The sequence below is a fragment of the Stegostoma tigrinum genome, chromosome 11, assembly GCF_030684315.1.
Source record: "Stegostoma tigrinum isolate sSteTig4 chromosome 11, sSteTig4.hap1, whole genome shotgun sequence".
In the NCBI taxonomy this organism is placed as follows: Eukaryota; Metazoa; Chordata; class Chondrichthyes; order Orectolobiformes; family Stegostomatidae; genus Stegostoma; species Stegostoma tigrinum.
This window is the reverse complement of record NC_081364.1, coordinates 57337915-57410003: the sequence shown is the minus strand read 5'-3', so window position 1 is coordinate 57410003 and position 72089 is coordinate 57337915.

Here is a 72089-nt window from a genome sequence, read left to right as displayed (position 1 = left end):
CTGTGACCTGAGCCTGCCGCAATGTTCCAATGAAGCACAATGCAAGCTCAAGGAACAACATCTCAGTTTCTGCTTATGCACTGTATAGCCTTGAGGTCTCAGTATTGAAGTCTGTGATTTCAGAAATTGGCCCCATCATGTTTGTTCTCCAATTACTTTGCATCATCTCTTCTCATCCCACCAGGGCTTGTGTCTTATTTACTTGGCTGGTAGTAGAGAGGATTCATTCTCTACCTTTAGCACCTAAATTTACACCCATTCTAAATCTCTTTTTTTCTCTTTCATCACTAATAACAATCCCATTGTCTTTTGTATGTGTACTCTATACAATTTACCCACCGGTCATCCGGCGCCTTGCATGATGAAAATCATTTTCCAACACTTTTCAGCTCTGTAGAAGATTCTCACCAGACTCAAAACGTTAACTCTGTTTCTGTCTCCACAGGTGTTGCCAGACCTGTTGAGTTTCTCCAGCATTCTCTGTGCTTGGTTCAGATCTCCAGCATCCTCAGTATTTTGTGTTTATTGTTTTGTTCTAAATGCTTGCTCAGGTGGTTCACAGAGCTATTAAAAATTCAGTAGGACTGCCCATGGAATTTGGTCAGATCCTGAAAACTCCTTCGTTTCTCAGACACATGATTCCACAAATAAACTCTAGTCATTCATCTTTTTGCTCTTGGCTAACCGTTGCCGCACATAAATTGGTTTCCAAACTTGTCAATGTCAGAACAGCAAAACAGGCCAATGCATAATTCAGAGAGATTCATTTTGTGTGACATGATTTGTTTCTGAAAAAAGTAACAACCAGGAGCAACTTGCATTTATGTAGTGCCTTTAACAAAATAAAATGGTCCAAAGCACATCAAAAGGGAGTAATCAGGCAAGAAGTGATACTGAGCTAGAAAAAGAAGCTTTAGAATAGCTATTCTCAAGCCTGATCATATAGCTCGATTTTAAGGGGAGTCAGAAAGGAGGAGATGTCAAGGAAGAGGGATTTAGGGATGGAATTTCAAAACTTGAGGCTTGAACAACAAAAGACACCAGTGCTAATAGTGGAGAAAAGAAATCCAGGATTATACAGTGGATCAAAGTAACAGAGATGCAGAATTCTCAGAGTTCCATTGGGCTGGAGGAGATTTCAGAGGGAGGGAGGGGAAGACTATGGAAGAAACACAATTTAGGCTTACACTCCCTACAGTGTGGAAACAGGCCCTTCGGCTCAACAAGCCCACACCAACTCTCAGAGCTTCCCACCCATACCCATCCACCTATAACCTATCTCATCTACACATCCCTAAATGCTATGGGCAATTTAGCATGGCCAACCTACCTAACAGCACATCTTTGGACTGTGGGAGGAAACCGGAGCACCTGGGGGAAACCCATGACGACACGGGGAGAACATGCGAACTCCACACAGCCAGTCACCTGGGAGTGGATCTAAACCCAGGCCCCTGGTGCTACGAGACAGCAGTGCTAACCACTGAGCCACCGTGCTGACCTGGATTCAAGCCTTTTTTTACCAGATTAATGTGGGTGCTTATAAAATTCACAGTCAATTGTGCACCAACTCAGTAACGGATTACCCCTAATCCCTGTACTCACCATGATTTGCCCAATACCCAAGTATATGTTCGATAGACTGATTGAAGTAAATGAATTAAATCTCTCTCGGACATACTCTCATTAATAATGCGCAATGTACAATTTCTGCTTAGAATGCGGAAAGTAGTAAACAATTTAGGTTCTTTATTAGGAATGAAGGATAGCAATGACCAATAAAATAAACACCAGATGTAAAAGTTTGTACTTTTAAGAATGGTTTGTCCTTGGGTAATGAATGAAATCATATTTATATGACAACTGTAGCTGCCCTGAGAAGATACTGGTTGGATCTTCTTCTTGAACCTTGGTAATCCTTGTGGCAATGCTGCCAAGTGAGGTCTTTGCAAATTGTCAGTCTGACAAGAGTTTTAGTTTATGTATTAATAAGTTTCAGGTTTGATATGAACAAGTAATGCATTCTTAGTGGATTGACAACCTACATGTCACATCGTATATACTTAGGTGGCTCTTCAGCATTGCGGCATTATTGTGGGCTAGTAGCTTTCTTGAGATCTGCCTTTTGTTTTTTGCAAATGTTGCAAGCCCTACAGGTGCAGGTTTCATCCAGGCCACTACCTGACATGCTGCACTGCTGTCCTCCTGTTGATGTATATCCAGAATGTCAAATAAGCCAGCACTTGTTGCAGTCACTTTGTATAGCAGCCACCATTATGTAGGTATCCATCAAATGGTGCACATCGCTGCAGCTTTCTACCTCTTGTTTTGCTAGACACTGGGTTTTCATGGTCACTCCTAGTGACATTCACAGCCTGTGGAAAGGTAGCTAAAGGGTTTCACACAGCCCGTTTTGCAAGCTCCTGTAGAAACAAGAGGCCAGAGACAAGCTGGGCACTTGTTGTGCAAATCACGTCAGGGCAGACATGAGATTATTTATCTGGGCTGGGTGTTCCTGTTCCCTGAGATAGTGCAAAGTACATAGGGAACCAATTTCCATGACCCCAGCGCCTGAAATAGTCTTTATTCTGGGGCTGAATACATGTACTATTAAGCAATAAAAGGTTCAATTTGATACCATTTTTGAGTTTTATTTAATTAAAACTCTGAGGCTGCTGTAATAATCCTTATTGTGATTCGGTGATACGTCTGAATTTTGGATAATACAAAGAGCTGATGAATACTGTATATTTGAAAGAATTTGGCAGTTTTTTTTTATTTAAGGTGAAATGATTTATAGCTCTGGGAATTGTGCTTAGAGATTGCTAGAGTATGGGCAGCCTTATTTTCCGAATGCCTTGTGTTGAGATAATGTACCAGTTTTATACCTTAACAATCTGATAGAGGAGAAGATGTAGCTCAGTATTGAACATTATGATGGAGGAGCTGTAGCTTTATAACAGACTAATAGCAGGAATAACTAATCCGTCAGCAGCCCATTATGAATATAAAAAGACAAATAAGAAAGCAGGCTTGAGCTGTTCTGTTAAAATATGACACAGGACGGCCAGCCATAACACTTCAGAGACATAGCATCAAACTTAATAACATTTACAAGCCACTCTATTCCCACTGGAGTTACTATCTGCTTGGCTGCTCAAGTATGAAATGAAAAGTCTGTAAGCCTGTGACATAGATTTTCTAATGTCTCTCAATTTCTTTGTGAAGTGCAGAGCCCACCTTGACATAGAGCACAATGCCTTTTCACTTGATGTTTTTTAACGGTTTGACAGAATGCTAATTCTGCTTGACCCTACAATACATACAATACATGCATATATATACATATTGCACTTAAGCTTCATTTGTTGGAAAACTCCAAGACTGAGTTATAGCTAGAGGTGCAATTTCAGAATGGAAATGCAAAGAACAAAAGGGATTTCCATCCGTCTGACTCTGTTCACAATTTCAGGACATCTTAACACTCTTGGCAGTAAAGAAATATTGTTTTCCTCATTGCTTCTTTCATACCAGAACCACAATGATAATTTATGCCCAACATGGTCTCCCAAACAGCAATGTGATCTTGTTTTTCAGTATATTGTTGGATGAGCAATAAATATTGGCCAGGACGCATGGGGAAAACTGAAGTCCTCTTTTTCGATTAGCACCAAAGGACCTTTTAGATTATGTGAGAAGGAAGACACGGCATAGGCCTGATACATTCATTAGTGAGGTTAACTCACTCTGACTGATGTTGGCAGTAATACAAAGCATTTTGAAGCTAAGCTGAAGTGCTACACAGCTCAATCCCTTCATATGATCATTTTTCTCAATTGAAATGGTACCTAGTTCTTGAATTCAACTCTTGTTTCCATTAGCTCTTTCAGTGAAATTGTGGCTCTCATGCTTTTTGCTTGTAGGTATGCAGCAAAATGGACTTATTAATTAAATTGAACTGCTAATGTAAACAAACAAGCAAAGAGACATGTCTGAATTACAATATCAATTCAAAATAATATGCAGCACCTCTTGTTCTGGTAAAACACTATGCTTAGCTATTAATACTTCAAAGCATTTTCTCATTCAAGCTAATGTACTTCAATAGCTTGTCAATATTTGCTTTGCGATTTTATATCAGTTGGTGAATGAATACTAACCATTACATCTTAGGATGCAGTCAAAGCCCAGCAAGTAGATTGTTGGAGTTTCAATGCAATGTGTGATAAAATATTGTGATTAGGATCAATATTCACAGATTCAGAAATCATGATGCTCATGAAATATCTTTACTGTCCAAAATAAACCCAAGTAGGAATCATTCCACAGAGTTATCTCACAGTACCTGCATAACATTCAGCCCAAACAAAATAATGCACTAAGTATTCCAAAGAACAATGCAACAGTGTTTGTCATAAATTTCAGAAACAGGCAATGCCTATTACAGAATTTAAACAGTGAGTATTGTATTTCAGCTCTAGATAATGTCATTCAAAATCCTGAAGCTCATATCCTCACACACTGAATCATGTTGACCCATTGCTCCTGTATTCTCTGAATGAGCCCCTGATTTGACAACAGGTTGCATTTAAAATGCTTATTATTGTTATCAAATCCCTCTGTGGTCTGGCACTAACCTTATCTCTGTGGTGTTTATACCTTGTGAGCCTCTAAAATGTCTATGTTCCTCCAATGCTTTGCCTTCTCCTAATTTTAAACTAGCCATAACCAATGGCAGTGCCCCCAAGCTTTATTCCTGGAATTCTCTGCTTTACATGGTTCAGTGTAAATTTTCATTTGATTGTATTCTTATGAAGAAACTTTGGAACCGTTAAAGGTGTTGTACAAATGGAATTTATTGTCATTTGGTCTTCGCAATAGGCAAATCTTTTACAAAGTCTCAATGCAGTGTCTCCCATTTGAGTTTCAATTCTGGACAATATCTGTTATTGAATTTTAGCATGGATCAGGGTCTACCATTGAGTTTGAGGCCTGGATAGCAGCTCCAATCAAATTTCAGCACTGGACAGTTCTGGAATTCAGTTTCAGCACCAGGCAGATCCTGCTGTAGTATCAAGTTTCAGCACAGCTCAGCGTCTGCTATTGAGTTTCAGCTCTGGACTATGTCTGTTGTTGACCTTCAGCAACGTGTGGTGTCTGTTATAGAAAGTGTGGCTTACTGGACACTGTCTATTATTGAGTTGCAGGCCTCAATAGAATCTATTGTCATGTTTCAGAACTAGAGAGTCATAGAGTTATCCAGTTTTTATAGCACAGAAAGAGGCCCTTCAGCTCATTGTGTCCATGTTGATTAACGATCATCCATCTATTCTAATACCACTTTCCAGCACTTGGTCTATAGCCTTGTATGTTATGGTGTTCAAATGTTCACCTCAATAGTTCCAAAATGCCTTGAGGCTTCTGTCTCTACCACTGTTTTAGGCACCAGCTAGCTCCAACCCTCTGGGTGAAATTCTATTCCCTCATATTTTCTCAAAAACCTTCAGTTCCTTAGCTTAAATCGGTATCCCCAGCTATTGACCCTTTACTTCGGCAAAATGTTTTCTCTCTACTCAGTCTATCCTCTCAGAGCTTTGTACATCCCAATCAGATCACCCCTGAACCTTCTCTACTCAAGGAAAACAACCCCATCTTACCTTGTCTGTCTTCACAGCTGAATCGACACAGCCCAGGCCACATGCTGGTGAATCTTTCTGCATCTTTCCTAGTGCAGTCTCATCCTTCCAATAGTGTAGCAACCAGAACTGTACACACCACTCCACTGTGGCTTAACTGATGTAAAATTGAGCTCCATCACAACGTCTCGCTCTTGTGCTCAATACATTGACTAATAAAGCCAAGTATCTCACATCCTTTCTCAACTGCCTTATCTGTCTGTAATGTGCCCTCAAGGAGCTATGGACATGCATGTCAATTTCCTTCTGATCCTTTGTGCTTCGCAGAATCCCACCAATCAACATATAATATCTTCCTTTGTCTGTCCTTCCAAAAAAAATCAACACACTTTTCAGGATTAAATCCCATTTACCACTGTTTAGCCCATCTGACCAGACCATCTGTTTTGCCTTGTGGTCTAAGGCTTTCCTCCTCCCTGTTTATAACACCACCAAATTTTTGTCTGATCGACAGACTTACTGATTATACTCCTATAGTCATATTTAGATCATTAATGCATGCAACAAACAGGAAGGGACCAAGCACTGAGCTCCGTGGTATGCCAACCAGACCACAAGCTTCCAGTCTCTCTTTGACCATCACAATTTGCTTCCTGCCACTCTACAAGTTTTGATCCAGTTTTCCAAATTGCTCGGACCCCAAGGGCTCTTAGTTATTTAGGCAGTCTGCCATGTGTGGTCTTATCAAAAGCCTTACTGATGTTCAAGTAGACTGCACTAACCTCATCTATACATCTGATCTCCTCTTTCAAAAATTTCAGTCAAAGTTGTTTGACATGATCAATCTCTGATAAAGCCATGCTAACTATCATTGAAGAATCCTTGTGTCTCCAAGTTGAGGTTATTTCTGTACCTCAGAATTTTTTTTATCATTGTTTCCCTATGACTGATATTACACTCATTGCCCAGTAGTTTTCTTCTTGAATAATGATACCATATTAGTTGTCATCCACTCCTCTTGCACGTCTCCTATGACCAGAGAGGATTTGGCAGTGTCATTGAGTTTCAGGCTGGATGGTATCTGCTGGGTGGTCCTATAGTCCTGTGGGGAAAGTTACTGCTCTGAACCTGAGGTTTCGGCTTTGGTCCTACTACAGGACTCAGTGGGGTGGAAAATGCATTCATTACATGGCCAGAATTGGAAGCAACTTATAAATCTTATGCTAATGTTAGGTTGTACAAGTGGGAGAGATTTCTTGTCTGTTCATATGATGGGAAGAAAATTGAATCCTCTAACATCATTAATCATAGCTGAGGATGACAGCATGCATCTAAAAGCATGTTTACCAGGGCAATTCTGACTCTTAGGAAGCCAGTTGGATCAGTTGTTTAGGTGGCATTTGATCACATTGGTACTAATGCATGGGGCTTGATCCACTTTCCATTTCAGATGGATTTGCAAGTTACCTTTGCACTCTACCTGGAAGCAATGGTGTTGTAGTAGTACTAGCAGTAGTAATACGAAGAACTTTAGCACTGGCTGCAGTCTATTTTTGAATTTCGAGAAAATTCAGTATTCCCCAACCACAATAGCAAGGCTGCATTGTTGAAACTTTGCAGATCGATACTGGTAGTTCATGTTTGTGAACATAAGAAATGAGAGCACAAGCAGGACATTTGGCCCTTTGAACCTGCCTTACCTTTCAAAATTTGCTGATTTGGCTTGACCTTCCTGCACTGTCTTCATATACTTGAATTCCTAAACACCAACCAATGTCTATTTTGATCTATTAAGATTTACTTCAAATACATTTAATGGCTGAATATTCACAGCATAGGAATCTCTTAAGATTCACAATCTTTTGAATGAACAAGTTTCTCTCCATCTCAGTCCCAAATGATCAACCTTTTATTCTGAGGTTGCAGGTCCATGCTCTGAAATGCTGTGTCAGAGGAACTATTTTCTAAATATCCACCCTGGCAAGCCTTTAAGAACTATATCATTTTGTTTAATAACCTTTTATTATTCTAAACTCTAGTGATAAAAGACTAGTCTATGCCCTCGTGTTGCAAAGGACAATCTGCTCATCTCAAGAAGCAGTCCAATAAAACTTCGATTTCTGTCTATGACAGGTAGGTACTTCCTTAGGCAAATAGATCAGACCTGTGCACGATATTTGAGGTGTAGCCTCACTAATGTCTTATGTGCTTGGAGTAAGACTTCCTTATTCTTATACTCTAATGCCTATGCAATAAAAGCTTACATGTCATTTTTTATCCAGATTATTACTTGTTAACTTTGTGAGTTACGTGCGAAGACAATGAGATGCTCAGAATGCAAACAAGACTGAGGAAGGGTCACTGGACCTGAAACGTTAACTTTGTTTGTTCCTTCATAGATGCCGCCAGTCCTGCTGAGCTTTTCCAGCAACATTGTTTTTGGTCCAGCCTCTTATTGTTCAAGAATATTCTACATTTTCATTCTTCCTGCTAAAGTAGAAAAGTTTACACCATGCTACATTGCTTCCCATCTACCATTCTCTCGTCAAGCCAGCCCACATCCTACTGAAGCCTATTCCAGCTTCTTCCAGAATTTATCTTTCCACTCAATTTGATTGCAGTAGGAAAGGTGACTAGGATATACTCAATTCACCCAACCAAGTCAGTTATACAGATTGTAAATAGTTGAGGCTCAATGTAGATCCCTGCAGTATCCCGCTCGAAATAGCAAGGGGAATTCTGCTGGGAATTTGCTAGGGTTCTTTATAACACCACCAGTCAGAGAAATTCATTCAGCAATTTGGGAAGAATTAGAGGGAACCAGAATGGGTTGCAAAGTCAGCAGTGAGAATGTAGGACTTCCTACCATATGAAGCTGGTAGAATCGGTGCATTTAAGAGCAAGTTAAACGTTGAAAAGAGAAGCGCGATATGGGGCAGCTGGTAAGCATAAAAATATAGAAACTATGAGCAGGAGGAGACCATTTGGCCCCTTGAGTCTGCTCTGCTGTTCACTATGATCGTGGTTGATTGGCTGTATTAATGCCGTATTCCCATTTTCTCCCATACACTGTGATTACTTTAGCCCTAAGAATTACACCTCGCTCCTTCTTGAAAGCGTTTAATGTTTTGGCCTCAAACACTTTCTGCGACAAAGAGGTCCACAGGCTCACCCACTCTCTGGGTGAAGAAATCTCTCCTAAATGGCCTTTCCATATCTTTAGAATCCAACCCCTAGTTTTGGACTCCCTGAACACTGTGAACACCTTCCCTGCATTTACCCTGTTTCTATGAGATCCCCTAACATTCTTTTGAACTCCAGTGAACATTGCCCTAACCCATCCAACCTTATACCGTACATCAGAAAAATGGAAAAGTTACAATGAACTGATCCAATTTGAGAAATCTCTGTCAAGTAGCAGATTTAACACTGGTGCAGAAAAATGTCCAGTGACCTTTGGATAAAGGTACATGCGCAAAGGCAATAAGCCCTCCAGCACTGATTTCGTGCATGGTACTTTCGATCAGTTGTGCACTTTTCAACTTGGCTAACATGATACGAGACCAAAAAAAACTGAAAGAACTGCTATTGCCAGAACTCAGAAAGCAAAAAAAAAAATTGCTAGAAACAGTCAGCAGGTCTGGAAGCATCTGTGGAGGGAGAACGGAGTTAATGGTTTGGATCCAGCAACCCTCCTTCAGAACTTATTTGATATAAGAACACATCAGCCAGGAACGAAAATTGGTATATTTTCCTCACTGAACACTCCTCTGTCAAAGCATTGGAGAATCCATGCATCTTAGCAGAATGCAAGCCAACTGAGCACGTTTGAAGTGAACTCAATGTTACTATGTACATTTAAGCCAATTTGTATATAGCAAGACCCCACAACAGAGTCATGACTGGGTAACCTATTGGTCAGGCCATTGCATACAGATCCATTATTCTTAACAGAAGAGCTAACATTTTATCACTGTAGAGAGTTTTCAGTTTAGCTCCCTTACTACAATGTAGCATTTCCAATAGTAGAGCACCAACCTCAGCCACACGGCTAGCCTATATTGTGATCAACAGAATGGAGCTTGTATTTGAAACTCTGCATCAGAGTTGAGAGTGCTGTCTCTTAGCCAGAGCTAACACCCCAAAGTAAGTCTGCAACAAAAGAAGATGGATTTGATTGAAAATGGAGATTGTGTCCTATGCACATGTCCTCAAAACAGTTTCTGAAATCTTGTGTCAAGCAGGGTGGCTAAAATGTCAGATGCCATGTGAACAGCATAATTTGAGTGCTGTAAATATGTTGAAAAGTGACAAAATACTGGAATCAACTATTTAAAATTTTTAATCCTGACATTACCTATAAGGAACTGTTTCAAGCTAATAATTATATCAATGGAACAAAAAAGAAAATGATAGAAGACAAAAATCTGATGTGCAATTAGTGGAACAATCTTTCAGGGTCTGAAAAATTAAGAGAACATTCTGGGGTGGCACGTTGGCTCAGTGGTTAGCGCTGCTCCCTCACAATGTCAGGGACCCGGATTTAAATCCATCCTTGCTCAACTGTCTATATGGAGTTTGCATGTTCTCCCCATGTCTGTGTGGGTTTCCTCTGGGTGCTGTGGTTTCCTTCCACAGTCAAAAGATGCGCAGGTTAGGTGGAAGGGCCATGCTTAATTGCTCATAGCATCCAGAGATGAGCAGGTTAGGTGACTTAGCCATGGAAAATGTACGGTTATGGGGATGGGGGTGGGTCGGGGTGGGATGCTTTTCTGAGGGTCAGTATGGACTTGATGAGCCAAATGGCCTGCTTTCTCACTGTGGGGATTCTATGATGGCAGGTGGTGCAGCCTTGTTTTGCGCAAGAGAACCCAGTTTCTTGAATTGTGTTTCAGCTCTGGGTAGTGTCAGCTATTTAGAAATACAGGGTAGGAGGTAGGCATTCAGCTACATCAGCCTATTGTACAACCCATTTACATTATTGCAGATCTATGGCATCTTTTGATTCACCAACATGATAAGGCCAGCATTTATTGGCCATCTCTAATTGCCCAGGGGGTAGTTGAGAGTCAAATGTATTATTGTGAGTCTGGGATTGCATTTAGGCTAGACCAGGTGAAAAGGGCAGATTTCCTTCTCTGGCATTAGTGAACCAGGTGGGGTTTTTCCTGACAATCAGACAATGGATCTTTCTAGTATATTTTTAAAATTCAAATTCTGCCTTCTACCATGGTGGATTCAAACCTGGATCTCCAGAAGATTACTTGGGTCTCTGGATTAACAGTCCAGCAAAAACACCACTAGGCCATCACCTTCCACTTAATTTTGACTATTTCATTCTTTCACTTTGGGGTCACTGGCTAGTCCAGCATTCAGTACCCATCCTCAGTTGCCCTTGAAAGGGTGGAGGTTATTTGATCTCCTACTACTGTGTACATGGTGTTGGTGTCACAGCATTATTAATGATGGTACTTCAATGTTTTGAGCCACCAACAGAGAAGAAACAGTGATAAAATTCCAGGTTAGGATTGTGTGTAACTTGAAGGGGAATATGCAATTGATGGTCTCCCCATGTATCTGTTACCCCTGTCCTTCTGGATGGGAGTAGTTGCGGATTTGGAAGATAATGTCAAAGGACCCTTGATGATTTGTTGCAGTGCATCTTGGAGATGGCACAACTGTTGCCACCGTGAACACTGAAGATGTTAGATGTCACGCCGAACAGGTGGGCTGCATTGTCCTGGACTGTGATGAGCTTCCTGAGGGTAGATGCTGTTGCATTCCTCACAGCAAGTGGAGACTATTCCATCACACTCTTAGTATGTGTCTTTTAAATGGTGGGTAAGCCTTGAGGAGTCTGAAAACCTCGTTGCCAAACAATTTCTAATCTCTGATATGTTCTTGCAGTAATGTTGATATGCAAGGGGTAAGGCAGAGCAGATAAAAATGGCTGACTGCCATAAACAGTAATCAATGACACCATCATAGCCATCATCATTGAGACTAGCTTGAAATTTATTAATTGATTTCAAATTGGTGGGACTTGAACTTGCAACATCTACAAAGTAATAGCTTGGGCCTTGGAGGCACAAATCCAGTGTCATTATCATTACATCAGCATTCCATTCCCCCTACAGACATGCATCATTCTCAGTTTTGAAATTGTCAATTGCAACCCAAAGAACCTTCACTTTTTCCATTGCTCTCAGTGGAATACTTGTGGATGCGTCGTCATCTCTGACTTTATTTCATGACTTGTTAATGCAATTAGTTAGCTACTGACTTGCTGCAGATGTGTTACATTTTGGGCAACTCTTTAAAAATTAGAACAGATTTACTTTCACTTCTGGATAAAAGTGTACGATGTAAAGAGAGAAAATGTAATGATGGGATCTGCAAAAAAACAAGTAGCAATTTTCTTTTGGTAGGAAAATATTCCCGAAATTCTGTTTTGTACTTCCTTCGCAATTTTCAGCAGGGGGTGCTACTGTTCTGTCAAAAGAGACAGAATAGGAATGTATAACAGATGTGCTAAAAGGTTTGTGAGTAAGAATGATCCAATATTTTTATCATACAACAATTAAAGATAGGGAAAATTAAAGATACGTACAGGAGCTCCAGATGATCAACTGATGAAGGATAACACATGTTAACAGCTGTTTACATCAGGTTTCTCAAATACTTTGCTTTCTTAACTCCAATTATCCAAATAATTTTACAATACATTGAGCCTCCAATGTCTATGTTCTTGACACAATACTGTTTCACAAAGGGAAATGTGAATTTAGTTATTTTTCAGTCTGATTCAGGTTAAAGGGATGTTGTATTTTACTTGACCATCACAACAAAATAATTCGCAACATCATGCAATTTTCTTTTTGCTGTGACATTAACAGTATAATATGAATGGCTAACATTGAAATTATATTTTAATTACATCTAAGGTAAAGTTCAGCAATCCACTTGATTGGCAATAAGGAACATATCATTGAAATTCTTTTTTTTCTGCTAGAGGAATGTTCACTTGTTTGAAATAAAATGTTTTTTTCATGGAAATAAAATACCAGCTGTAGGAATTGGCAGACAAGACCTGATCAATTAGACACTTTCTAACCAACAAATTGGTACATCAGGCTGGCGCTCACTGTCCAGCCAGAAACCTGAATTCACATGGGCTCAGGACATCATGGCTCCTATGAAAAACTGAATGCTGAAATTGGCTGCCTGCCTGGTTTTACTGAACAATGTGTGTTAGCTGCAGCCAAGAGGAAACCGATACTAGTCAGGTAACCAAAGCAGCATGTATTTTCCACGCTTAACCCTGACGTGCACAGACCCCACCACTAGCTCATCAATAACACAAATCCAGGGTCAGTTGTGCATGAATTTTTCCATATGGGCTTCAACAACAATAATGTAAGCTTGGTCAAATACATTCCCCGCGCTCAGTTCAAATCTGACACTCCTGTGCAGACAGATAAAGTGACACACCACACCTCTGCAGATAAGGCTGACTTATGAAATGTCAATTTTATTCAACATCTATCTGAATTTCAAGGCCAGGTTTCAGAAGTAGCGTTGAATTATGGTGACCCAATCAGTAGAATCAAGGTTGCAACACAGAGCACGTTGACATTTCTTGCGAAAGTTTAATCACAAGGAAACTGCTGGCACTAATGCTATGAGTACTTGTCGTTACAAACTTCACTTATAAATTAGCTTTGGCCATAGCTCATCTGGCTACTCCTGTCATTTGAGTAGGAAGGATTGTGCCTACGTTCAATTGGCACAATTCAATAACCTGATAACTGTAGCTGAGCAACAGCTATCCCAAAGTTTTAACTGCTTAAGACAGGTGAAGACATTATGTGGATGAGAGAAACATTGGCTTGATTCTAATTGTGTTGAATTGGCTGATCTTAGCCAGAATGGCACAGAGTTGCTACGTACAAGGACCTTTCACTCTCCATGATTTGGAATGAAAATTTTACAGTTTCTGTAACCCTGATCCAGTGACCTTTGTCCAAAAGTCATAATGACTGAAATCAGAAGGGAATTGGAAGTTTTTATTAATGATACCTTGATAGCATATCCTTCTGAATTCACTTGTAGCTTTACAATAACAATAACCCACATTTACATTGCATCATTCATATAACAAAAATAGCGTAAGATGTTTCACAAAGGCATTATCAGACATTTTTTGACACCGACACAAAACAATTATGAGAGCAGCTGGCCAAAAGCTTGTTCAAAGAGGCACGTTTTAATGAGAGACGAACAGCTACTTAGTTGATATCACTTTGGCACTGAAATTTATGAAGAAGGGTGGAAAATTTCAAGGAAAAGAGACCAGAAATTTATAAATTACTGTTTAGGTCTCAGCTGGAGTATAGTGGGCCATTCTGGGTTTTGCACATCAGGAAAAATAAAGGCCTTAGATAGGCATTAGAAAGAGGAGGTTTGCCAGGAAGTCATCAGGAATACGGGGCTTCAGTTATGAAATCAGGTTGTAAATGTTAGGAATTCTCTTAATAGCACAGTGAACATTAAGAGGTGACGTAATGAAGTGGTTCAAAATGGTGGGAGATTTTGATAAAATCAATAGAGAAAAGCAGCATTCCTTCTGGCAAAATAACCAGAAATCATGGGCGAAAAATCACTGGGAAAGACAGGGCATTAGTTTTGCTTTATACTCAGTGCTGCTGTGATCTGGAATGTTCATCCTGTAAAGCCAAGGAAAGTTATTCCGTGTATATAAATTAGACATCATTTATTGCATTTTTGGTTGTTGAGTTCATGACCTGTGGGTTTTCTGGGTGTCTAACATTAATTATTAAAGTAAACATTTCTGTAGCCATGATGATTTTTTAAAAAAACAGCTTTTGACGCCTGGCATTAGAGTGATTGAGTTTCTCTGCAACACTATTTTATTTGTTTTTGTTTATCTTAGATTGATTTAAAACTCAACAAGATTTTTAGTGGTTTCTGGAACTTGGCTATTTTTTAAACTTAAGGGGTATACTCAGAGTCTCGAGAAGGAGACTTTGTTTTCAGTTTTACTTTGAATGGGACAGCCGTGGGAAGTCCTTCGATGGGATAGTGTATGCATCATTATGCCTGGGAAAAGATGGATATACAGTGAGCGAGGTAATTTAAGAAGAGAGAGTTAATGCTAGCTCCATGCCAGAAATGTTGCAACAAAACCCTGAAGCAATTGGTTGAAGTTGTGTACACTTAAGCAGATCTATGATAGCTCCAATAAGAAGCTGTCTCATTTCCAGTCCACATGTTGGAGCCAGAAGTGACTTAAACCTATTGGGATGTGAGATGCAAGGACACCTGGTGTGTGTATTACATGAGTGCTATTTTGTGTATTGTCAAAAAAACTGTTTTCCTTCTTTACAATTTAAAGCGTATTTGGGATTAACGTGTATGTTTTTAATTTGTATTTGAATTTGTTGAATAAGTGGATGGTTTGGTTTATTCTATTTTGTGTTCATTTCTTTCATTAATAAACTTCTGATTTATTGTTAATGAAAAAGATATAGCGCTGCGCCCTTGTGTTTTAGTGAGACATCACTTCATTAAAATCAAGCCAAATCAAAATATGTTTTATTAAGTTTAGAGACAAAACAAAAACGACTGATGCTGGAACCCAAGGGAGACAAACAGGAGGCTGGAAGAACACAGCAGGCCAGGCAGCATTTGGAGGAAAGGAGAAGTCAATGTTTTGGGTATATCCCTTCTTCAGGACTGTTTCATCAAGCCAGGTTTCAGTCTGGGATCTGATTTGTACAGTGGGAATATCAGCTGGGATCATAACGTTCCAAACATAAACAAGAAACAAGGCTCAGGGAATGAGTATAGCTACTTTTTCAAAGAACCAGCACCAACATGATAACTCACCCTTAACAACGTCTCTTTCAATTCCTCCTACTTCCTACAGAAGGGGGTGGCCATGGGTACCCACATGGGCCAAAGCTATGGCTGCCTCTTTGTAGGTTACGTGGAGCAATCCCTCTTCTGTAGCTACACTGGCCCTAAACCCCAACTCTTCCTCCACGACATCAATGACTGTATTGGCACCGCCTCATGCTCCCACGAGGAGTTCGAACAGTCATCCACTTCACCAACACTTCCACCCCAACCTTAATTTTGACCTGGACCATCTTTGATACCTCTCTCTCCTTCCTGGACCTCTCTGTTTCCAACTCTGGCAACTACCGGGAAACCGATATCCATTTCAAGACTACCAACTCCCATAGCTACCTACAATACACCTCCTCTCACACACTTTCCTGCAAAAATGCCATGCTCTATTCCCAAACCCTTCATCTCCGCTGCATCTGCTCCCGAGATGAGACATTCCACTCTCGAAAATCTCGGATGTCCTCATTTGGCAAGGACCGCAAATTCCCCTCCAAAGTAGTCGAGAATGCTCTCGACCGTGTCTCCCTCATTTCCTGCAACTCATCCCTCATACCTTTTGCCCACAAAAAGAAACAAAACAGAATCCCCCGATTCTCACGTACCACCCCACCAATGTCCGGATCCAATGCATCATCGTCCGACACATCTACCATCTGCAATCTGACCCCACCACCAAGGACATTTTTCCCTCCCCACCCTTATCTGCTTTCCGCAGGGACCACTCTCTCCGTGAATCCCTTGTCCGCTCCACGTTCCCCTCCAGCTCGACCACACCCAGCACTTTCCCCTGCAACCACAGGAATTGCTATACCTCCCCCCTCACCCCCATCCCAGCCCCTAAGAAGACTTTCTACATTAAACAGATGTTCACCTTCACATCTGCTCTTGTGGCATACTGTATTCAGTGTTCCAGATGTGGCCTCCTCTACACTGGGGAAACCAAGCGGAGGCTTGGGAACCACTTTGCAGAACACCTATGCTTGGTTTGCACCAGACAACTGCACCTCCCAGTCGCGAACCATTTCAACTCCCCCTCCCATTCCTTAGGTGACATGTCCATCATGGGCCTCCTGCAGTGCCACAATTCTGCCACCCGAAAGTTGCAGGAACAGCATCTCATATTCTGCTTGGGAACCCTGCAGCCCAATGGTATCAATGTGGACTTCACAAGCGTCAAAATCTCCCGTCCCCCAACTGCATCCCAAAACCAGCCCAGCATGTCCGCACCTTCCGAACCTGTTCGTCCTCTTACCTATCCCCTCCTCCCACCTCAAGCCCCACCCCTATCTCCTACCATTTAGCCTCAAGGCTTGCCCCCTTGACCTGCCCGTCCTCCCTGGACCGACCGATCCCCTCCTTAACTCCCCACTTACACTCACCTTTATTAGCTCCATTCCCACCTCTTTGACCTGTCTGTCTCCTCTCCACCTATCTTCTCCTTTATCCATCTTCAATCCGCCTCCCCCTCTCTCCCTATTTATTTCAGAATCCCCTTCCCCTCCCCCATTTCTGAAGAAGGGTCTAGGCCTGAAATGTCAGCCTTCCTGCTCCTCTGATGCTGCTTGGCCTGCTGTGTTCATCCAGCTCTACACCTTGTTATCTCTTACCAACATGCTAATTCCAGTTCAAAACTACAAACTAAAACCTCTAAGATGTTAACGCTCTTGGGAGCCACAGTAATTAAGATGCGATAGAAATATCTGAATTTTAAGGTTTTCAGTTTGTCTCCAAAACTTGTGACAAATGTAATTTGTTTTGTTAAGAAATGGAGTGACCTGTGTTGTCAACTCAAAATTAAATCAGAAGATGATGAGATTTCTCAAACTTGGTCTTAGAGAACAGTTCGGTTCTTGTGGTAAATTTCATGGAGCGTTGAACCTGCTTCAAAACCTTTGAATTCGTCTTCCTAGGAAATCCCATTGCAACCAACTTTAGGCTCTATGGGCTTAGGAATCAGGCACTTCACAGAATTCTTAAATGTAACTCTGGCAGCAATTGCTATTCAGGCTGACTTGCAATGAGCATTCCCTGTAATAGTCATTAGCTATACACTGGAAGTCCTGTCCTTACATCTTAGCTGAAAGGTAATTTGGACATAAACCAGGAGGGAGACAACAAGACCAAAAGGGAGATGCATATTGAGATTGTTCTGACGTCCTGCTTGACGCACATTGCATCTCAAACTGACTGAGGATAGTGAGGGTTCGATAGATGAACATTTCCAGGTCAGCCAAACATGAATGTAGTTGGAATGCCGCAAGCAAAACATGTATCAATATGCAGCATATAAATGGAATGTAGGCTCTAACTCAATTTCCAATACAACAATGCAAAATTTGAAGGTTAGTGCTTGTTTCCAAACCGGGAATTCAACTTCACTTGTCTGTCAAAGACTCATGCTTTTATAAGTAAGAAGATTAGAAAATGAAAGCAGCGTCTTGGCAATCACTCAGAGATTATGGTATTTAATGCCAAGGGCAAGGATACTGTCCTTGTCACAGTAATAAAACTGGGCACAATGCATGCACAAATGGGCACAGTCGCACCATTTTGCTCCAAAAAGAAGCATAAATATAAATGGAGCAATTGTGAAAGGGGCCCAGGAGCTGAGAGATCTGGTGACTCTTTGACACAAGTTTTAAAATATTGGTTGGAAAAGTTAGTATGTTAAAATGAACATGTGACTTCTGCATTTAGAAGTGGAGATACAGGATGGATTTGAATTTTCAGTCCCTTGGAAATGGCTGGGACTTGGTAGCACATGGCTAACCCTCAAGTTGGGACTGATGTTATCTCTAGTGTGCGGTGATATCATGGCCCGGTCTCCCTGCTCTGACCTCAGCCTAACGCCAGCTTCCAATCTTCTGTCGAGGACATGAGGTCTCAAGACTAGTTAAGGTTAAGTTCTGATTTGTATGGCCGGGTGATCAGAGAGTCTTCCAATCCTGGAGGTGGGCAGCGGAAATTAGAGCCCTCACTGGGAAAATGACAGGCTGGGGGAGGAAGGTGGAAATCCGACAACCTGCACAGGGACCAAATTCCAGAGGTGGAATTTCGATTCTGGTGCAGCGACGTTCTGAAACTTTGAGTGGAGAATTGGATGCCCAGAGAAAAGGGAGCTGAAGGCTTGAGAGGGTGTATCTGAAGTTTGAGCACAGGACTGATGTTGTTAAGTTGACATCACTTCCTTCTTGGGTAGAAAGCCTCTCATTTCAGAATATTGTATGAAACTGAGGCTTGTAGCTTCCATTATTATATATTTCAAGTGCCTAAACTTGTCCTAGTAGGAGAAGATTATCTGGGAATGCACAGCACTCCTGCAGGCGACCCTATTGTAATTGAATGTCAAATAATAATTGGTGGAATTTTGTTATTCTGGCTAAATGTTGGAAGAAATCCCCACTTCAGAGCATTGTATATCAATGTGAAAAGACATGATTTGGAGGTGCTGGTGTTGGACTGGACAAGACAAAGTCAGAAGTTGCACAATGCCTGGTTATAGTCCAACAGGTTTATTTGAAAACACGCAAGTTTTCGGGGCGCAGCCCTTTTGTCAGATGCAGTGAGAGAGAAGAGCACACAGAACCAGAGTTTATAGGCAGAGATATCAAGGGCAGAGAGATCAAAGGCTCATAGAACTGGTGTGAGTGCATTGTCAGATGATACGTTTCTCTGGGTGACCAAGAGTGTTAGACAGTTTGCCAAGTGTCAACAGCTGAATAACCAGTGCAGGGATGACAAATAACCTGATTAAGTGAGGCAAAAAACGTAAAGATGCTTCTGGGGACTAACTAAATGACTGGAATCACACACCAAATTCATAACTGTGCAAACCAATTAAGCTAGAGAGAGAATAACAAGTTGTCAAGGTGATAGTGTCAAAGCAGGGCAGTAAGGAAGATATCACAGATATAGAACAGCGTGGTGGGGTCACCTGTAGCTTGACATGAACACAAGGTCATGGTTGAGGCTGACTTCATGGGTACAGAGCTTGCTTATCAGCCTCCGCTTGGCAATTCAGTGTTTGTTGTGTATCTTGAAGACTGCCTTGGGGGACATTAACCCAAAGATCAGAGGCTGAATGCCTCTGGGAGGGAATGTTGCTGTTTAGCGATTGTTACGCAGTGTCCATTCATCCTTTGTTGTAGCATCCATATGATCTCGCCGACATACCATGACTCGGGGCATCCTTGATCCCAACAACCAAACACCCCAGCAACCGCCAAGCCTTAAGCAGATCATTGCTCGCAGCAAACTACCCAACCTCCAGGACAGCATTGACCACAACACCATACAATCCTGTCATTGTAACCTCTGTAAGACATGCCAGGCCATCAACATGGACACTACCATCACACATCAGAACATCACCCACCACGCGCATGGCAGATACTCATGTGACTCGGCCAACGTTGTCTATCTCATATGCTGTAGGCAAGGATGCCCCGAGGCATGGTATATTGGTGAGACCATACGGACGCTACAACAACAGATGAATGGACACTGTGCAAGAATTGCCAGACAGTTACATTCCCTCCCAGTCAGGAAAGATTTCAGTGGTCAGAGACACTCAACGTCTGATCTTTGGGTAAATGTTCCCCAAGGCAGCCTTCAAGATACACAACAAACAGAATTGCTGAGTGAAGACTGATAACCAAGTTCTGTACCCATGCAGACGGCCTCAGCCATGATTTTAGATTCATGTCACGCTACAGGTGACCCCACCACATTGTTCTATATCTGTGATATCTTCCTTACGGTCCTGTTTTGACATTATCACCTTGATAACTTGTTATGCACTCTCTACCTTAATTAGTTTGTGCAGTTACAAATTTGGCATGCGATTCCAGTCATTTATTTTCCCCCCAGCACCACCTTCACTTTTATGTTTTTGTAATTATCTGTTTGCCTCACTTAATCAGATTATTTGTCATCCCTTTGCTGTTGACATTTGACTCACCGTCTAACACTCTTTGTCACCTAAAGAGACTTATCTTCTGACTCTGCACTCACACCAGTTGTATGATCTCTGTGCCCTTGATCTTTCTGCTGAAAAGCTCTATGTCTGTGCACTCTTCTCCCTCACTGTACCTGACAAAGGGGCTGCACTCCAAAAGTTTGTGTGCTTTCAAATAATTAGGTGCTGTGTAGCTTCTGACAATGTGAAAAAACAGCCTCTTTCTAGTGCCAACAGTATCTCTGCAACTGCTAGCCACTGATGGGACTCAATGTAGTCCTACAAGCAAGATCCAGAATCAGACTGAAACTAAGTACAAGGAGTCTCAGAGTATAGCCAGTGCAAGTTGCCCTCGGGGAAGATTGAGCAACGGGTTTAGAAGCCAGTTTCCAAAGGATGGGGCGGGCACTAGAAGAACATTTTCCGGTGGGTGAAGATCTCTGCAGACGATTTGATTGGGTGAAGGATCCCAAGAAGGATAAATACTCTTTATCTGTCAGAGGCCTGAGTATGTTAAGCTTCTGATTGTACCCCCCATCATTCAGCTCCTATTACCACTCTGAAATTGTGGCTGGGAACTGGGCAGAAAGTGGCCCCAATGTAGCCATCTATTAGGCTTCACCCATCCCCTGTAAAAACATGGCCATATTGGGTTGGGCAGTTAGGTGGCAAGAGAAATGCCCACAGAGCCTTAAGGCTGTACACACTCCAATCCAGCTTAAAACCCATTGTTGGGGAACTCTAAAATTCAATCCTAAAATGTGGAATTAGGAACTTATAATAGGAAACACCATGACATTTAATCTTTAGTGCACACAGGATGTAAAATAATAATTTATACATTTGTAAGTGATGGGAAAAGGTTGAATTTTCCCGTTGCCTCTCAAAGATAGAGGGAAACATCAAGAAACAACTTCATAGAATACTTAGAGTGTGGAAACTGGCCCTTTGGCCTGACAAGTCCACACTGACCCTCAGAACATCCCACCCAGACCCACCCCATCTGCACATCGCTGAAAACTATGTTCCATTCAGCATGGCCACTCCACCAAGCCTGCAAATCTTTGGACAGTGGGAGGAAACTGGAGCACCCAGACGAAACCCATATAAACGTGAGGAGAATATGCAACCTCCACACAGACAGTTGCCCGAGGGTGGAATTGAGCCCAGGTCCCTGGCACTGTGAGGCAGCAGTGCTAACCACTGAGCCACCATGCCGCTCCCTCGATGGAAGCTATGACACAATGTTTCTAATTACATTATTAAGGTCATAAATACCTCATACACAACTTGGAATCCTCTGAGTCTTCTCAGTAAAATGATTAAGGAACTGAAAATTGTATTTCTCAGCTGCCATGGTTACTTCTTTTTTGAATGTTGCCTATCATTTGTTGCATTTCATTTTGTAGTTTCAGCAATAGCATTGGTAATGGAGCATTGCAGATTTTATTGTTGAACACTTGATATTATCCTAACTAAGGTGCCTACGTGTCTTTCTTCGCTTGACTGATATAGCAAGAATAATAAACTGCAGGCCACTTTCAAAGATCAGGAATAAAATGTAACAGTAACCTGATTCAAAACCAACTGGAGGTAAGCCAGTTCTGTTGCATATTTTCATAGGCAGACGCGTGTTTCTAATCTTTGCAAAGAACACAAGCCCATGATTGCAAACTGCACTGTTCTGATATTGACCCGCTGTCAGACATTTTAAAAATCCTTTAGAGCACATTCCAGAAAAGATTTTGTATGTCCAAATTTTGATGCAATATATTTCCTCATGCATTCATTAATCATGTGTCCGCTCATGCTATAGACCTCACAACAATCATTATAGGAGTGTGTTCATAATCCTTTTTTTGCTTGAACAATTTGTTAATCTCTCTTGTCAATTTGAAACAAAACCTCTGGTGCCAGATACACACTGCACCAACAACAGAATGAAGTGAGCGTTTAGCTTAGAGGAGAATTATTAGCAATATGTATTACTAGTCTGTCTTCGTTAGTTTGGCTGGAGCAACGGTTAGGACTCCTAACAATCTCCAAATACTGATTTTGTAGTCACTCTATTTATCCATATATGACATTAAATTATTTAACCGTGTGATTGACTCAGCAGTGAGTAGAAAATATATTCATCCAGAAAAATTACAAGTTTATTTTAATCAAGATTTCTTGCTCTTAAAACCTGTTATGAATCCCACAGAGACCAATAGTTTAAAAAATGCTTTGAAGTTTCCAGTCACTTACGGAAAGGCTCATTTGAAGAGATTTTACATTTCAAGGCTCTTACTGTAACAAACACACTAAAATCATAATCTAAACAATCTTACTAACTATTATCAGGCTAATCAGGTTATTATCCAATATATTACATATTTCCAGTCACTTCTTATTGCAGCCAAATCCCCTGTGTCATGTCTATAAATTACAGTACATTTATAGAAGATGTATAGCTTTGCATTCAAGGTTTCATGTCTCCCAATGATTCAACAGTCTTTAACTCTCCTGGCCCCTTCAGGATGAATTTTTTAGTTTTCTTCTGAACCCAGTCTATTTCAATCAATCGGCTTTCAGTGGTAAGGTGTTCAGTGACAATTCTTTGGCCTTCAACCCTGCAAAATAGGCTTTTCCTTCAACCAGGTGTTCTGCCTGGAGCAACACTCAGCAAGCAAAAAGATCAGCTCCTCTCTTTCTATCCCATGTGTAAAGTGTTAATCCGATAGTCAATAGAGCTTGACTTTGACACCCAATCCCCATGGCAACCCAGTCACATTGACCTGTGGCCACACAGCGTTCATTGCATCTTCACACTATGTCCCAGTTCAGGTCATTTTGTTTTACAATATATGAAACGAGGCAGTTTAAAACATAGCCATCTTATTAAATCCAACATTCATATAGTAACCTGAACAAGTTAATATTTTACATAGTTATGCTTCAGATAGATTAATGAATTAGTTAAATAAAAAGATCATATAAATTGTATGGATGCCTGTTGAAACTAACATACACTCAGATGACAGCACAACACATAATTAGATCACCTAATTCAATATTTCTGCACAGGTATTTATCCTCCATGTGAACTTCCTGGCCCCATTTTCTGCATTCCCTCAATTCCTTTATTTTTTTCTCTGCTGTCATAATGGCTCCTATCAGGCCTCTCTCAGGCTTCCCTTTTCTCAAAAAAAAGCAGCCACGGCCTTTTCAAGCTTTCCTTTGAAGCATATCCACAAATGTTATACACATGGTCCATTAAAAAGTGTAGAGCTTCATCACTAGGGCTGGAATATTTAAATCACAGAGACATTGTATCCATAAAATGAAAAGATCCCGTGTGCAGAAATCATTGCAAATCGCTCCATAATTGATGGATTAACCAAGGATTACCATAACTGCAGTCTTAACGAAGAGAATATGGTAATTGCTGATAAGATTGCCATTAATTGATCAAGGTCTGTTAATTAAAGGTTGAAATAATAAAATTAGATGACCAAAGTAATATGGGTTAAAACTAGCAAAGTATAAAGGTTTGCGCATTATCATTATGTGTACACAAGTATAAAGAAAGGTATTTTTTGTCCATCTCATCCTTATGTTTTGCTCTAATATATTTTCCACACTTGAAACACAACTACACCCTCTATCTATGCTAAATTTCTATTTTGCTGTAGTGGTGCTGCATATTGCTCATTCTCACAGTGACATTGCAACAGGGTAATATAATATACTGAAGCAGTCAGCAGACAATTTATATTTAGATTCCAGGAGCAGATCTATCTGATGTACGGGCTAAGCAATTACTTGTAGCCATGTAGATGCAGATATAGAGTCATTCATTCTCCAAGCTTGGAGCAATGGATGAATCAGCAGCAGTGTTCGGGAAAATTGTGTGTTTGTGCTTGAGTTGCAGTTGAAACAATCCTTTTCTTCAGTGCTTTGAAGAAGATCTGTGATAAACATAGGTTAAGAAAAATTCAGATGTGTAAAAAAGAAGGAAAATCAGTAAGAAAGGTTAGAGGACTGAATAAAAGGAAGAAATCTGTTGTTTTATAGATTTTCCTTGGAGCCCACATGTAGAAAGCAGAAGGAAATGGGTTTACAACTTATAATTTTAGCACAGGAGAAATGAAAAACAAATCTATTTGTATTGCATACAATAAAATTAATGGAGGATTGCAGTTCTAAAAGAGAGAACATTGAATTAATGATTATTTGATGTGAATCTTTCCTCTATTCCCATCCACCCAGCTATTCCCCCATACTATTTTGCCCCTCAACCACTGTTTACTTCGTTCCTCTTAGGAATTTTCTCCCTTTAATTACATCACACTTTCACCGTGAGATACTGCCAGATCACAGCCAGTCAATCAGAGTATAAACGCTCAACTGTGAGATCAATGTTTCATTCTTCACCTTCGGAGGTAAACTTTGATCAAGAAAGTCTCATTCTAAAATGGAGTTGGATACTTACTTGGTACCTGTTTTAAGGTCAAATAATGCATCAAAATTAAGGAGCAAGATATTACACGTTGCTGGGATTCTTGATCCCTCATGTCAAGATGGTTGATGACAAACTATCTATATTCAACTCTGCCTTTCCATCTCACTATGTTCCATGTTCTGCAGTCATTCACCACTTGAAACAGCACTAATTGGCTCAGGGTGAAGCTTCCATCCACATTCGGGGAAAGAGGTCCCACCTCTGAGAGCTATCATTCACATATGGCAGAGTAGGACTCCTGTGTTGGGGCTTGTCCGCTTCAATTGCTTTTCTTTTCTTCCCCTTTTCTGTTTTTTTGGAAGAAGACATATGAAAAGGCCAATATCAAATGTAGAGACAAAAAATCACTGGAAACTTTGGAATGAAATGTAACTGGAACAAATAATTTCTAGGTGAGCTGTGTGCGTTGTTAAATCTTATATTATTAACAAGAGCAATTTTGATTGCAATTTAATGATGCTTTGTAAATGCTGAGTGACATACAATAATTAATATCGTCAATATATAACTTCCTTCAAGTAAGTCGTGTGGAAAAATTGCCAGATCTATTTCAAATGTGGGGCCATATATAACCCAAGCACATCAGTAACTTAAGTTGTATGAAACAACTGGAAGTCTTGCATTTCTGCAGGATGCAGTACAGGTCAGCTATATTTTAGAACACTGAAGGAAAAGATTGAGGAAAGCACTAACAGGGGCTCTATTTTAAAGTACTTCATAAATATAAAATGTGTGCCTAAGGGCTGGAACATATGATCCTGCCATTCAAAAATGGAGAAGGACATAAATCATGTAATTATGGACCAGTTAGTCAAATGTTGAGAGGCAGATCTTATGGAATAGTATTCAATGTTCACATATAAAATACGTGGTTTTAATGGTCACTTGATATTATTTAAGGGACTTTAGATCCTGCCTCATGAATCTTTGACAAACTGACAAAATGGTGTTTGAGGGATGACAAGGGAATTTTTTTAATGCTTTCAACAAGATCATTGGTAAGTTACTACATATAAAAGGGAATGGTAAATCAATGGGAAATTAGCGTGACATGCTGCAATTTGGAAAGGCAAATCAGGGCAAGATGTAAGGTCCTGGGGTGTATTGCTCAACAAAGAGACCTTGAAGTGCAGGATCATAGTTCCCTGAAAGTGGACTTGCAGGTAGATATGAGGGTGAAGAAAGCATTTGGTGTCCTTGCCTCTACAGGTCAGTGCTTTGAGTATATCTGTTGGGAGGTCATGCTGACGTTACAAGACATTGATTGGGTATGCAATTCTGGTCTCCCTGCAATACGAAAGATGTTGTGGAACTTGAAAGGGTTCAGAAAAGATTTATAAGGATTTTGCCAGGTTTAGAGGGTTTGAGCTAGAGGGAGATGCTGAGTAGGCAGGGGTTCTTTTCCCTAGTGTGTCAAAGACTGAGGGGTGACCTTATACAGGTTTCCAGAATCATGGGGAGCATGGATAGGGTGAATGGCCAAGGTCTTTAAAATGGGGTGGAGGAGTCCAAAACTAGGGGGCATAGTAATAGGTGAGAGTGGAAAGATTTAAAAGGGATCTAAAAGGGTAAGATTTTCATCACAGAGGGTGATGCTGGAGCTGCCAGAGAAAGTGGTCGAGGCTGGTACAATTGCAACATTTAAAAGGCATCTGAATGGGTACATGAATAGGAAAGTTTTAGAGGGATATGGGCCAAATGCTGGTAAATGGGACTATTAATTTAGGATATCTGATCAGCATGAACAAGTTGGACCCAAGGGCCTGTTTTCATGCTGTACAGCTCAATGACTCTATGGCGGTATAACTCAGTGAAAATGGTGAGAATTGAGATGAATGGGTATTTCTTGATCTTGGAGTCAAGTATTGATGGAGCCATTGCATGAGCTACTGGGAGTTTGTTTGAACCATGGTAATTTCACTGTAATATTGATCTAGAAAGATCCTCCCGGGAATATGGGTTCAAATCCCACTATGGCAATTAGTGGAAATCAAATTAATTGCTTGGTAGAGCAGAGCTAAAAAAGTTGCTAAGAAGAGGCCAAAATTCAAAACTTTCCGTCTTGTACTCATCAGGACTAACATACAAGAAACCACTTTTTTAAATAAGTCAAACAGAGCTATATAGTGTGAGAGGAGGGTGCTACTTGGTTACCATGAAAAGACAATAGGAGCTCTTACCTAGCATTCTTAGCTGAACACTGATCAGGCTACTAGAGGCTAATCAATCAGGGTGTTCTGTTATTATGGGGAGTACAGCAAGGATTAGCATTCTCCATGATCTTTTCCTTAAGGAAGAAATACAATGGATGGGCAAACTTACTTTGCCTAGAAACCATAGTGTCCTGACAGATTTTCGTGAATGTTTGTAAGCATTGCATAAGCCCAAAACAATCCTTGATATGTACATACAATCCATCAACAAACACATTGATTTGGAGCCAATCTACCATCCTCTGAGATAAAGAACAGGAAATGACATCACCAACCCAAGGAAACCTAAACATATAAATAGAAAGCGGGACATAACACCAGTGCTTGACTGGAGGCTCACTGATGATGTCACCGAGAATGGTGACGAAACGTCTGAAAACGAACCTTCTAGCTCAGCGAGCGAACTTACATCATGTACATACAATTACACATAAACAAAGGGACTGGCATAGTGACACTGGAAAATTGTGACTATAACAACAATGGATTGTGCATACCTGCCAGCACACTTCACTGCACATCCACTCTCAACAGCAAGTTACAAAACCTTTCCTTCGGTTTGTGTCATGGTGGTAATGCTCCATGTATGATATTTGTTAGCATTTCATCTTCATGGGTCACTGCTTCTGTGCATGCAAAGATGGCTCAAGACATCCAAAGGCAATGTTCCCTTTATGGACTATTTTATCTAGCTCTGCATAATAACTAGCTCTGCATAACATGAGTGATAATGGGAACTGCAGATGCTGGAGAATCCAAGATAATAAAGTGTGAAGCTGGATGAACACAGCAGGCCCAGCAGCATCTCAGGAGCACAAAAGCTGGCGTTTCGGGCCTAGACCCTTCATCAGAGAGTGAAGGGTCTAGGCCTGAAACGTCAGCTTTTGTGCTCCTGAGATGTTGCTTGGCCTGCTGTGTTCATCCAGCTTCACACTTTATACTCTGCATAACATGAACTGGTTGATTGGTTGAATAAGCTGTTGTGACCAGTTTAAATAAATTTTCCACTCAGGCTGTGAAGGATTGCTTCATTTCTGAAAAAGATCGCACAAGATCTACACACATGTCAAGGAACATGAAATGTGCATGCTCTTTTGGAACCTCATCAGGAGTTTGTTTACCGATGTGTCACTTAAGAAATGCACAGATGTTTGCACTAGGTTATTATATTATGGCAATTTAATGCGTTACTATGTTTGAATCCGATTCCACTAAAGTCATGAGCTTAGCAAGTCTTGCAGTTGAGGTCAGTTTCAATGACATCATGTACCCTAAATAGATGATTCCCTCTAGGCAATGTTCTCGCTAACATCTTTGTTATTTACTTTAAGATGTATATTTTTGATGGGGTGACCACTATCTTCCTGCCCCTTGCCTGCCTCCAATGCATAGATGGCATGTTTGTGATGCTACTGCCATTCAACTAGATCATAGTTGATCTTCCATCTGAATACATTTTCCTGCACTATCTCATATTCCTTGAATCTTTAATATCTAGAAATGTATTGATCTCTTTCTCAAATATACTCAACCACTGATTTTCAATATCCCTACGGGCAAAGAATGTGAGCGATTTCACTGTGGCCTGAAGATGTTCCTCCTAATCTCAGTTAAAAGACCTGCTTCTTCTTCTTCTGTGACTGTGATCATGTTCCTATGTTCCCATAGCCAGGGGAAATCCCTTTCCTGCATCTACTCTGTCAAACTGTGTAAATCCTCTCTGCTTCAATGAGGACATACAAGCTTTTTTCTTCAGAATAGTGTTTCTATAAAAAGGTTGTTTAATTCGAAATTCCAAAGCAGAGATGTCAAATTAAATGGATAGTAATTTAATTAAACTATACTGGGAGCAGATCTGACTTCAATTTCACTAAAACTGTATGAAGCAATTAAGATATACCGTAATATATCAACAATGAGAGGTGAAAACTGTAAGAACAAACTGCACAGATGGAGCTCTCTTATTTAGAAGGTGAACGCTGAGTTCCTTGAGGACATAACAAGCATAGCTGATAAAGGGGAACCATTAGATGTGGTACGTTTGGATTTCCAAAAGGCATTTGATAAGATGCCGCAGAAAATGTTATTGCACAAGATAGTGTTTTAGTGTGTTGTGAGTAATATGATACCATGGATAGAGGATTGGCTAACTAACAGAAAACAGAGAGTCAGGCTAAATGGTTCATTTTCAGATCAGCAAATTGTAATTAATAGAGTGCCATGGTGATCAGTGCAGGGGCTGCAACAATTTATGATACTACTGACTTTAACAAAGAAAAGACTGAATTATAGCCAAATTTGTTGACGACCTGTATATGAGAAGGAAAAGGTTCAAGTGAGTGGGTAAACAATTGCCATATGGTGTATGAAGTGGGAAAATTAAGAGTATCCACTTTGACTGGAAAAATAGAATTTTATTTAAATGGAGAGAGACTGAGAATTCTGCAGCAGATTCGAATCTTAGTGAACTTGTACATGAATCACAAAGCATCAATATGCAGCTAGAGCGAATAATCAGGAAGGCAATTGAATGTCGGCCTTTATTGCATGGGCTAAAATGGGGAAATATTGCTACCACTGTAAGGGACATTGCTGAGTTTACACCTACAATATAGTGTATAGTTTTGGCGTCCTTACTTAATGAGGGAAAGACTTGCATTGGGTGCAGTTCGAAATAGGTTCCTTAGGCTTTTTCTGGGGATGAAGGAGTTGGCTAATGAGTATAGGTTGAAAAGCTTGTGCCTACACTCATTAGAGTTCTGAAGAATGAGTCACAATTTTATTCACAGGGTTCGATGGGGTAAATGCTGAGAGAATGCTTCCAACTTGTGAGGGAATCGAGAACTTGGGGAAACAGTTCTAAAGAAAAGGACCTCTCACTTATTCTGGATGTGAAGAAGACTTTTACTTCCCCCCCAAAGGGTCAGTTGTATTTAGCTTTTATTTCCCATTGAGGCTGTGTCGGTAATTATGCTCAAGGTGGAGTTAGACAGATTTTTGATTCACAAGGGAGTAACAGGTTTTAGATTAAAAGAAAAACGAAAGAACTGTGGATGCTGTAAATCAGGAACAAAACCAAAGTTGCTGGAAAAACTCAGCAGGTCTGGCAGCATCTGTGAAGGGAAAAACAGAGTTAACATTTCGGGTCCGGTGACCCTTCCTCAGAACTGAGTTTTGGACGTCTGGCAGTAAAGTGCAATTAAAACCTTAGTCAGGTGAACCATGATATTATTAAATGGGGGAGAATATTTGACAGGCCAAGTAGTCAATTCCTGCTCATATTTCTTATGATCTTTTGGTCCTATGATTATTTGACTAATACAGCTCTTTAGAATTATGAAGGCACCTGATACAGTACATGATTGGAAGCCATAAATACAATATTGTCACAAATAACTCTAATAAAGAGGTGACAAGAACCATGCGTACCCAGACAATCGTAAGAATGTGAAACTTGCTACTACATGGTGTAGTAGAGGCCAAAAGCATCAATGCATTGATGTAAAAATACATGAGGGAAAATGTAATTGAAGGTACAGTGATTGGAAGAAATTATATAGTTGGGATGGAAGCTTATGTAGAGCATAACAATAGCACAAACAGGTCAGGCTGAAAGGATTGCATTGCTTGCATTGATTGATATGCCGCTGAGCAGATACTGGTGATTCGGGCATAATGAGGTGGGCTCTATCAAGTTACTGAGATACCCAGAAGAGTTGAGTGCAAGGCAGGAAAGAAACATGGTTTGAAATTAATGGGATGGCTATCAATGGCTCATCTTTGTTCTCAAGAAGCTCACATCCATTATAAAAATATCATTACCATAATATGCACAATTTATTCTACAGTACAGCAACAACAAAAAAAATGATCCCAGGTGTAAACAGAATGAGATATGAGCAAAGATTAGAGAAGCCCTCAAGTCTTACAATATAAAGGGGAAAAATTTGAGCAGGAAATCTCAACAAAGTATGCAAAATATTAAACTGTAATATTAATTAAGAATATTAAGTTGAGTAAATCATGGGAAAGAAGAAGAAATAAAGTTAAGGAAGAAAATAGTGAATATAAATGAATATTATAAAGATGTTCCATACCCAAAAGGCATTCATGGGAGCAGCATTAATTAAACCACATTATTATTTGTCCAGCTGGGAACAACTCATCTCCTAGATTGATAGAATCATGGAATACATGTGCAGCATAAACTAATACATCTCATCACTGGCCCAACCAAAGAGGTCCCTGACTCTGACCTTCCCCAAAGACAATGGACCCTCACTGAGTCTGCACAAGGAAAACGCAACCGTGGACATATAAAGTGAGGGAGGATCCATTGTGTGGTTGCAGCCATGCCTCCCTGAGTTGGAAAATATTACATTACTTTGTTCACTGAAACCTAAGTTTGAGGAAGCATTTAATTCTCGTATTTGCATCTCAGGAGGCACGGATGACGTAAAAAAGACATCCATTTCTAAGCTATTAATGCCTCATGCAAATTGGAGTATTTGGAGATATTCAGCACAACACAGTGAGATAATAATAATCTGAAGTTTCTGTATGGTATGATATTCAAATGCTCCCATTGAATTTCACCACTCTTTCAGCGGAGGCATGGAGGGGAAGATTTAATGTTTTGACTGGCTTGGAACGGGGTCCTAATATTGAATGAGAAAGCTCAGGTTTCCCAGCTCATGATGGTGAATTAACCCCACAACTTGGTGTCACTGACACTGCCCAGAATTTTTCATTATTGGCCGACTTAGTTAATAATTAAGTGGGGAACACTGGACCAGGGCTTGCAGAGTCTGCTCAGTCTGAGCCATGTACCGTTGAGGGGCCCCCATTCCAGGAGACCATATGGAGCACAATATGAATGAACTAGGATTTGATCTTATTTTGGAGAAGTCTGATCCTCACAGGGCTGGAATGGAGGCCAGGGAAGGGGAGCAGTGCTGGGTGGTGAGATAAGGGCCCTAGAAATCGTCTTGTAAGGCCATGGCTTGATGAAGGTGAGATCTGAGTGAGCAGGAGTTCAGAGGCTTCATGTAGGGTGGACAAGGGGTGGCAGAGTGGGTTGTAGGTTACTATCTTCCACAGAAGTTCAGAGATTTAGGAGATGATTGGATACCTAGAAGAAAGGTTGATCGAAGACCCCAGTCGGCAAATCATAGATTTGTTGGAGTCTGAGTGCTATTTTAGATGTGTGTGTGTGTGTGTGTCTGTGTGTGTCTGTGTGTGTGTCTGTGTGTGTGTCTGTGTGTGTGTGCGCGCGTGTGTGTGTGTGAGAGAGAGAGAGTGAGACATTGCAGGGCAAAATTGGTGATGCAGGTATAGAAGACCCAGCTATTAAGTGGAAAGTCACTGACGCCCTGTATTAAGGAACCTACACACTTTCCTGTAGCTTACAGGTGCCCTTAGATGCAGGAAAACCTGCTGCCATAGTCAGGTTCAAAATTGTGAATAAACATGTAGTATGCCTATTTATTTCCATAGCAATTAAATTATTATTATATAATTAGATTTAATTTATCGTCACTATATTTAAACTCCAAATCTACGTTCTGGAGCAGGTTGGTCTCCAGCATTCTTCTGCACTTCTATTTGAAACTGAATGGGTTGGAGGCTGTTTGGATTAGGATTCAGATTTTGTTAACAGTTGATGCTCTGATCAGATTCAAACCTACTAGTTTTTTGTTATTATAGCTCCCTATTGCCCTTAAAAAATAGGCTGTGCTTTAATACCAAAGAATGAGTTTTCAGGTATATTTATTATTATTCATAATTTCAAGCTTCAATTCTTTTGGAGCATTCAAAATGCATCTAGATGCTAATTTGGGAATGTTGAGGCATTGGGGAAAAATGAACATCAGTGGGTTAAATGCGGGTTAATTCTTCCTTGAGTTTTAAATATTTTTTTCTCAATTAAATGCTCTCTTATGGTCCATGCTATGTTCTGCTGTGAGACGTCAATGCGGTATGAAAAATGCTCCATAAAATATGTTTTCTTTCCTTACAGGTTAGCACCAGGGATAATTCCTTTGCCTTTAATCTTTTTCTCATGTTGAACTTTTGGTTTGTTCAGATTAGTGTTCCCTTTAACCTTTAACTAAAATTAAAATTGAATAAGAGTACATCAAGGGAAATAGATAGCTTATCCATTGATCCACAGCTGCTAAAGAGAAGTCTTACCATGTAGCACATCACAGTAAATGACAGGGGAAGACAGGCAATTCTAGAAAGTGCAAGCAGATTCAAAAGCCCTCCTGCACAGTTCTCCTAATATTAGACTAGTCTAACGAAGGCATCGACTTTTCCTTTGGCACTTAGAGTTTAATGAGGCACTGTCACAAGTGATTTTCAATCAGAGTCAATGTTGCAGTAAACTTATGCCTAAAACATATTTTATGACAATGACATTAAAATGATGTTGTGCTGAGGGGAGGATGTAAAAGCCTTTGGTTTGCCAAATTTTCAGTTCCAATTCCTCCACAGGTTCCAAATTAAACACTGGTTGTTATAAGAACTGCCAGCATTCTTTTGCGGAGAGAATGAGTAAACCACCATACTGTTCAGCATAAGCACGTTGGAGATTTCAAATATTTCTTGCCTCCTTCCTTTCCCATCTGCAGTCAGCCTGATTGTGCTGATTTCTGCTTGGCTAACTATGAATTTATGAAATTGACCTGCAGTTGACAGCAAAGCCATTAAGGAAAGGACTTTGGCAGTTTAAAATGTCACAAAAATTACTGAACAAGACAGAGGATGAAAAGGACAATACCTCAGTACAGGGGCCTCAAACATACTGAGATTTTGCTTTCGGTTGAAGTGCCATTGGCCATGGAAGTATATGTAAATGACAGGGGGCAACTTGTACATGCTTTCAAATCCTGCCATAAAGTCATTGACCTGGAATTCTGTCAGAAACATGCACATGCCACAAGCGGGGAAATTAGGAAAACCATGGGTAAATCGCTATATTGGATCAACTGATGCTGGATTTATCGCCAGCCCATTCAGCACGGGCACGTGTAGGAATTTTATTGAACATCCTAAGGAAAGACAGAAAGGGCACATTCAGCTGACCAAGTAAAACTGCAGGCTATCTGTTCGTTATTTGCACAGCATGCATGGAATTTCCATCATTTCCAAAATAATTGAAAGCATTACTCAAAGGGTTTGTCAGTTACCCTCCTCCTTGTCAATTATTTTTATCCACGTCAATTATTTGAGTCATGTATGTTGTACAGTTCCTTCTCAAGTGTATTAATTAACTAATTTCCAAATAATTATTTATTCACCATCCCCGTTGCTACCATTTTTCCAAAGTAAATGATATTTTCAGTTTTAATAATTTTTCCCATTATCTAAAAACCGAAAGAACTGCAGATGCTGTAAATCAGGAACAAAAACAAAGTTACTGGAAGATTTCTGGCAATATCTGTGAAGGAAAAAAAGAGTTAACATTTTGGGTCTGGTGAACCTTCCTCAGAACCCTTCCTCAGTTGTTTAGTTCTATTCTGGCCACGATACGTTAACTCTTCTTTTCCTTCGCAGATGCTGCCAGACCTGCTGAGCTTTTCCATTATCTAACTTACCTTGATGGTGAAACAAACCTCATTTACACATAATCTTGCACAAGACTATGACTTATTATATCACCACAGAAAGATGATTTGTTAGCTTACTGTAAACAGAGAGTAGGAATAAACAGGTCACTTGTAGGATGATAATGTAAAGCAAGTGGAGTATTGCAAGAATTGGCATTTGAGCCTCCATTGTTTACACTTTCTTAAAAGTTTTAACAAAAATCTGTAGCTTGGGGTGTGGTTGAGGTTATTGACTTGCTTGCATTACAGGTGGAGAGCCATGGCTCTAGGAATTCCCGTGTGTGTTTTATGTTTGGTTTGGGCTACTATGGTTACCTTGTCCCAGTTAAACTGTTGGCCTTCATTGTCTGAGTGTACCAATATTAACGAGAGTTTGTTGTGCCGTTTTGCTGGTAACTGATGTGCATGTAATCTGATGGCTAATTTCCGTCCTATCCTGTCCGATGTGATGTTTTTGGCTGTCGTTGCGTGATGTTTTGTAAACCACATTGGTTCTGCATATTGTGGGAATGGGGCATTAGGTCCTTATGAGTGTTTGTCGCAGAGTGGCTGCAGGCTTGTGTACCACCATGAAACCAGAAGGCACAAACACCCCCTGCTTCTATAGACATCTTAAAGTACACAAACCAAACATCCCCTTCAGATCCATTGTTTCCCTACCAACGGTCATGGCGGTTGTAGGAGCCTTGTCGTCAATTCTGGTATGTTCTTAACGTAGTGCAGTGTGGCCAGTGTGTTAGTGTGTTCTGTGTTCTCCTGTTGTCTGTTTAGTAGGCATCTGCGAATGACATTGAGAGGATATCCATTTATAGTGAGGGGTTTTATATAAATGCTCTTCTCTTTCCTGTGTAGTTCCAGGGTGTTTCAGTGTGTCCTGGCTCAATTAAATAGAGTTCAAATGCAGCTTGGTCTGTGGGCATTGGGGTGGTTGCAGTGGGAATCGAATATTTGATCAGTATGGGTTGCTTTTCTGTACACAAAGGTTTGAAATTCTCTGTTGGTCATACACTCAACCCTAACATCCAGAAACGGAAGTTGATTGTTGTTTTCTTCTTCTCATCTACGTAACAGATCCACAGTTTATGTTGAATGCCGGGAAGCGTCATGTGTTCTAGCCTTTGCATGACTGCTTCTGTGATGACTCCTGAAATGGGTGACGCCATTGATGTACTTTGTATACTTGATGATTAAAGACGGAGTGTGCGCTGAGGCAGAGGTCTAATAGTTTAGGTATGTTGTCATTGCTGATGGAGCTGCTGGCCTGCTTCTTCTTGTAATGTGGACACTGTTTCGTTGGCTAGTGGCAAGTCGATTGATGTGAATAAAGCTTTGGTGTCAAAGGATACCATAATCTTGTCATCGCAGAATTTTATGCTCTTGAGGGTATCAAGGAAATCTTGGGTTGAGTGGATAGAATAGGATGATCTGTCTACTAAGTGTTTCAATCTCTGTTGTAGGTCTTCAGCCAGCTTGTATGAAGCTGTTGTTGGTAGGGGAACAATGGATCTGAAGGGGATGCTTGGTTTGTGTACTTTAAGATGTCTATAGAAGCATGGGTGTTTGTGCCTTCTGGTTTCATTCTTATATGGTCCGACTTGGTTATCTGTCCTGCATCCTTTAGTCTCTTCAAGGTCTGGGTGATCCTATTAGCTAGCTGTGGGGTTGGGTTTATTGCCACCTGTTGGTAAGTGGTTGCATCTGCAAGCATTGCCTGTGCTCATAGTCTGGTTTGTTCATAATGACGGTCTTGCACCCTTTGTCTGCTGGAGGGATTATAATGTTCTTGCTTTTCTTGAGTTTATCCAGTGCTTTTCTCTCTGATGTGTTCAGGTTGTCCAATTTGTTCCTTCTATTTAGCATGGGGGCTTTAGTTTGTCAGGTGGCTTGTTGTGTTTCGTCTGTGAGTCTGTTGTCTTGCAACGTAGTTTCCAGGGTGGCCATGAAGTCTGTTCTGTTCGCATCTTAGTGGTTATAGTCCTGTCTGCGTAATAGGGCAGTTTTCTCCATTTCTGTGAGTTGTCTGCCGGATAGGTTTCTTATCCATGTGTTCAGTTTGGTGTTGTCCTTGTCTTTGTGGTAGATCATTTTGATGAGTTTTGCCTGTAGCTCGTGTCTCTTCTTAGTTTTCGTCTTGTATTAATTGATGGTGACATCCTGTTCTGGGATTGTAGGCTACTGCTGGTCCATAGTGTTTAGAAGCTGTGATATTTGGCATGAAATTTCACGTTTATACCCATGGAGACAGTTATGGGCATAGTTAACCATTGCTTGTAGCATTCTGCATCCATTCTGTTCAGCTATTTTATGTGCCCGTGGCTTGTTGAGTGGAAGTTTGTACATTATGTTGCGGGGTAGTATCTGGTTCCCGAGGCATTCATGGAGAAAGTGAAGTTGGTTGTGGGTAGAGCTCAGTCGGTTGGTGAAGGTTTTCTATTGACAGGCAATTTTTAGCGTGTTACACCCCTACATATTTAAAGTTTTAGCAAAGACCTGTAGCTTAGGTTGTGGGTGAGGTTGTTGTCTTGCTCACCGAGTTGGCTTGTCCTCATTCAGATGTTTTGTCACTGTGCTAGTTGACATCATCAGTGAGACCTCCATGCCCTAACAAACTGGCCACACTGTCCTACATCAAGAACCTATCAGAATTGCCAACAAGACTCCTAAGACCACTAGGAATCTTGGTGGCCTTAAAACCCACAGCCACTCTACAACAAACACTCACAAGGACTGAAGACCCCATTCCCACAACATGTAGAACCAATGTGGCTTACATAATTCCATGCAACGACAACCACAAACATTACATGGACAAAAAGGAAGGAAACTAGCCATCAGCAGACACGAACATCAACTAGCAGCAAAACGGCATGAAGAAGCCTCCTTACTATTGATACATTCAGACAACGAAGGTTATCAGTTTAACTGGGCCAAGGTAACTGTAGTAAAACAAACCAAACATTGACACACGCGGGAATTCCTAGAGGCATGGTTCTCAACCCATAATCCAATCAACACACAAATAGAATTGGATCCCATATACAAACCCATACAGATCAAAACCACTAATGATGTTACCTAGCATGGTGAGGAAACATCTGAACAAAAACAAACTAGCTCAGCAAGCAAGCCAACAACGTCATTTGCATTTTCTATTGATGACTGAAATGAGGAGGCCATTTGTAATGTATCCAACTTTGCTGATGAAACAAGCCCTCAAAGGATTACCTAAAGGGATACAGATTAGTGAAGTGACTAGGCAGCAAGGTGATGGATGAGGTATATATAATATGTGTAAGTTTTAAACTACCTGATTTAATTGACCTGCACTACATTAAATTAACTTTATTGTCACATGTACTCAAAAGAGTAGACTGAGAAGTTTACAAATCACCACATTATGATGCCATCTTATGTACAAAAGTATCTTGTTTCTTAAGAGCAATTCCTTTGAAAAACTAAACTAAAAATGAAAAGAATGGTTACATTCATTCAAATTTAGATATCCTTGTACATCAATCAAAAGTAATATAAATGCAGGTGCAGCAAGAAATTGGGAATGCAAATGATATTACGTCTTTATTACAAAGAGTTTGAGGGTTTAGCTTACAACAGGAAGGAAGTCTTGCTGCAATAATATAAAGCTGTGGTAAGGTGACACCTTGACTATTGTGCAATTTACTTCAGATAGAAATAATTATCTTTGAAGGGTTGCAACAAAGGTTCATTGGATTGCTTCTTGAAATGAAACATCTGTCCTAGTAGAACGGTGCATTATTATCTGGAGCTTAAAGTACAAGAGATGATCTCTTTGAAATTTATTGAATCCTTAGCATGTTTAACATGGTAGATACTGAAAGATTGTTTCAGTTGACTGGAGTATTTAGAACCAATGTCCAGGATCCCCTGGTAACAAGTTGGCCATTATCGATGGAGAAGATAATTATTTTCACTTAGAAAGTTGTGAAACAGCCACATTGCTCCGGAATCACTGAGCATATTCAAAACTATGTTCAATTTTTCACCATTGAGGGAATTATACAACATTGTGAGGAGATGGAGTTAATGTAGAAATTGAGACATGACCTTACTGAATGATGGAGTAGACTCAAAGATCTATACTGTCTATTCACGTTCCTCTTTCTTATGGTTTAGATTTCCACATATTTATCTCAACTTTGATCATTTTTTTGTTTCTGTATTAGCTGTGATTTTCTAACCTAAGCCATAGGAGCATTAGAAAAATGGCTGCAGTGATTGAATAATTAATTAATGGGGAGGCAGTGGCCTAGTGGCATTATCGCTGGACTGTTAGCCCAGAGGCCCAGAAAGCCTTCTGGGGACCCTGGTTCAAATCCTGCCAGGGCAGATGGTGGAATTTGTATTAAATAAAACATCTGGAATTAAGAATCTAATTGTCAGGGGCAAAACTCATTTGGTTCACTAATGTCCTTTCGGGGAGGAAACTGCCATCCTTACCTGGTCTGGCCTACATGTGGCTCCAGACCCACAGCAATGTGGTTGACTCTAAACTGCCGTCTGGGCAGTTAGGGGTGGACGATAATTGCTGCCTGGTCAGTGACACCCTCATCCTGCGGATGAATAAAGGAAAAAAATAAACAAAAACAAAAGTTGGAGATCCTTTCCCTTTAGAAACCACATTGTAATAATGGGCTCGTTTCATATTGTTTTCTACAATTTATCTTGTTGTCTGGAAAATCTTAGGACCAAACCTACAACTATCCAAATTTAAGTCTCTCCTCTGGTATCAGAGGTGGCTCTGAGGGGTCTCTACACATCTTCATGTTTGTAGTCCAAAAATAACTTCAAGAAGAACTTTCACATCAGTTTGTTCCATTGATCATAGTAATTTTAACAGCTGCAATATGGCGTAGCTCCATGAAAAAAACTTTGTTAAAAGTGAAATCTTTCCCCCGACATTGCTCAATAAGTACGTCAAAACTGACCCTGCTTTTTTCTTGCTTTGCTCTCTGTACCTTCCTTTACTTTTACTCCCAGACACACATTTGTCCTGCTTTACGGCTTCTGACCATCTTTCTGTTGCTGTGTCTTTATGCCTTTCAGACTCTTCTTTGGTCTGTAATCCTGTCTGTTTCTCCCAGGCCCTGGTTGTGCCTCACGCTGAGTAAGGTTGTCGTAACTGGCAGTGGATTGTCTAAAATCTAAAAACCCTAAGTACCAGTGAATGTACCGTATCAATGAAAATAGCAGTGAAAGAGATTTTTAAGGAGAAATGAGAAAATGATGACCCTGATCTACAGGAAAACAGTTGCATACTAAAGTCACCAGGACATTTTAAAAAGATAAATAAGTAAATACATAAACTGAATATGACATTAAAATGACTACATAAGTTAACAGTATTCTTTACAGCTATACAAGTATAGATAATTAAATGGGTTCTCCTTCTGTCACAGAAGACAATATGTCTATGTTCTGTAGTAAAGCAATGAATGCATAAGCTGGTGGAAATACGAAGAGCGATGACTGAAGATTTAATGTCTCTGTCTAGGAGACCCCAGTTTGAAAATGTTTTCCCTGAATTTGCACATATGAAGCCATTAAACATGTTTGAAATATCTGCAAAGTGGAACACTTTTTATAGCACATTTTAAAAGTAAAATCTACATGCGACGTGCTCGGGCTGAATATTTTTAGCTGGGAGAAAATGATTAAAATGTTTACAGGAATAGTGAGCTACACATGCAAGTATTTAAACAGTTGGGGTTAACAGAGATTAGAATTCACGAAAGTGCTCCTTTCCTATTTTGTACAGCTACTCAATAAAGTTTAGTTTCCTTGAAATGCATCAACGCTCGATTTTTTTTGTGCCATTCCTGTTTGTATTTTTGGTTCAGATAACTTTCTGAATCAGCAACCCCAGGTCACTGGGGTCACTCTTTGACACTGATAGAAGATGACAATTCTGTTGAGGGATGCAGATCTGTGCCTGTTCAAGTGCTGAAATTTATTGAACGTATTTGTCTTATTCTTGGCTCAGTTTGTTGCTGCCTGAGGTGCCTGGTCCAGTCATCATTTCCCGTAGACTCCTTTGTCACACTTGAGCTCAAGCACTGATCGACTGCCCTTGTACGCCGCTCTGGTTAAAATGGGTTATCATAAATTTGACGGTCAGTGTTATGAATCATAAAGCTCACTGGCAACAAACAAATTTGACTGCAGTTAAGCCGTCACATTCCTGAACAAAGACAAATAGGCTGATTGGAATGGGTTAGCTGCAGGTTAGCTGCTGAGATCAGCTTAAAATTCTCAGTGGTATTGGAGGCTCAGCGTGACTGCTTCAGTTTTAGAGTAAGTGAACCATGAAAAACGCTGAAGCACAGAAGGAGGCCGTTCAGCCCATCATGTCTGCACTGGCAGCAAAAACTAAACATCCATCCTAAACCAGCACTTTCCAGGTTCAGGTCTGTAAGCCTTGCATGTTACTCCATTTCAGGGGAAGAAAAGAGATTCCTTTTAAATGCGCTAAAGGTTCTGCCTCAACAACACAACTGGGCAGCGAATTCCAAACACCCAACACCCTCTAGGAATAGTGGTTTGCCTGAAGTCCTTCTATCGATCGTCTTTAATCTGCAACCGCGGGTAATGAATCTCTCCAGTAGGGGAAAAAGCCTTCCGTTTACTCCTTTCCTTTACAAGCCTTCACTTTATCCATGCCCTTCATTATTTTGCGCACTTCAATTAAGTCATAGAATTATAGAATTCCTATAGTGTGGAGACAGGCCCTTCAGCCCAACTAGTCCACACCGACCCTCAGAGCATCCCACCTAGACTCATCTGCCAATAACCCACCTAACATACACATCCCTGAAAGCTACAGGCAATTTAGTTTGGCCTATCCACCTAGCCTGCACATTTTTGGACTGTGGGAATGAAACTGGATCACCCAAACGAAACCCATGCCGGCATGGGAGAATGTGCACACTCCACACAGACAGTCGCCCAAGGGTGGAATCAAACCTGGGTCCCTGGCACTGTGACACAGCAGTGCTAACCACTGAGCTACCGTACCACCCTTTAGTCTCCATTGACCATCCTCTGTTCAGAGGAATTCGACCGTAGCCTATCTAATCTTACCTCAAGCTGCAATTTTCAAGCCTTGTCAAAATTTTTGCAAATCTCCTCCATGCCCTGGAACAATGTGTCCTTCCTGGAATGTGGTGAATGGAACTGTACACAAAATACCAGCTGCGGCCTAAGCAGTGTCTTATGCAGTGCCAGCATTACATCCTTGCTTTTGTATTCAAGACTTGCCAATTCAAGGGAAGCATCCCATCTGCTTTATTTGCCCCTAAAGTACCTGGCTTTCCACATTCACAAATGCTCCAAGGTCTCTCACTTCCTCTGCCCCTACTAATAGCCTTCCTGTTATTGTGTTTGCATTGCTTTGTTTGTTCTCCTGAAATGCATAACAATAAACTTCTCTGGATTGAATTCTATTGGCCACTTTCCTTTTCACTCAACCAAACCAGTAATAATTTCTTGCAGCCAACAGTCATCTTCCTCACTTTCACCTACCTGGCCAATTTTTATGTGTTGTCTACAAGTTTCTCAATCATGCCAACCACATTTTGGATTAAAACATTAATATGTGCCTCATGCAGCAAAAGCCTCAACACTGAGTGCCATGGAGCTTCACTGGAAATGACTTTCAATTCATGGTAACATCCATTGATCGTCATTCTTTGTTTCCTACTGCTGTGACATTTTTGGAACCAACTCATGACATCTGTCTATAGCACATTTTTTCTGCCCAGTCTCCATATTGGACCTTGTAAGTGCCTTGCTAAAATCTGTGTAGACAACGTCCACTGCATTATCCTCAGTAATCATTCTTGCTACTCTCTCAAAGAATGCAATTAAATTACTAAGAGACACACTTCCCCTAACGAAACCATTCTATCCCATATTAATCTGTGTCTTTCTAAGTAACAGTCAAGCATATCTCTCACTACTGATTCTAGTCATTTTCCCATCACAGAGGTCAGACTGAATAACTGCAATTACCTGACCTGTCCCTCATACCTTTTTTTGAATAATGGTACAATACCTTCAATCATCTGGTAACACGCCTGTATCAAGTGAGTGTTCAAGAATGATCCTCAGATCAACTGTTATTTCCTCCCTATTTTCCTTTAACTGTCTTGGATACAATTCACCCATTCCTGGTGTCTTGTCTACCTTCAACAAGGTCTTTCCCTCTAGTGCTATCCCTCTCACTGTCTTAATGTCATCTAATGTTTCACACTTCTCCCACTCTTTCCATAGTATTCAGGTTTCAGAACTGGAGTGGCACTTGGGATACTGTGGACTATCCACAAGGTGGAGAGTGTGATGGATGGCACTTACAGGGAGGTAGCCACACAGCAAGCTAAGTTTTCACAGGTAGGAAGGGAATGGATGATTACCAGACAGAGCAAGAGGACTGGGCAGGAAGTGCAAGAGCCTTTAGCGTTTATTTGTCTGCAAAATCGATAAACCACTTCGGATACTGGAAGGGGAACAGCCTCTCACGAGAAAGCAGTGATGGCCAAATTCATTGCACCACGTTTGGCTCAGCTGCATAGGGCTAAAAAAAAGTTTGGGAATGGAATAGTCCTGGAGAATTCAATTATAAAGGGGAATAGATAGGTGTGTTTCTGTGGCCACAAATAGGATTCCAGGATGGCATTGCCCTCTCCATGGTGCGAGGGCCAAGTATGTCTCAGAGTAGCTGCAGGACATTCTGGAGGGAGAGAATGCACAGCTAGTGGTTGTGTTACTCACTGATACAAATTACATTGGTAAAAAAAAATGAGATGCAAAAAGCAAAACGTAGGAATTAGGATGTAAATTGAAAATCAGGACCTGAAGATAATGATCCGGAGGGCCCAGCCACCTCTGGAGTGTCCTGAGACAAGTCTTCTGAGGCCCCTGTGTATAATTGGTAGCTCCTGTCCCGAGTCTTTCTCCTTGTGAGGAAGGGGCACCTTTGGCACACTATCAATCCTGAGGACTGATGGCTAGGCTGATGGAGTGTAGATATGGATGTCTCTCCAGCACATTCTGAAGATACAGGACCTGACTCTCCATGGCAACTGTTGATCTGTCCAAGGATGCTGCTAGACTAACGCATTCTGCTGCTTCAGTTTCTCGGTGTTGAGGGCCATTGAATCCCACATGCTTGCCTGCCAATCCTGTCTCTGCATACGTATGTGGATACAGTCACCTGACTACTGACAGTGCACAGTTCTGTCTTGCTTGGAGCAGAGCAAGTGTTTAATCTCTTGCAGTCCTCCCAGTGCCTGTGGTCTGGGGCGTTTCTTCCTCAGACAGCTGCAGAGCTGGCATAGCGAGGTGCTCACCAGTTTGCGCTTGCAAACTTTCTAACCCCGATGTTCTCACCAAAGTGTAAGCTGTTGGAGGACGCCAGAAGCAGCTTTTGCTGATGCTTCCCCTAGGTTCTCTGTCCCTCAGGAAGTACCATTTGTTTTTCCACCAAGTTGGTGGATATCCCACTGGAACTTGCAAATATACAAAACAGAGAAAGCATCACAGCCACAGTTACATCCTACAATGCTAGCAGCGCTTCCTAAGTGGTTTGTAAGTGCACCGGAGAAGTGCCATGATAATTGTGAGCTGTTGGCCAACTATCGGATGCTAATATCTGTGGATCAGTAGTGTATGTGGCTAGTGCCCATGAATCATAGCCTGAAGTTGTTTGCTGCAATATCTATGTTGAGAATTCTCAACAGCAAACTTGATTGGCACATTTGTTCAGACAAGAAGTTTCATATTGATGCAATGCAGTGTCACCATGTTGTTTGAAAAGCTGTAACCCCCCTTCATTGGTGACTTGCTGCTGCCTAATGAGAAACCTGCCTTGGTGCTCTGCAACTACATTAAAGATGCAGCAAGTTTCTCCGAACTATTATGAAGTTGTATGGAGTATTCATGAATTGGAAGGCAGGGAGCAAGAATTTGTTGGTAAAAATGGTCATGGGGAAGAGTGTTGTGGTCCCTTTAAGAGCTTGAGCTTTGTCTGTGCTTGGAATTTTATAAATGCAGGTGCACAGCAAGTGCCCAAATGGGAACATTTTGTACAGGACAGTGAAACAGCACTTTCTCCAAGACAACAAGTTTGAATTTGGGCCAATTAATTTAAACCAAACACCTAGATAGAGAAAGCCAATTGAATTTAAATCTGGTGGTGCTGACAACCTGAAATCAATCATATTATATGAATTTGATTATGTCGTTTACGGGTATATACGACGAGAGCATTTGGAAAATCAGAGGAAGACATCTGCCCAAGTTATCACCAGTGAGCTTGCAGAGAAAGTACATCTAATTAATCAAAGGTACCACAGTATTTTAGCTCAAAGTCCTTGTTGAAGAAATCATAGAGATAAAACATCCCTGACAGCAGAATTAGTGAGAGAAAGGCTTTTGTGAAGTGGGTGGAGATGAAGTAGGTCCCAGAAGACAGTCTGTGTGAACTTGAAGAGATTAAGTTCTAATGCATTGTTCTCTTATCAATTGGGTTTATTAAGTGGGACTTGTGTTTATTTGAACCATATTTCAGTAGAATTTAGACCAGTTAGGAAGTAGTTAGTAGTCTAAGGGAGAATTGTTGGTTTGTTAGTAATTCTGTTAGTTTGTTTAATGCTGAGTTAAATAAATTGTTCCTTTTTATTTGTAAAGTGGAGATCAGGGATTGTCTTTCTTTTTAAGAACTTTTAACAGATTAGGTGGAAAGGTGAGCTTCTCTGGGTGTTCTGGGGGGTAATTAATAGTGGGGAACCACTACGCCTGTTGTAACAGATTGGGGCTTGTGCTTTAGTTTAATTATCAGAGGGAGTTGGCTATTCCCTCTCCATAACATCAAGATAGCCTTTCATAGATTCTTGCCCAATATTGGCATAATTCAGGTCACTCAGCTCTCAATTAGATTCTACCCCTTGGCATTTTTACATTGACTGGTGTATGTCTGACAATGTGCACTCAGCAAGCATGTAAACAGATAATCCTTTTATATCATGATGATTTGAAAACAATTAATGACTAGGACATCATAGAAATGTAGAAAATAGGAGCAGAAGTAGGTCATGTGGCCCTTCAAGTTTTCTCCACCACTTAGTATGACCATGGTGGATTATCCAACTCAGCACCCTCTCTTGCTTGCTCCCCACATCCTTTGATCTTGTTAGCCCTAAGAAGTATATCTAACTCATTCAATGTTTTGACCTCAAACACGTTTTGAGGCTGAGAATTCCACATGTGCACCACTCTAAGTAAAGAAATTTCTCCTCCTCTCTGTCCTAACTGGCCTTAAACTGTGATTGCTGGTTCTGGATTCCATGGTTATCATCAACATCCTTCCTATGTTTACCTTATCTAATCCTGTTACAATTTTGTAGGCTTCTTTGACATTCTTTCCGCCCCGTGCCCCCATTTTTCTAAACTCTAGTGCAGTCATTTTTTTTAATATATGTCAGTCTCACCATCCAGGTATCAATCTAATAAATCTTCGTTGTGCTCGCTCCATAGCCAGAGCACCCTTCCTCATATAATGAGATCAAACTGTGCACAATACTCCACCAAAGCCCTATATAATTACGGCAAGACAAAATGCTCATGTACCTGAGTCCACTTGTAATGAAGGACAACATACCATTCTTCACTGCCTGATACACCAATGTTCTTATTTTGAATAACTGGTGTACAAGGTCACCAAGGTCTCTTTGCACATTACCCCTTTCTGAATCTATTGCCACTCATATTATAATCAGCCTGCCTATTTTTGCTACCAAAGTGTGGAACTCACAATTCCTTCTTATCCACATTATACTTTATTAACCATGCATTGGCCCACTCACTCAACTTGTCCAACTCATGCAAAAGCATCTCTGCATCCTCCTCGCAATTTGCCCTCTAAGCCAGCTTCGCATCATCTGCTAATTTGGAGAGATAACATTTTTCCCCTCGTTTAAACCATTAAAAAGCTTATATAAATAGCTGGGTCCAAACCCTGATCCCTACTAGTATTCCACTCTTCACTGTCTGCCTCTTGGAAAAAGCCTGTTTACTTTTTCTACTCTTTGTCACCAGTGGTAATTCCCATGCTTCTTTTCAAAATAGTGCCTTAAGATATTGTACATTTATTCAAGTTTGCTGATGGCACCTAGGTTTGATGGCTCATCTAAAAGTAAGTATTTCTGACCTATATTGAAATATCAGACATAATTTTTAGATAATTTCAAAGTAACCTGCACAAAGATGTCCCTAGGAGAACATGGGATTTGAACTTGGACCTCCTGACTAGAGGAAGGGACACTGCCACTGCATCATAAGAGCCCTCCTTGCCTTGATTTTTATGCTTGAGCCTTGTAGTAGTGCACAGATGAATACCAACTGAGCTATGGCTAATTTAGATCTAAGATGCAATTAAATAACATTGGTTAAAACTTGAGATATTGCCAGTTTTCGTTATGGGTCGTATGCTCAGTTCTGTGTTGAGTTAAATGCAATAGAAATGAAGCAGCCATTAAAGATCATACAATCTATTCAGGAGGTTGGAAGGGGCCTTGTTAGTAGAAGGAGTAGTTCTGATGGGTGGGTGGAAGATAGAGGTGAATGCTAGGGTTTTACTGAGTAGCTTATTGGAGGAACACACTTGCTCACCCTAGCCAGATGCAGTAATGTAAGCTATGTTATAGATTCAGCCTTTATCATCTCCTTTAAGATATAAAGATTTCCAAGACTACGGAGCCAGCCCGCCTTTCAAAAATAGATTGAGTGCGGAAGCAAATAGATGGCCATCTTTAGAATGTATAAATAGTTAGGTACCTTAACCTCGTGAAGTGGAGGGTTACAGGGACAGGATAGGGGTATGGTGATGGTTCTGGGAGGGATGCTGTTCGAAGGGCCAGTGTGGACTTGTTGGGCCACTGTTTCCACAGTGTAGAGATTCTATTCTGTGGATCAGCACATTTGCCTCAGGCAGATTAATCATCTGGCCTTGTCCAGTTTTCACCAGAAATAGCCCAATCCAAGAAAGGAAACAACAAGCAAAGGAGGTAACCAAGGTAAAAGAGAAAAAGAGAATCTTATCAGAGAGAAGGGTAGAACTTCTTCAGAATGGGTATTTCTGGAAGGGAAGTTGTTAAATGTGTACTTTGCCTTTAAGAGACTTCACCTTTCAGGACTTAATGTGTTGTGACTTTGCCCATTAGTTAGTGGATGGTGCGATTGCCAGCTGTGTACACAAAAAGCATTCATTTACTGTAGTTTCTGCTTCATAACTTGTAATGTGATTTACTGTTTTAAATAAAGCAACCCATTGTATTCATTGATTCCCGATGAGTGATCAATTATTAAACCATCATATCATGATAGACGTTAATCATACCTTAATAAAACAAGACAAGTTGTATCTCTGTCCGCAGATTTTTATATTATTTGTTGAGTATTTCCAGCATTGCTCATGTTTTATTTCAGATCCCCAGCGTCTGTGGTATTTTGCTTTTGATCCAACAAATTTGTATTGAAGGGTTAGAATAACACGCTTGGATTCAAAACCTTTAGATTGAAATGTATATATCAACTATACATTTGCCTCCACAATCGCTTTCCTAAAGCCTTCAATGTTTGATTCATTCTTACATATAGCCCTTCCCTGAATTCATCTTACTCAACTTACTTATCAATTGCAGAATTGGAATCTTATACCTGTGCCTTTTTGTCTGAAGTCAGTTTACAGCTCAGGTAACACAGCAGTAGTCTGATAAACTCAATAGTATCAGCAGTCCATTTAAGATTGTCTGATAAGTGTACAACTTGATAACATTGACTTTTTCTCAACCATTACCACCCCAGCCTATTATTTCTTAGATTGCTGTATCTTAGATAAGATCAAACACTGGTTAAGGTCAATGTTTCTTTTGGAAAAATTGATTGCATCTTGTTTGTGTCTCGTATACTTGATTATGTCTTCTGCTGGCCATTGCATGTTGTAAATCACATCTCTTATCTAAAGTTGATAATAAGTGTTGAAGAGTCACACCAATTGCTTTCCTTCATCCTTCCACAAGTGTCACAGTGAATGATTGTCTCCCTATACTTTCTTTGGAAAATCAATAAGAGTTTCTATTAATTTTGGGCCACAGTTAGAAATTCTACACAATTTATAAAGAGAGTTGACATATTATGGATTGATGCTGTATTTCCTTCTGTGTAAGTAGGCTCCTTGCCAAAGCCCAATGTGTCTGATAAATGTTCACAAATAATAAACAACAGGAAAAAACAATTGGTCAATGCTACATGTCTTATCCTGAGATGGAATAACACCTGTGAGCCATTATTACTTTATCTTTCCCCCTTGCCTGCTCATTGCTCTATCCCGAGCACCTCAAATCCCCAGAAAGGTAAACTCTTAGGATCTCAGAGGACAGTGACACTCTCAAATGTCGGACTAGGGAAGGCTGACAAGGCCAAGTCACAGACAATATTTCAGAAACAAATGAATTGATTTCTGGACATTAAAGGTATGTGAAGAGAGCAGGAGTGTGGGCATTGGGATACAGGATCAGTTATGGCCATAGCCTTGAGAGGCCAAATGGCTAACCCTGCCTCCTATTTAGTTGTTGCTATGTGATGCAAAACAGAACTGGGAAAATATGTTTCAACCGATTTTGGAAGTGGTCCTGAGAAATTTCTCTCTTCCCCCTTCAACACAATGAACTAACTCTACTTGGTCTGTTAATAAAGATAAAGAACTTGCAATAAAACTGCTACTTTATTGACAGTGAAATCGGTATAAGATTTAAACGGTGCGATTAGACCAAACAATGGTTGACAAGAATATTTCCTCCTTGTGCTGGCTTATAATAGGTCTTACATTGTTGGGTGTGGAACTTTTACCTTACCATATTAGAAAGTATAATTTGCTCAGCATTAAATTTAACACTGTTAAAAAAAAAGTGTCTGTTGTGCTTATATAAACCCAAATAAACACACCAAGTGAGACTGATCAGAGTTCATCACTGGCCATTGTCTGGAAAAAAAAACCCAATTTTCTGACACAAGTTCTGCATTTTGTTTTTTATTCATTCTAATTGGCTCAGCCAGGAGTTATGCCTATTTGTAATTACCCAGAAGGCAGTTAAGAGCTAACCATATCATGGTAAGTCTGGAGTTACATGCCAGCTGGGCAAGATAAGGATATTCTCTACAGGGCATTAGTGAGCCAGGTGGGCTTCCCCCCAACAATGTAAGGCTCTTAATTCCACTATCTGGTGTAGTAGGACTTGAACCCATGTCAACAGAGTAATGCCTGGGTCAGCAGTCTCCTGGCAATGCCACTAAGCCATCACCTTTCCACATCCTCTTGCTTTTGTTTTGTTCTTATCTTTCTTTTTTTCTCAGTTGCCTTCAAATTCCTTTCAAATTTACAAAATTTCAGAGAGAGAAGAGCTGTTTTCTTCACTTCAAAAATGGGACGATTCTTCGTGAAGTGCCATACAGATCATTTTGCCTCAGAGGCCTTTACTGGTCTAGGAATGATATAGCAACTAAACTCATTTGGCCTGTGATTGGCTAGCTTATCTAATTCCCAGTAAAGATGTTTTAAAAATGAATTCACAGGATGTGAATGTCACTGTCAAGACCAGCACTTGTCACCTCTCCCTAATCACCCTCAAGTCAGTAGTGTTGAACCAACTTCATGGACCACTGTCATACAGGTACACCCACAGCATGGATTCCTCTTTAGAGACAAAAAAACCTGCAGATGTCAAAATCCAATATAGGCAAACAGGAGGCTGGAAGAACACAGCAAGCCAGGAGGAAAAGAAAAGCCAACGTTTTGGATATTACCATTCTTCTCTCGCTGGGTTAGTTGTGTGGCCATTCAAACTTGCTTCCATGCAGTTTTCACACACAATTGTCTAAATGTTGGTTATATTTGGATAAGCCAGCAGCTTTCTCCCAGACATGAACCTTCTGAATACCTAACATAGATCTACATGTATAAAATTATAAGAGGTCATAGATTAAGTAGACAAGAAGGAAATTTCCTCTTGGTGGTGAGATCAATGACCACAGATTTTGACATAGATTTAAGATAAAGGGCAGAACATTTAAAGGGGATGTGTGGAAATCTGGTTCACCTAAAGAGTGGTCAGATTCTGGAACTCCTTGCCATAAGGGTATACGGAGGCAGAAACACTCAACATTTGAGAAGTACTTTGATGTGATCTTGTAATGCCAAGGCATGCTAGGCTTTGGGCTAAATGCTGAAAAATGAGACTCGAGTAGTTGGTTGGTTGGTTTTGACCTGTGCAGACTTGATGGGCCAAAGGGTCTTTCGCTGTACTGTAGACCTCTAAGAATTTGTGATTTCAATGGATAAACATTTTGATGCAAGGTTCCATGATGTGGTGTAGATGTTGTGAAATAATGTACTCCCATTTAGTACTACTGACACGGTGGCTCAGTGGTTAGCACTATTACCTCATAGAGCCCGGTACCTGCATTTGATCCCACCCTCGGGTCATTGTGTGGAATTTGTAAATTCTCCCTGTGTCTGCATGGGGTTTATTCAAGTGCTGTGATTTCTTCCGACAGTCCAAAGTTGTGCAGGTTAAGTGGATTATCCACAGGAAATGCAAGGATAGGGTAGGGTCTGGGTCTGGATGGAATGCTCTTCGGAGGGTCAGTGTGGGCTCGATGGATCGGATGGCCTACTTCCACACTGTGGAGATTCCATGATTCCATCCATGAACCCTAATGTGTACAACACCAGTGACTGGGAGAGTTTAGTGAGATGTGTTGCCAGTGTGCTACAGGTACTAATAAGTTCCCCCCCATTTATTACACATGAGGTTCCTGGGTGATTATTATGCAGTCCAGGCACAAGCTGTTTTCCAGAATGATCGGCTTCTATTTTATTCCTTTGTGTATGTGAGCATTCATTCACTCATCCATGTTTGTCCTAAAGGTGATGGTGAGCCAGATTTTAAAACAGGCCCACAAAACTGTGAGGAAGAGAATGTTGACCCAGCAACAGTGAAGGAACAGTGATGTAGTTCTAAGTTTAGCTATTGCTGTGTTGTTTGGTTGGTAGTTCGCAGGCAGTGGTGTTCCCATGTGTTTGCAGTCCTTGTTCTTCAGGGTGGTAGAGCTCGTGGGTTTGGAAGATGCTGTCATGCAGCTGACCTTGTGGCAAAAACATGAAGACATCTTTGTTGAGCCTCCAGATACCCCTTCACAAAGATTCAGGATGTGAAGGGCACGCAATGAAATGACATTAATAGCCTCATGCCTTGTTGTATTAAACTGCACCAACTATCTTTCCACCCACTCACGGTAAACTTCTTCCTTTTTTCAACAAACATAGCAAAGTACCCTGCAAGGCATATTGCCAGATGGAAAGGCTGCTTCATGAGTTGTAAAGCACTAGCGCTGATCAAAGCAAATTCATTCAGAAATGCACTGCCCCATGTAATCCTGATGTTTTCTTCATCTAATTATTCCACCTTCACAAACATTGAGGAAAATATTTGAAAACAACTGGACCTAAGGCTCTTGTTTCCTTCGAACGAATTCTGCATTAATACAAAGCACATAATCCAGTAAACGTGGAGATTTCAGCCACATGGAATGGGGCTGTTAGGTACAATTAATACCTTGCAGATGTACAATCAGCATCTGTGCACTCACAAGTGAATTTAAATAGGAAATGTTTGTTTACCCAGCTGGGTTATTGGAACTAATATCCATCTCTCAAAGTGGCAATATATACTTTGTCTATTTGTTTAAATTAATCCTTTCCATCGACAACACTTTTATTCTAGTCAGAATTGTTCAGCATCTCTGGAGAGGTGCTGGTGGTTGCCATCTTGACTTTAGCAAGTGTGACTCTGAAGTAGGACCTGGGTGTTGTGGGTCAGTGACATGCTTGTCACTACTGGGTCAGTTTACAATAACTGCTGATTCTGCCTCGGCAATATGATACAGACTGCAAGGCTACATTGTAGGTTAGAGAGAGTAGGAACTGCAGATGCTGGAGAATCTGGGACAACAAGGTGTAGAGATGGATGAATACAGCAGGCCGAGCAACATCAGAGGAGCAGGAAGGCTGATGTTTCGGGCCTAGACCCTTCTGCCCCCTCTCCATCTATCTTCTCCTTTATCCATCTTATATCCGCCTCCCCCTCTCTCCCTATTTATTTCACAACCCCCTTCCCCTCCCCCATTTCTGAAGAAGGATCTGGGCCTGAAATGTCAGCCTTCCTGCTCCTCTGATGCTGCTTTGCCTGCTGTGTTCATCCAGCTCCACCCCTTGTTATTGTAGGTTGTCAGTCATACTGAGTTGTGCGAGATGTAGATCTCAAAAAGGTGACACAGCTGTCTTAATTCATTTTAGCAAATCCTGGTCTTAGAGAGAGACTGATCCAACTCAATTAAGTTCACTCTCCCATTATGTTAATCACCATTAGTACTCCTTATATGCTGCATTATTTACCACAAAACATTGTTCTTTTCAAAAATAAAACATTAACAACAATAAGTTTATTTTTAATTATTCGTGGAATATGGGCATCACTGGATGAGCCAATATTCATTGACTATTAATCGGGCAAAAACTTGGCAGATTGTGTTGAACGTAAGGCTATGCATTTTGGTTAGAGAATTCAAAAGACAGACTATTTTTTAAATGAAAGAGAGACTTGCCCAAAAAAATTTCAACACACTGAGTATTCTCTGTTGTTGTGCAAGAACCACTGAATGTAAGCAGTAAGGTACAGCAAGTAATCAAGTAGGCAAATGGGATCTGGCCTTTGTAGCTAGAGGATTGAAGGTTAAATATAGTGAAGTCTTATCACAATTGCACAGAGTGTTGGAGACATTATACCTGGAGTACTGTGTATCATTTCAATCCCTATCTTGAAAAAGAATATACTGGCATTGGAGGCCATTCAAAAGAGATTGAGTTGATCCCTGGGATGAAGGAGTTGACCCATTAAGAATGGTTAAAACAGATTAACTTTTTACTCATTTGAGTTTAGAAGGATGAGGAGTAATCTCGTTGGAACATTTAGGATTTTGAAGGAGGGCTTGCCAGGGTGGGTTCTGGGACTATGTTTCTATGATTCAGAGTGTCTTCAATTAGGAGACAGTTATAGCAAGACGGATTACTCATTGAAAATTGTCATGAGAAGGAATTTCTTCTGCTAGAGGGTAGTGACATTTGAAATTTTCTACTCCAGAGAGTTATAGAGGCGAGTTCATTGAAAGAATTGAAAGAGCCACAGAATGAGCTTTGGAGTACAGGAGAGTTGAGGGTTATGATGAGCTGCTATTAAAGCAGCGTTGAGGTCTTGGGCAGAGCTGTCATGATTTTATTGAGTGGCAGGGCAAGCTTGAGGGGCTGAATCATTCATTCCTGCTCTGTTCTCCTGTGTTCTTCTACCTCGAATTCCTCCTGAGTTGAGTGGCTTGCTAGAACGCTCCAGAGACCAGTTAAAAGTCCACCATATTGCTGTGGGTGTGGGGTCATATGTAAACCAGGCAGGGCAAAGTTAGAGAGATAGTGAGTAGGAACTGCCGATGCTGGAGAATCTGCGATAACAAGATGCAAAGCTGGATGAACACAGCAGGCCAAGCAGCATCAGAGGAGCAGGAAGGCTGACGTTTCGGCAGGGCCCAGACCTGAAACGTTAGCTTTCCTGCTCTCTGAGGCTGGTGGCCTGCTTGTTCTTCCAGCTCTATATCTTGTTATCTCAGGGTAAAGTTAGATTGATTTTTTTTCCCTAAAGGATATTAGTGAAACAAATGCATTTAATAACAATCAGCAGTGGTTGTATGCTCACCCTTATGCTAGCCTTTAATTCTATGGGGAGATTTGAACCCAGGGGCCCAAGTGTTAGTCTAGGACTCTGGATGGCTGCTCCAGTAATATTATCACAATGCCACAATCTGCACAGTGATGAAAATGATAAAAATAATTATTGAATTATACAATTGGTAAAATCAAACAACCTTGTTTGTCCAAAATGCAAAATTTATATTTATATAAGCACCATTAACACAGTTAAGATAGTTTTCAGTAACCTTATTAATCAAAATTGCACACCAAGGCACATAAGGAGGGATTGAGTTGAATTTTACCTTCGACTTGAAGCCCTGATCACTGGATCAAATGAGGATCCCAGATCCGTACTTACCGGGAGAGCTTTTTCATGAGAGACACCCTTCAAATTGACTGACCCTTTGCTTGTAATCCTATTAAGGGTCCTGGATGGTCTTCCCATGATGCAGCATCTATTCAGAGGGCTGTGACCAGTAGGACTTCAGCAGAAAAATGAGGAGTGATGGGGTACTACTGAGGCAGTTAAGAGAACAATGCAAGGTTATCTCAAAATGGAGGGATGGAAACAAATCCATTTTTGCACAGCAGCCAGCCAGGCAGGCCCCTTGGAGAGAAAGCCCTCCAACAGTCTTCCTCCGAGGCTGGATCCTATGGCTACCACAGGCCGTACATGCCCTACCCCTATACTGCCATGGGGAGTTCACCTCCATTACACTGGTTGCCAGCATACAATGTCTCAGCAAAATGATGTTGAACACACTGAATGATTCCTAACTGGGGCCTCAAACTCAGGGATTTGGCTGTCTGCCATCTTGAAATAGCAGCAAGGATGTGCGGGTGACCCCCCCCCCCCCCCCCACCACCACCCCTCACCACACCCCACCTCTCACATTCCCATCCACCCCACTCTGACTTCATTCCTGCTGCACTTGCACTGGGAAAATTCTGCCCAGAACGACACAAAAGCTTGCTCACAGGTTCTGAAGGATGCTTTAAGCCTTAGTTCCAATTATTGTTATTGATTTTTATGTCACAAAGCAGCATTTTTTCTTTTTTTTATTATATTGCATTGATGAATGCTCGACTCAGTTTCAGTAGCATGATTCAGAGCTGGAATTATAGTGCACCATTCTTAACCTGCAAGCAGAACATATCCAAGGGCAGAAGTGAGGTTAATACCTTTCCTCACATGGTTTTGATGATGGACAGCTTTGCTGGCCATGGAAATGTATTTAAACTGACTGTCAGTTCATTTCGTCAAGATTCAGTGTGAGTGTCTCAGCCCTCAGTCAACGCAATATGCCTTGGGCATGTTTAGGCTCATCCATTCACCTAGGCCCATTACCATGGCAACTGGAGGCTTACAGTTATTTGTAAGCAGACATACCGAATTGCATTAGTGACAGTACAATGGCAACGTGCCCACTCTTTGTAAACACACTTTCACAAATGAACGCAATGTCATCTGTAACAAGCCAGAATAAATTTGCTCATTAGAAATGTACATTTTTAAAAACAAAGACACGGAATGATAGCATTTTTCAACAGTAGTTGCACATTTATGTAACTTGGCCCACTAGCGCCTTTTCACCACATGCGATTTTTTTGAGCCAACTCAGCTGTGCAAAGCCACTGGAGGAGAAAAGTACGATTTATAATTTCATCCTTAGATCCCTGGAGATTTGTACTGTATTACTGCAATAATTAAAGCTTTATTAAGTGTATGGCTTAACTATTTAAACGACTGAATATACCTTCAAGTAATCAGCAAAGGGTGTTACAAAACTTGAAATCCTAATTGGTGAAATATAATTTACTTACGATGGCAGGGCTGGTAATGCAGCACAGAGGCAGTTCCTCCTGCCCAACTTGTCTGTGCCAGGTTTCTGAAACTGGACAAGTCCCATTTGCCTGCATTTAGCCCATATTCCTTTAAACCTTCCCTATCCATGTAGCTATCAAATATCTTTTAAATGTTGCAATTATACTTGCCTCTGCCACTTCCTCAGGCAGCTTCTTCCATATATGCACCACCCGCTGTGTGAAAAATATGCTCCTCATGTCCTTTATAAATCCTTCCCTTCTCATGTTAAACCTATGCCCCCTCTTTTTCAACTCTCTTCCCCTGGGGAAAAGACCTTGGCTATTCACCCTATCTATGCTCTTCATGATTTTATAATCCTACCACCTCCAGCCCTCCTACGCTCCAGGGAACGAAACCCAATTCTATCCAGCTTCTCCTTATAACTCAGCCCTCTTGCTTTGGCACCATCCACGTAAATCTTTTAAGTACCCTCTCAAGTTTAACAAAATCCTTCCTATAGATGAGTGACCTGAATTGCATGCAGTTTTCTAAATGTGGTCTCACCAATGTCTTATACAGCTATAACACGATGTCCCAAATCTTGTACTCAATGTTCTGACCCATGAAGGCAAGCATGCTAGACAGCTTCTTCATCACCTTATCAAACTATATACCTGTACCCCTAGGTCTCTCTGTCTGACAAACTTCGCCAGGTCCTACCATTAATTGTATAACTCCTGCCCTGGTTTATCTTACTAAAATGCTTTTATCTAAATTAAACTCCATCTCCTGTTCCTTGGTACACTGGCCCAGTTGATCAAGATCCCATTGTACTCTTAGGCAACCATCTTCGCTGTCCTGCTATACCACCAATTTTGACATTATCTGCAAACCATTACTAATCATGCTCCCTATATTCTCATCCAAATTGTTTATATAAATGATGAACAACAGTGGGCCCAACGCTGATCCTTGCGGCACACTGCTGGTCACAGGCCTCCAGTCTGAACAGCAGCCCTCTATCACCACCCCTGTCTCCTACTGTCAAGCCAATTTTGTATCCAATTGGCTAGCTCTTCCTGGATCCCACGTGATCTAAATTTACTAACCAGTTAACCATGTCGAACCTTGTCAAAGGCCATGTAGACCATGTCTACCATTCGGCCCTCATTGAACCTCTTTGTCACCTTTTCTAAAACTCAATCAAGTTTATGCGGCACAATTTCCAACGCACAAAGCTGTGCTGTCTATCCCTAATCAGTCCTTGCCTTTCCAAATGCATATAAATCTTATTTCTCAGAATCCCCTCCAACAGCTCACCCACCACTGATGTCAGGCTCGCTGGTCTATAGTTCCCATAGACACATATTTGCATGTACAATTGATAAAGAAAAGTCAACATCTCCTTACAGACAATGAAGACTTATTTAATTAACTTGTCATTCCTACCATCTGCGTGCTCTCTTTCCCTCCCGTGATGTCTCAGTGCATTCTTGGCTCTGAAGTTAGAATGGATGCAGCATGCCTGAGAGAATGATGGAGTTGGAGTATCAGTGATCTTTTTTATTGTGTTCTTCATAGACAACGTGTTAAAATGACTGATTTCAGACAACCTGGTGGGTCCTGAATCTCATGTGGAAGGTTCTCGTGTGGCAACAGTGCGCCTAAGCCTGATGGTGGAATATATCTCAAAAACACTCTCTTCAAGCTATGTAGCTGACAGCAAAGATCCTCCAAGGCTCAGCTGACCTCCTAGCAAAACTGCTGTCAGTTGCAGTATCTGGCAAGAGTCAGACTGTGTAGCTTAGAGCAAATTGCCATTAAAGTAATCACCCTTGCAACCCAATCCATCTCCTGGCTGGTCAAGGCATCTAATTTTTTTTGAAAAACTAATCCAGTTTTCCCTCATCAACCTGGTCAGCGATGTTTATTGGACATGCCTGAGCTCAGGAATGTTATTATACACCGCTGGAACAGATGGGATTTGAACCCTGGTTGGTTCATCCAAAAATAGGGAATACTATCACTGTGCCACAAGAGGGGCCTCCTTTTTTGAGAAGGGTTTTGAGTCCAGGACTCTCAGAGAAAATGCTTCATTATCTACCCACTGAGCTAGTAAGGTTCACTCAAACTGCTTGCTTGACATGAAGAGCCTTTTTCCCTTAGAATCTCCACCAATCTAGAGTTAAATCACTCACGATAGTCAGCGAATCATGCAGTTTTAGGTTGATTGAGAAGGGAGGGCACATCCTGCACTCATTAGTGTGGAGTCTGAGAGTATAGCAATATGATGGATAAACAACCAATTGAATTAATGATTATTGAGGCACTGAAAGAAGTACTTTATTTCAGAAATTGGCAAGTTGTTTGAGCACTTCAACTTCTTTCCCTCCAGAAATTATCATTAATTCTAATCTGTCCCTGCATGCCTGAAGCCTTGCCTTGTGTGATGATACTGCATTCAGACCTTTCACATAGTATAACTATGTAAAAAGATGTGAGCTCTGCTGTGTGTCTGATACTGGGCTATTAAATTATCTCTGAGGTTTCAGTCCATTCACATGGACATTGACTGAGAATATTTTCAGAATCGACTGTTGCGATCCAGTCGGCTTCATATCAAACTGGCGCTGCTGAAGCATATGCTGAAGTAAAGACGCTTAGAAAAAATATTGGAAGGTATCCCTTGCCTAAATCTATGTCTCTGTCTCAATTAAATTTAATGTTTTCAAGCAAGGAAGGATCGGAAAGGGAGAAATAATGCCACAAAAGATGGGTGAGAGAAACATGGCTTTTTCCAATTTTTCTTGCCAGGGAGATGTAAACCTAAGTTTTCAAGTGTTGCCACTTTTCAGCCTGTTGACTGTCTGCCCTCTCCTTTCAGAAGGCCTATTGAAAAGAGACCTTCATATCTATTGTATTGTGCAGCTGAAAAGCTCTTTTCTGTTGTAGATTTATGAACCTATCCTTTGAAATGGTCATTATTTTAACTGGGCTGGTTATCTACTTTGATACAATAAACAAACAATTCCGAATGTTAACAGAAACACAACCAGAAAATTCAATCTGTTATATCTTCAAATAAAATGAATACTTAAAGCTCAGGTATTGACAATTTAATTAGCCAAAGATGCGTCAGTCACTAAATCAGTCAACAAATGGTTAGATATATTTACCACTCTCACCATTAGGAATTAAATAAGTTCTTTTATCTTCTGCTGGAGCCAAGTAGTCTTACAGAGACTTTGCACAAAAGACTGACTGTTAGTATTAGTATCATTCATTCTGGAATTTTTAAAAATTTAATCAAAGGCACATTGTCCACTGCATACAAAAAGAAATTAAATCCATTACTTCAGAAAGTATTTAATATCCATTGCAATGGGGAGGCAATTATTCTCACCATCCTCCCACAGATGGTTAAGGTATTGAATTTTGATTTTTCTTTTCTTGTCCTTCAAAAAATCTATTTCTGTCTTTCGAGCAATGAATTCCAGGTTGAGTAACCACTAGCCGAGAAAATATCTTTCCCCCAGCTTGTTTCCTCAACAATCACAAAGCTTTATCCTTTGATTATTGACCTTCTATGAGTGGAAACAGTTTCTTCACTTCTATTCTATTAATCACACCCACCTTGTAATTTTCAATGCCTCTATTAAACTCCTATTGACATTACCTTTTCTTTAGAGTTCTCCCTGGCTCTTTGTTAACTAGTGACTATTCAATGTTCAGTGTCACATTTTAAAAGATTATGAACAGTAAGTTGTACTGAAATATTCAAGACTAAAGGGGGAGGTAATTGCCGGAAAAGCTGAGATCCAATTCAGAGCAATTTTCGCGATGACCTCAGTTGTAATTATGCCACTATTTTGAATCATCACTTTACAACTTGATCAAGAGAAAAGGTCATCTTAAAATGTATTGGAAGATACCAATTAACCTATAATTAAACTTTCCATGTTTTTCACTTCTTCTGTTGAACCTTGAGCTCATGTATATGTTCTTCACTAACCCTCATTAAGTGCAACATTCAACTCCTGAATCTTGGTTGCCCTAGTGAGTTTCTGAACTAATTTCGATAATTAAATATTCTGAAATCAAGTGTAGCATGTTCGAATACAGAGCCCTTCAGTTTCTCCTGAACAATGCTCCTTTACCACAACAGTGTGAATCTTTCCATTTTCAACGTCACCTGGTTCTGATTGTGAGTGACAGTGCGAGCATGGATCGTTTTAGACTGATATTCACAAGGGACTGAAGCAAGGTAAGTTTATGTCACTGTGGACTGTCACTGTATTAGCTGGAGGAAACCTCCATCATATCAGCCTTCACTATATTACAGTCCAAAGGTTGATGTGCACTTCTACTAAAACATGCTTGACCTGATGTATCATTTCCTAAGCTACAAGCAGTAAGGTGGAGTCTAGTGGGGTCAAGTTCCTTTCTTATGGTCCTGACCTAAGGGCTATACTCACTTGGGAGCCCCAGATTTCAGTTGTTTTATACGTTTGATTGAAAATTTCCTCTGTTCTTACACTTGCTCACATAGCCCTTTGGCATTGTGGGTAACGGGCGCAGGCTGCGGAAGTTGGAAGGCTGCAATAATCTGGATTAGAAAATGTAGCAGATTAGCAGAGAGTTAATAAATTCTGGAATAGCTAGCATATCTAAGGACATGTTCACGTTTTCAATGCCCACCACCAAGTGTGGCTCGGAGCAGTACTACTGATCGAGCTGGTCAGGTCCGAAAGGGCAAAGCTGCTAGACTGGGTCTGCAGCCGCTGGAGAGGGAACCGACAAGAGGGAGAAACATACTTGACTTCATCCTTACCAATCTGCCAGCTGCAGTTACATCTGTCCATGGCGGTGTTAGGAAGAGTGACCATCACACAGTCCTTGTGGAGATGAAGTCCTGCTTTCGCATTAAGAATAACTTCTGTCGTGTTGTGTGGCACTATCACCGTGCTAAATGGGACAGACTTCCAACAGATCTAGCAACTCAAGACTGGGCATCCATGAGGTGCTGTGGGCCATCAACAGCAGCAGAATTGTACTCCAGCACAATCAATCGCCTCAAACTCTCCACCCCTCTCACCCACTCCAACCTCTTCCTCGCAGAACGTGCAGCCCTCCGCTCCAATCATGACCTCATCATAAAACCCACAGACAACGCTGTTGTAGTATGGCGCACTGACCTTTACATTGCTGAGGCCAGATGCCAACCCTCTGACACCTCCTCCTACCGTCCCCAGATCAGGACCCCACCCCCGAGCACTAAACCACCATCTCCCAAACCATCCACAAACTCATCACCTCAGGTGACCTCCCACCCACAGCCTCCACCCTCATCGTTCCCCAACCCCGCACTGCCCGCTTCTATCTCCTTCCTAAAATCCACAAACCCGCCTGCCCTGGTCGACCTATTGTCTCCACCATCTCCTGCCCCACCTATCTGGGCTCCATTTTCACCCCTTGGTCCAGGAACTCCCTACCTACATCTGTGACACCACCCACGCCCTCCACCTCCTCCAGAATTTCCAATTCCCCAGTCCCCAACACCTCAATTTCACAATGGATGTCCAGTCCCTACACACCTGCATTCCCCATGCAGATGGCCTAAAGGCTCTCCACTTCTTCCTGTCCCGCAGGCCCAATCAGTCCCCCTCCACCAACACACTCATCTGCCTAGCCGAACTCGTCCTCACCCTTAACAACTTCTCTTTCGACATTGATGACTGTACTGGCACCGCCTCTTGCTCCCAAGAGGAGCTCGAACAGTTCGTCCACTTTACCAACACCTTCCACCCCAACCTCAAGTTCACCTGACCACCTCCAACACATCCCTTGCCTTCCTGGGCCTCTCTGTCTCCATCTCAGGCAACCACCTAGAAACCAAAATCCATTTCAAGCTCACCGTCTCCCACAGCTACCTAGAATACACCTCCTCCCACCCACCTTCCTGCAAAAATTCCATCCCCTATTCCCAATTCCTTCGTCTCCACCGCATCTGTTCCCAGGATGAGGCATTCCACTCTTGTACATCTCAGATGCCTTCGTTCTTCAATGACTGCAATATCTCCTCCACAGTTTTCAAGAACGCCTCGACCATGTCTCCCGCAGAACACCTATGCTCAGTTCACAATAAGCAACTCCACCTCCCAGTCGCGAACCATTTCAACTCCCCCTCCCATTCCTTCAACGACATGTCCATCTTGGACCTCCTGCAGTGCCACAATGATGCCACCCGAATGTTGCAGGAACAGCAACTCATATTGCACTTGGGAACCCTGCAGCCCAATGGTATCAATGTGGACTTCACATGCTTCAAAATCTCCCCTTCTCCCACTGCATCCCAAACCAGCCCAGCTCGTCCCCGCCTCCCTAACCTGTTCTTCCTTTCACTTATCCCCTCCTCCCATCTCAAACCGCACCTCCATTTCCTACCAACTAGCCTCATCCCGCCCCTTGGTCTGTCCATCCTCCCCAGACTGGCCTATCCCCTCCCTACCTCCCCACCTATACTCATCTCTACAGGCTCCATCCCCCCCCCCCTTTTAACTTGTCTGTTTCCTCTCCACCTATCTTCTCCTCCATCCATCTTCAACCTGCGTCGCCCTCTGTACCTATTTCTTTCAGAACCCTCTCCCCAAACCCCATTTCTGAAGAAGGGTCTAGGCCCAAAACGTCAGCTTTTGTGCTCCTAAGATCCCATATGGCCTGCTGTGTTCATCCAGCTCCGCACTTTGTCATCTCGCAATCTATAACCTCATGGTCTGGCATATTCCCCATTCAACCATCACCATCAAGCCAGGGGATCAACCCTGGTTCAATGAAGAGTTCAGGAGGGCCTGCCAGGACCAGCACCAGGAATACATGAAGATGAGATATCGACCTGGTGAAGCCACCAAACACAACTACTTGGATGTCAGACAGCAAAAGCTGCAAGTGATAGACAGAGCTAAACGATCCAACAACCAACAGATCAGATCTAAGCTCTGCAGTCCTGCCACATCCAGTCGTGAATGGTGGTGGACAGTTAAACAACTCAATGGAGGAGGAAGCTCCATAAATATCCCCATCCTCAATGATGGAAGAGCCTAGCACATCAGTGCAAAAGATATAGCTGAAGCATTCACAGCACTCTGCAGCCAGAAGTGCTGAGTGGATGGTCCATCTCAGTCTCCTCCAGTGGTCCCCAGCATTACAGATACCAATCTTCAGTCAATTCAATTCAAACCACATGATATCAAGAAACAGTTGGAGGCACTGGATACTGCAAAGACTATGGGCCCTGGCAACATTTCGGCAATAGTACAGAAGACTTGAGCTCCAGAACCTGCCGCAAACCCCCCCCCTCCCCGCCCCCACCCAGACAAGCTGTTCCAGTACAGTTACAATGCTGGTATCTATCCGACAATTTGGAAAATTGCCCAAGTATGTCCTGAGGAACTCCCGCAGAGATGCCCTGGAACTGAGATGATTGACCTCCCACAACCACCACCATCTTCCTATGTGTCAGGTATGGCACCAACCACCAGAGCATTTGCCCCTAATACCCATTGATTCCAGTTTTACTAGGGCTCCTTGATGCCACACTTGGTCAAATGCAGCCTTGATGTCAAGGGCTGCCACTCTCACCTCCTCTCCTACAAAAAGTAGGACAAATCCAATCCAGCCAATTACTGCCTCTCAGTCTCCTCTCAATCATCATTCAAGTGATGGAAGGTGCCATCAACAGTGCTATTGAGCAGCATCTGCTCAGCAATAACCTGCTCAGTGACGCCCAGTTTGGGTTCTGCCAGGGCCACTCAGCTCTTGATCTCATTCCAGCCTTTTTTCAAACATGGACAAAAGAGCTGAATTCCAGAGGGGAGGTGAGAGTGGCAGCCCTTGACATCAAGGCTGCATTTGACCGAATGTGGCATCAAGGAGCCCTAGTAAAACTGGAATCAATGGGTATTAGGGGCAAATGCTCTGGTGGTTGGGGTCATACCTGGCACAGAGGAAGATGGTTGTGGCTGTGGGAAGCCAATCATCTCAGCTCCAGGACATCTCTGCAGGAGTTCCTCAGGGTAGTGTCCTCGGCCCAACCATCTTCAGCTGCTTCATCAATGACCTTCCCTCCATCATAAGGTCAGAAGTGGGGATGTTCACTGATGATTGCATCATGTTCAGCGCCATTCATGACTCCACAGATACTGAAGCAGTCCATGTTTGCATGCAACAAGATCTGGGCAATATCCAGGCCTGGGCTGACAAGTGGCAAGTGACATTTGTGCCACATAAATGCCAGGCTATGACCACCACCAATAAGAGACAATCTAGCCACTCCCCATTGACTTTCAATGGTGTTACCATCACTGAATCCTCCACTATCAACATCATGGGGGGTTACCATTGACCAGAAACTCAACTGGATTCACCACATTAACACAGTGGCTACAGAGCAGGCCAGAAGCCAGAAATACTGCGGCGAGTAACTCATATCCTGACTCCCCGAATCCTGTCCACCATTGACAAGACACAAGTCAGGAGTGTGATGGAATACTCCCCACTTGCCTGGATGGGTGCAGCTCCAACAACACTCAAGAAGCTTGACACCATCCAGGGCAAATCAGTCCGCTTAATTGGCACTACATCCACAAGCCTCCACTCACTCCATCACCGAAGCTCAGTTGCTGCAGTGTGTACTATGTATGAGATGTACTGCAAAAATCCACCATAGATCATCGGACAGCACCTCCCAAACCCACGACCACTTCTGTCTAGAAGGACAAGGGCAGCAGATATATGGGAATACCACCACCTCCAAGTTCCCCTCCAAGCCATTCACCAACCTGACTTGGAAATATCTCGCTGTTCCTTCACTGTTGCCGGGTCAAAATCCTGGAATTCCCTCCCTAATAGCATTGTGGGTCAACCCACAGCACCTGGGCTGCAGCGGTTCAAGAAGGCAGCTCATCACCACCTTCTCAAGGGGTAACTATTGATGGGCAAGAAATACTTTCCAGCCAGTGACACCCACATCCCCCAAAATGAATAGAATCAAAAATGTGGAAGTAGAAAGAATCAAGCTAGTGCTTCCCTGCAGATCTTCCATCCAAACCTGGCAGATGTTTCTTTGTTAACACAGTGTGGAGCTGGAGGAACACAGCTGGCAGGCTGCACCAGAGGAGCGGGAAAGCTGATGTTTAGGGCTGAGACCCTTCTTCAGAAATGGTATCCAGCATTGACAATTCTTACTATCTCTGAGATGTTTCCTTTGGGATGCTCCTTTGCTGTTTTTGTACAGATGGAAGAAGTTCCTACTTGTATAATGTGTGAAATTTTATCCATAATTATTGGCTAAATGATGACATGAAAACATTGTCTTTGGTGAATTACATAGCTTGGAGCACCAAATGTGATTAAAATAATTACAGGATTGGAAAGCTCATAAAAAAAAGATACTCCATTTGATTTAACAATTTGTTCTCTGAGACATTATTTTCCAAAGGTATGAAATATATATGCCATAATATATGGAACCTATTTTGCTGAAATCAAACGTGCAAATTATTCATGCCTACCAGCATAAATTAAGTTTACCTCATCAGTAAAGCTCACATGGCTAATTCTTAGTAGCTGGGCTATTTAAATTATCTGATTACATGTAACCTATAGGCAGTTCTTGATTTATGATCATGCGACTTACAAACAAGGTCTCTTATTAATATTAATTTTAAAGACCTGACGTGCGAACATTTGCTCATATATAATTTAAATTGTACTGTATTGTCTTCCAACTTACGCACTAATCGACTTGTAAACATACTCAAGAATGGAACCCATTCATAACCTGGGGGCTGCGTATATACTGATAAGTGTTAGGTGGAACACTTTCATGGGATTCTCCTCTTCAAAAATGACCTGGCAACCATATCCACATTTAATTATTTAAGTTTTCAGATTTTTCAGAGGATGTGTTCACATTGAGGCAAACTTATGGTCTCCAGCTTGTCTTTGCTGTTGTAATGATGATGATGACACCTGAGCACATTAGCCGTAATGCTTCCACCAAACATTCTTCCCATTCTAGTCTGGAGGCTTTCCTATAGTTTGTGGTGAAGGATGTATCACAAATAATTCTCAAATGAAAGAACACATCTTAAACAAGGTTCATTACAGCTTAAAGACGATATATACGAGGCTTTGATGTACTGATGGTCACATGGGGAGACTGTCTTTGTCTACAACCGCTCAGAACTGCTAAATACACCATCCAGTGGCTGTTTTTGTATCAAAGTGGACAGGGCTTCGGCTTAGTTTCTAGATTGACCTTCACACATTCATGAGAGTATATGGCATTTTCAGTTGTCATATCTCCTGGTAAGGCAACTGGCAATATATCATGAAGAATGAGAGAGCCAAATGGTGAATATAATGCTCGATGCTGTAGCAGTAGATGACAAAAAAGGGAACAGAAAGATAGACTGATAGAGTTCATTAATAGAGGGTGGGAGGAGGTTAACTATGGGGAATAAACATCGGGAATATAATTCTATGCATTTCTAATTCTAGACAGATTTAGATATATCGCTTTCTTTCAACCACAGTCCCAATTAGTGGCAATCCATTCAACTAACAGCTTGTTAGCAAAGGAGCTGGTAATTCCTATTTCTGCCAAGTAAGACACATACCAAACACAGATCAGACACTTGAGATGGAAAATCTAACCCAGCAACATCAGCAACCAATATAGACAAAAGAGCAGATTTCTGGTTTTAGACCAATAGCCATCACATTCATTGAATTCAATTTCACGGTGTGTTAGGATGGGACTACTCCGAACATTTAGCTTGCTAAGCCAACATCAGAAAAACTGTGAGGTGGGGATGTTGGTGTTAGACTGGGGTGGACAAAGTTAGAAGTCACACGATACCGGGTTATAGTCCAATGGGATTAATTGAAATCACATGCTTTCGGAATGTAGCCCCCTTTTGTCATGTGACTTCACTTGACAAAGGGTCTAAGCTCTGTGATTTCAAATAAACCTAATGTTTATAAATCACTTGCTTGATATTTGATAATGATGCTTGCTAAAAGGTCAGTTAGAACTCACCAATGTAAGCAATGACTAAGCTCAGATTTCGGACTACCAACTAGCAAATAACCACCAAGCCAGAAGAAAATCACTTGTGGTTTCCACTCAGGGTCTTTTTTTTTGAAGGAAACTGTTTACAACTTCCACTTGAACTCTTCCTCACAATCCTCAGCTCAAACCCTGCAGCAAAGTGTGGGTTCAGAAACTCAATGTTGCTGAGACTCAGTGAAAGTCCTGACACCAACCATCAGTTAAAAGAACAAAACATCGCAACCAATGAAATGCATGATACCTGTTTGGAGTTCTCTTGTTATTTCAGAAATTCCTATTGAGTTTAACATTCAGGAAGCTCAGCTTGAAGTGGTGTTTCTATTCACTTCTTTTTACACATCTGGCTTTATAGATCTGCAGTCTGTTACATATACATCACCCTTTGCATCTTGCTTATGGTCACCCATTTTAAAATAACATTTTTTTTAAGACGTATCAATTTGAATTCGTTAAACAAAATTCTCAACATCACTCATGTATCTCGGGAATTATATCTCTTCTTCCATTTGGCATTATGATTTATTACATGATTTGATTTCATAAATGCAAGTCGTTATTGGCTATAAAAGGTCAAATCAGGATCCTGCACCGACAAAAAAGTACGAATTTCATAAGGAAAATATAAAATAGATAACCACTTGCACAGGTAAAATTTTCTCTCAATAAAGGTGACTTTTTGTTGCATTTTATTGGCTGAATATTTCCCATGGAATCTGGCCACAGTGTAGAGAGTCCTGTTTTGCTAGAACCACTGTGGTTTTCACAAAACCACGTACGCAGTTTGAATCTCATGTTCTGATTATCTTAAACAACGCTAAGAAAGAGTGTCTGACAATCCAATTTGCCTCCCTTACCCTGGATCAGGTTGAATGATGGTGCAAAAAGAAGGGTAATTGCAGGCATGTTACAATGGAGTTATTTTAAAATGATGTGTTAAATGATGGCAAGTAACGGCTTAGACTCACATTGATGTTACACTTGGAAGAGTGGAAATTTGGAAAAATAGCATAAATGTGGAGCAAGCTCACTGGGCCAACTGGTTGACTCCTGATCCTAGTTTGTAGGTTTGATTCTAGAATGAAATAGCATGAGACTTGCCAAAATTATATCTCTCCATTTCACTGTTTTGTCCAGTCCAGAATAAGATTGGATAACAATAAGGTAAGCCATAGAGTCAAAGAGTCATATAACATGGAAACACACCCTCTGTCCAGCCAGTCAATGCCAAACTAATCCCACCAGTCTACTCCTGCCCATGTTCTTCCAAACCTTTCCCATTGACATACTTATCCAAGTGCCTTTTAAACACCATAACTGACTGCATCCCTCACTTCCTCAGACTTTTATTCCACACATGAACCATCCTCTCTGTAAAATATTTATCCCATCATGTCTTTTTTTTAAGTCTGTCTCTTCTCACCTTAGGTGCTCCCTCATCTTGAAGTCACCTGTCCTAGGGAAATGACAAATACCATTAACCCTACCTATCCCATATATATCTTCATTTATCAGTTCCATGTAAACAGGTGCAGACCTTTTCTTTTACCTTTTACAATGTAAGAAAATTTTAGGCAGGGCGGCACGGTGGCTCAGTGGTTAGCACTGCAGCCTCACAGCACCAGGGAACCGGGTTCAATTCCAGCCTCGAGTGACTGTCTGTGTGGAGTTTGCACATTCTCCCCGTGTCTGCATGGGTTTCCTCCAGATGCTCCAGATTCCTCCCACAGTCTAAAGTTGCACAGGTTAGGTGGATTGGCCATGCTAAATTGCCCATAGTGTTCAGGGATGTGTGGGTCATAGGGGGATGGATCTGGGTGGGTTGCTCCAAGGGGTGGTGTGGACGTGCTGGGCTGAAGGGCCTGTTTCCACATTGTAGGGAATCTAAAAACTGTTCCATTTGGTATATGTATCGACACACATGCACATTCCAAAGTGAATTTAACGTCATACCATGTGACGTGTTTGATAGTGTCAGTGCCAATTCATCGGGCAGAAGACTGCTGGCTTCCTGAACCATCCTGATTAAATTCTTGTTTGAAAAGCTCATGCATAGCCTTTCTGGCATGCCATCAATTGAGATTTTTAAGTGGGCAATTAGTCCCAATGATGTTTGACAAAGCTAGATGGGAACCTTAATGATTCAACGGTAGCACATCTACCTCTCGACCAGAAAGCCAGGATTCAACTTCCACCCGCTACAGAGCGTGTGTAGTAACATTTCTGAGCTGGTTGATGATAAAAGTTACTTTTGCTGTGGTTAGACTGTGAACGCATATATTCATTCAACCATTGAAACAGCTAAGCCAAGGGAAAACAGTATTGGGTGCTTGGGTCTGGCTCTCAGATCTCTTTAGTCAATTGTACAATGTTTACTTGCCTCAGTTAAAGAGGTTTTAAGAGCAGGCCACAGTCTATGTCAACCAGATGGAGATTACACCCCACAATGGCAGCATTAATCTGATCCACACACTAGCATTCTCACAAAATGTCGTCAAAAGTTGTTGTTGTCACCCACTTGTTATTTATACATGTCTGTTTTGTCTCCTCATTTATTTTATTGCATAAAATCATCAGTAAGATTTCACCGAAACATCCGACCTCAAAGTGTGCAGCTGCAATCTCTGTGCTGCCTGCTTAGATCACCTGATGAAACATATTCAGTATATGAAAAGTGAGTCATTGAAGGATGCAGACAGATAGAGTGTGATTGAGTGGTAGAAAAGAAATAGCACAATTTGATGATATTTCTCAATGTTTTGATGTAGCTACACTGCCTGCAGGTCTTTTGTTGATTTTACACATTTTTATGCCCCCACAAGTTCTATTGGTAACCTTTGACCAACACTGAATTTCCACCAAAAATGATTAGATCGACATCATTGTTTTATGGTGATTAAGTAAGTCAATTCCACTACAATTTATGTAGGATCTTCACGAGTATTTTGGGATTGAATTCTATGATTTGTTTTCTTTTAATTAGGTCTGCTGGTTTATGGCAATCGAGTCAAAATTCTTTATTGTACAGGACCACAGCTGTCTCCAGGACGTTTGTGAGTACTTTGGGGATAATGATCTGCAATTCCCACTATTTTCATTTAAAAGTACAAATCAAAGGCCAAATCCATCATTCTCTCAGTGATAGGTCAAGCATAATAAATCGCCATCTGTGGGAGTACATCCCATTCCTCTGACACTCTCAAACCAAACAGCTCCATGCAAATGAACTGCAGTGTGACTGGTTGCCTTAGTCAAAGAGACAAAGCAGTCTGTATATCACATTAGTTTTCAATCAGTGCAAATTACATTTAATCTGATGGCTAACTGAGAGATAAATATAAGGAAATAGCGCAGAGTCAAAAAATGACTTACTTACTCTACATATAGTTACAGATTTCTGCTTCATGCAAGATTGTATCTGGCACAGTCCATGTTTATCAAATGAACTAAATTATGAAGTATTCACTGTTAATACCTTCTCTTATAAACACAATATTGGAATTACTGTGTGAAATGTTCAAAAATGCATTTGTATTAACTGAAAGTTAATGCCAATTCTCAGCTCAAATAAATATTTGTCATTTTCGATCTGCAATTGATGTTGAAGTTGTTTCAACAATAGAAAATAAATTATGTTTACTTGCATGTATTTTTTGTTTCTTCAAATATTCAATCTATTTCAAGATTGCAACTGCTTTTTAGGAGATAAATTTAACTAGCTTGTTATGTTGTGATGTTTACATATTCAGAAACTGTATGAAGTGAAATCATTGATTTCAATGACTACAAAGAGATTAATTACTACACAATTATTTAGTTAAAACGTAGATTAACAATCATCGTCAGCAATCATGCTAATTGCACAAATGAGGTCACTGACTCCAGCTAGCAGTCAGAAAATGTATGTTCCTCTGCAGTTCACATTCTAAAACAATACTGTTCAACATTGGAAACTAAAACAGAAATTGCTGGAAAACTCAGCAGACCTGGCAGTATCTGTGGAGAGAAAGCATAGTTAATGCTTTGGGCCCAATCTGTAGAAGGGCCATTGGACCCAAACTCTGCTTTGTCTCCAAGATGCTGCCAGATCTGCTGAGCTTTCCCAATAATTTCTGTTTTTGTTTCTGAGTTCTAGCATCTGTTGTTCTTTGGTTTGTAGTTCAAAATTTGATGTTTTTCCAGTCGTTCTCTGTACCAAAGCTTAATGAGCTACATTATGAGAGTGGTTATGAAAGTTACTCTCGTGCACTTTTGAATTTATGTTGCTGAAGTGTGATTTATAATTATTATATGGCTCTTTATCATGTTAAAACGGTTAATAAGACAGATGCAAAGTAACTATTTCTACCATTCAAGACTGAACGTGGCAAGACTGCAGAGCTTCCACCTGATCGGCTGGTTTTAGAA